This window comes from Cryptomeria japonica, chromosome 3 (genome assembly GCF_030272615.1).
Source record: "Cryptomeria japonica chromosome 3, Sugi_1.0, whole genome shotgun sequence".
Lineage (NCBI taxonomy): Eukaryota > Viridiplantae > Streptophyta > Pinopsida > Cupressales > Cupressaceae > Cryptomeria > Cryptomeria japonica.
This window is the reverse complement of record NC_081407.1, coordinates 302,592,115-302,664,203: the sequence shown is the minus strand read 5'-3', so window position 1 is coordinate 302,664,203 and position 72,089 is coordinate 302,592,115. Positions and strand designations below refer to the sequence as shown.

The following is a 72,089-nucleotide window of genomic DNA, read 5'->3' as shown; positions in this document are numbered from 1 at the left end:
GTACATAGTGTTGATAATTTTTGTGCTAATCTGAAACAATATGGTGGATTTGGATCATTTAGAAATGTTAAGTATGAATCCTAAAATGATGATGAAAAGAGACAAATTGAAGAAGCTGTCATCTACACACTTCTGAAATTCCGATTGGTTCCATTGGAAGTATCTAATTCTCTTCCAAAAGAGTTTTTTTTGCATATTGATAATAGATGGAAGTATTCTATGGACCTAGAGAAATAGATGAGAGAAAGAAGTCTGGTACATCTCTTCTCAGACATGTCGGTAGATGAGATCAATGAACATCTGAAATACTACCACACAAACTTCTTAGTCAAGCAAAGAGCCTTGAAATTGATGAATGGCCTTTATTTGGATGTAGAGAATGAGACCAAAGAAAAGTGGCAGGAAATCTTTCGAATCAAGAATGATGGTGAGCAAGTTGAAGTTGAAATAGTTGATGTTACTGAGAAAGATCTTAATATTACCGAGCAAGACCCTGCTGACACTATACAAATTGATGAGGATCTCATGGACACCGAGGCACAAGAACAGGAAATGATAGAAGGCAATGCATATGCCAAACTGGTATCCAGTGAGTCAATTTTGGAACAAGTTCAGCCCTATCTTCTGGTCACTCAGCCTATTTCAACCGAGGCCCCTCAGGATACTAAACAAGGGAAAGAGGGTCACAAGTCTACAGACGGAGAATCTACTTCTCAAGCCTCAGGAGAACAGACTTCTCAAGCACCCGCAAGAACTGAAAAGGTTACAACTGAGACACCAATCACAGAGGCACCGAAGGACACTACAGAGGCTAAAGAAACTGACCAAAGTGTTGCCTCTACCGAGCAACCTACCGAGGGTCAACAAGCCTCCCAAGCCATTGTATTAGTTCAACCGGTGAAAAGAAAAGAAAAGAAAATGAAAAAGCATAGTTTCAAATTAGATTTGTCAAAACCAATAGTGTTGCCAAATGTAGACATATCCAAATTAAAAGGGCAAGCACTCATTGAATTCGGTGAACTATGCAAAGCCAAAGCAGAATAGGAAAAACAAATGGCTATTCAAAAGAAAAATAAAGTACTTCAGAAGGTGAAAGCACTATTAACAGATATGCTACCTGAAGCTACAATGACAAAAGATGCAGCCATCCATATTCAACTGGATGAACTCCTAACCAAAATAGAGACATCTGGAGTAGATGCATCTGAATATTTGAGCAAGTTAAAGACAAAGAGCTCACTACTAAAATGATTGAAGAGGTAAAGAAAGCCATTGCTATTGGCAAAGTAAAACTTGTCAAATTTATTGCTGAGTTGTTCCCTCAACTCAAGCACATTCTTTATTTATTTCAGAAACTCTGTACATTCTCTTTATTCATTAAAGATATCAAAAAAAAATAGAAGTGATTGAGAAAGAGATCACCGATCTCTCAAATAAGTTGACCACTGAGTCAAATTCTATTCAGAATTTCTATACCAAGCTACAAAAGCTCATGGCTCAACAATTGGAACTTAGGAATGAAGAGCACCAAATAAGGATGGACATTATGACTCTTCAAACCTTATTCATTCCACACTTGTCCTCCGTCCAAGAACAGATCAACAAAGCCACCTCCCTATCCACTCAACTAGAGGGAAGCACCTTAGATGGACTAATTTCACTGTTAGCTGACATTACAGCTCGGAATTCACTCATGGATAGTGTTAAGGATGTCGTCTCTACCGCTCTCACCGATGCAAAGACAAAGTATAAATCCATTTTTGATCAGTTGCCTCCACCAAATGGTAACTAAGTTTTGATGTTTATCAAAAAGGGGGAGTATAGTATCAAAGTATCAAAAGGGGGAGTGTAGTATACAAGCAGGAGTATACCGAGCAAAACAGAGTATCCACATGCATAGTTAATTTTGACAAAGGGAGCAACGAACTGAGCAGTGATCAAAGAGCAAAGAACAGGTGCAGTAAACACAGAACATTGATCACCGAGCATGCATAATCAGAATTTTGTACAGTATATTGATAAGGGGAGTATATCTGAATATAATATTTTATTGACAAATGTATATACTGTCTATTCAGTCAAATTTTGTAAGTATATAGATTTTGAGTTATGACTTTGAAAGGAGTTTTGTCAAACATTTCAAAACTAATGTCAAAAGGGGAGATTGTTACTATTTACTAAGTTGCCATTAGTTTTATGTCCAAAGTCATTCTATATACTCTAGTCGGTTACTACTACTTAAATATTCAGTCGGTAAGCACAGAGCAGTTGGTTATAGAAGAAAGTAGTCACAGAGCCTAGTATACACCGAGTTGTCTACCGAGTAGCAAAATGATATATCGAGTGAACACACACCGAGAAAAACGTGTTACCAGATTCATTGAACCTAGACACACATGGGAAACATGTTACAAGATCGAGGAACAAAGAACCGTTATCACATTGGAAATTGCACTTAAAGATTTTGTATGATCTTGAGGTCATCTATCCAATGAAATATTTTGTATGGTTATTCATTCGATAAATCATGTTTGTAAGATCGAAGCAATGAACAGATCACTGATATAAGAGATCTATTTATACAACATGGATTAAGGATAAAATATGAGAAATAGTGGTGTATGAAACAAGACATGTGTGATAGATAAGGAAGCACTGAGTATTGTGACTGTCAGAGACACAGAGGTCACCGAGAAGGATTTCAAAGAACGGTCAAGGGACAGAGTAAACAGAAGGGTTTACCGAGTTACTTTATGGATTACCGAGGTATGCTATAAGTAAGGTAATCTCATTTTGAGCACATAGAATCTGCTATAACATTTCAGATGTAAAGTTGCAGATATTTGTAAATATTTTCTTGTAATATTTTGAGTTGTAAGAGAAACCTTTAACAGGGTAAAAGACTCTAACAAAGTCTATAAATTGTAAAGCCTTTAACCAGGTGCAACATTTAGAATAAGTGTTGTAAAATCCTTTAGCAAGGTAGATCTAACGATCTTGATACTCCTAACAGGGTACGCTATCAGAAATAGCTAAACATGTAGCTCTAACTGAGCAACCTTTATTATTGCAGTAGTGAAGTTGTGGGTGCCATCCCCACCGTAGTTTTTCTCTCTAACCAAGAGTTTCTGCATAACCAAAATATATGTGTTATGGAGTGAATCATGTATGATTGTCATTTGTTTGTTTTAGCTTTATGTTATGTTACAACAGTTTTTGGTTTATGCTTAACAGTAAGGTTATTGTTGAAGAAAGGATTTGAAGTACTGATTCACCCCTCCCCTCTCGATACATACAATGAATATGAGCCTACTTATATAGGCAAGGCTATATGGATATGTGAGCACACAAACATGACATGTGGCTCAATAAGAAACAAGGGTAGGTAGTAAATAGGTGTGGGTAGGTAGGAGAAACAATATAATATTCCACATGAAGTGGATCACCCATTGAATGTAGAATGTAGCAACAAGATAAGTCCACAAAAGGTGGAAATTCTCCTACACACACTATCCCAATGTGGCACAAACACCCAAGTGTCTCATACCCAAACTACTATGAAATGCATTTCCTAAGTAAACTTAAGTAAAGTGCAATAATATCCAAGATGAATAATTATTTACACCAACACATGTTTATTAGTAAATCAATTGTTACTATCCTTTAAGAATTGTTTTGTTTAAAATGATATTATTTAGAAATTAAAACATATAAAAAACCAATGAAAAGGAAATGCATATGCTTACCTAGAGCAATAAAACAATTCTTATATTTGATCCAAACTCTATTCAAATCTATGATTATATTTGACCTGAAAAGCGTGGCTTTATTTTAATCCTCTATTAACTTTATGGTCCTTTCTATTTTTATAATCAACTCCAATGCAATCACTCAGAGGGGGTGTGTGAATCAGTGATCTACCAGAATTTAAATCCACAAAATTATTCTTTATTTACGGGTTAGCAATGCATAGCAAAAAACAAGATAAACATGCAACAAAGAATGCACAAATCCACAACACCAAATTTTTTATGTGGAAACCTGGAAAGGGAAAAACCATGGTGGGGCTAGAACCCACAATATGCATATACTATGGCCAAGAGTACATAAATATTATATAGATGGGGAATGCACTTGCATTCAGGCTCACTACTCAATTACAATTCTCGGAAGGCTAAAACCTTCAAGGAAGTCTCACTAACCTACAATTTGATTACAATGAGGAAATACAAATAAATGAACTCTCAATTAGCATCTGATTATGCAAGAATGAGTTCCAGTTAAGCACTAAATCTTTGACTATATTTGCTCTACAAAATACCCTATTTTTGTCTCAGTCAGCTACCAGTTGGTCTGAAAGAAAAGTGCGCACATGAAAATGTGCTCAATCGCACCAAAACTAATCACCACATCAATAACACACCAAAAATCAATCGCCAAATCAATCTTATATATCAGGTCTTAACACAAAAACAATCTCCTTCAAGTTGGCTTCAAGAAGTGTAACATGTAGCTCCAAGTCGGCTTCAATCTAGAACAAAAAATTAAAGATTATAATCACATGCTTCCTAAGGGTCCTCCCAATCACCGAGATCACAAAAACAATCACCAAAAATATTGCAATCATCGGAAATCATTCTGGATCAAAACATTACCAAAATACCATGTTTTACCGGTTAACTGCTTATCGGTTAACTCTAGCTTCCAGATAAGATGAATCACGACCACTAGATCGAATCACCAAGAAGAGTTGTCATCAATGAAAAACTTAAACAAATAAGAAACTACCTAAAGTCACCTGAAATCACGGGATGAGTGTCAATTACCAACAATCTCCCCCTTTGGCATTGATGGCAACACTTGTGAAAAATGGCTAAGTGTTGAAGCATGTACACCGGATGAAAGAATAAAAGAATTTTGAGGCTCCCCCTTAGATCAACAATCCAAAAATCTGCATTACACCAGACTATACACTCCATACATACAATCATTTTTTACATTTTTTACCTTATCTCTCCCCTTTGACAACAATGCCAAAGATATGGTGTGCATCAAAATTTATTGTACATATATATGCATTTACCGGATGATGAAATCTATACATGTTTTAGTATATCTACATATGCCATCTTAAGGAACCCAAGAAATGTGTTCCATCTTGCTTGCAACTTCTCCAAAATTGAAACAAAACCATTCAAAACATAAGCATGAAATTTTATAGTCGTAATCTTAGCAGAAGTCTCTTGAGACATGTTTTGAATGCAGTCCATCTTATGATACACTAAGGTGTCCAATCGGGGACCAATTAGGCTCCAAAGTTCACCTGTCTACCTAATCATCCTCTCCTTCTCCTTCTCAAAATTCCTAATCTTCTCGGTGATATTCAAAATTTGTCCTTCAATATTGTAGATTAAGTTAGCTATAGGATCATAAGGATGAGAAATCTGAGCTAACTGTCCTCTACAATTATCTATCTGCTTGTCTATCTCAGTAGTAAAATTGGTCAAAATTAGACAAGACTTATAAATTTTACCGCCTTCTACTAAGGCCTCATTAATTAGTTTTAATTCCTTATCTAGTTGGGCCTTATCATTACTAATCATTTGCAAAAATGTTGAACTTCAGCATCTTTAAATTTATCCATAACTTGTCGGGTTGATGCCTTTGATAAAGAATCAAACTGGGTGGATATATGATCAATTAAGTTCCAAAGCTTACTAGATGAACTGGTGTTTGCATCAAGTTGCAGTTCCGGTACCACCTATTCCAAGACTTTAACCGATTTTTCAATGAGTTTCTTCTCTTCAAATTCTGACTGTGCTAACTCCTGATTGGCTTGTTCCTGAAGAGCAACAACAACTATCATTCTCTTTGCCAGAGACATCTAATTGAAAGGTTTATCAAAACTAATATTAAACTATGGAAAAATCCCTTGGCTTTAGATTTTTTTTCTATCAATTGCCACAAGGATAGAAGTCTTTGTCGCCTTACCCTTTCCTTTATCCAGTTCATCTTGTTTCACCTCTTCCTTCTTCTCAGCCTCAACCGGTCTAGATTTGACTTCTTTAGGTGCCTCTTGTGCGCCAGTGTCACTACTGGGTGTGCCATCCTCTACCTCTGCTAATTTAACATTTTCTTTAGCAGGCTCAACTTTGACAGTATCCAAAACTTGTTGCTCTGCAACATCTTGAGTATACTTCTCTTTATATACATCATTAACCAAAGGATTTTCTGACTGAGTGGCTTCATCTTGTGAGACAGTTTCTAGAAGAGAATTATTAGAAAGAAACTTCTTCCAGATTTCATTGGTTTCTCTCCTTATTTATCCAACTCGGCCAACCATCAGACTTTTGACTCTATGCTTGCTCCTAAATTCCTTTTTATTCACTAACGAAACTAATCTATCAATTTCCTCTATAGTGATACCGGTGCACTGATTAACATGTTCACTCTCCTTTATTTCTCTATCCATTTGGCTAGCAGATTTTCTCCTAGCATCAATTAAGCTGTACAAATCTTTGGGAAGATATTTTTCTAATTCAATGAATGTTTTACTAAATACATCCATGTACAAAATTACCGCTTCCTCAATCTGCCTTTGATCCTTATCATTTATATTTGCATAATATACAGAGATGTTTTTCAGATTTCCATCTTTAATAATTTCATCAATCAACTCTTGAATAGATAAAGGAGGAACAATATGATACTTTGCTTTAGAAGTTTTCATCTTACCAAATTTTATAGCCTCATCCAAGTCATATTTTTTCTTCTTTCCTCTCTTGGGCTTTCTTGCCCATACAGGATCAGATGTTGCCTTCTTCTCCTTTGGTTCTTTCTTCTCACCACTGGATTGGGGTATCCAGATCACTCTAGCATATTCTCCTTTCTTCAATTCCTTGAGAATGTCTATATCAGATTCAATTTCTAATTGCACCAGAGAGACTGCTACATATTCTCTTTGAGTTTTTTGCTGCTTCCTTAGAACACCTTTACCCTGGCTCAGTAAATACATATTCTCTTTGATTTTTCTTCTTCTTTCTTATAATCTTTTAGTCCGGTGCTATGAAAAATACCCTGTTTTTGTCTCGGTCAGCTACCGGTTGGTTTGAAAGAAAAGTACACACGTGAAACTGTGCTCAATCACACCAAAACTAATCACCACATCAATAACACACCAAAGGAGGAACAATATGATACTCTACTTCAGAAGTCTTCATCTTATCGGATTTTATAGCCTCATCCAAGTCATATTTTGTCTTCTTTCCTCTCTTGCACTTACTTACCCATGCAGGATCACATCTTGCCATATTCTCCTTTGGTTCTTTCTTCTCACCACCGGATTGGGGTTTCTGGATCACTCTAGCAAATTCTCCTTTCTTCGATGCCTTGAGAATGTCTGTATTAGATTCAATTTCCGATTGCATCGGAGATAATACTACATATTCTCTTTGGTTCTTTGCTTTCTCAACCGCATCCCTATTAGCTCTGACTTTCTCCTAGGGATGTCCTTCTTCGACAAGAATGCCTTCTATAAACTTTGCAACCTTTTGTAATATTGGAAAAATGGTGAATGAGAGATCAAGAGGAAAGCTTTTTTTTCCCTCCGAGGAGTGATGAAAGTTTCACTTCGGATTTCCCTTCACACACTTTTCACCCATTACATTAGAAGAGGGAGGTAAATACACTAGATTCAACCTCTAGAGAAAGAGATTGAATTCTAAGTGATGGTAAGTGAATCCCCTCTTCTGAGATTGAGATTTGAATTGAATTGAATTGTGTGCTTATGACCAAATGAAAAAAGTGACAAAGATATGATTATAACTTAAGATAGAAGCATAGGATGAAGTTGTGCACCTAGATCTGGCAATAATATGTCGAGACAAAGCCTCCCTACGAATTTGAGGAAAAGTTGCTCGAACCATGGTGAGAGTGTACACGGTCCTCCAAAAAGTCTGCGAAATGAAAAGGGTTTTTGTTGCCTCTGCAAATGGAGTCCAAATCCAAAAGTACAGTTGCACACCTGCAACCTACATATAGAAAAGAGAGGAAAATGGTTTGGGATTGGGGGTTTGCCTTGAGGTCAAACCCCAGTTTTGGAATTAACCAAATGATGAAAGACTGAACTGTAAGTCACCTCAAGGGAGGCTTTAGATAGAATGTATGTAGATTTTCTTATGTGGAATTGAATGTTGAAAGAGATCTCCTCTTCAATGGTTGAATCCTTGACTTGAATGCAACACCTAGCCTTGAAGGGAGACTTGAGAATGTTCAATATTGGAAAAGAATGCTTGAATTCTCTTGGATGCTTGAATGTGTGATCTCATGTATCTATCTTAAGCCAAAATGGAAGGGGAAATGCAAAGTATATACTTGTTAAATAGGGCTAATTGACTGATTTTTCATCGCAGGCCGACACTGGGGGAGTTTTCCCGCTCAATGTGCAACCTCCAAAGAACATTTGAAAAGGGTCTTGTCCCAAAATGGGGCAGAGGATAAGGGTGCCACGCCCATGTCCTATCCTTTTTTGCAAGACATGATGTAGTCTAGGAAGTTTGGAGGGAAAGCAAGATGTAGTTCTCAGTTGTCGAGCGAGTCTTCGGTCTCCAATCAGGCCTAAGGATTCAGATCACATGTGTGAGGACCCTAGTGTGGTCACAAATTGCTAGGGTCACAATTTCATGACACTATATTTAGCCCTCACTTTAGCGGGAGTATAAGCGTACGCCAATACTGTCGATAAAGTATAAGGAAACAATATTGAAAGACTTCTACCACGTCAAGGAGGCAAGATGCACCAATCCCCCAATGGACTTAAGATCTTACGACATTGATTGACAAAGTAAAAGGGAAGATCAAGAAGAGAAAACCATGATTGCAAGTAGCAAGGTTCCCCTCACTATGAGTCATGAAAAAGATACCAAAATTATGAAGCAAAGCCAGGTTCACTAAATAATTATAAGTATCAAAAAGGAAAATATGAGCAAAGTGTATGCCCCCACGTTGAAGCAATCACGTGCACCCTATCAGGAGCGATTGATTTAAGGTAGGATACACCCAAGAGAGAGAGAAGAGAGGGAGCACGTTATCGCGAGGATTTAGCCCCCAAGTGAGCAATAAACCCAAGGATAATGAACACAAAACACAGCACAAGGTATTTTTTCTTTCCTTGGGGTCAGTATGTGGTATGATAACTCATGTATATCATATATGTATATGTGCATATAGTAATCGTCATTCCCCAAAGAAAGGACTCTACTTTAGAAGGAAGGGAAGAGAGGATGTCTTTTGAGTCAACATGAAAAAGACCAAAAGAGATCTCAATGTTTTGCATCGTCCTCAAGTGGACATTGAGGGAAAAGTAGAAAAATAGGGATACACATAGAAGAATGGTCAGAAAAGAGCAAGATAGAGAGAGAGAGAAGATCTATAGTGCTAATATTGCTAATCTAGCATGACATCCACTTCCTAATCTTGTTGATCACTATTTCGGGAAGGTGAGCAACATGTTAGACGAGCGACATCAAGCACAATAGATGGAGCTATCACAAGATCCAAACAAGGACTATGCTCATGAGGTAAGTCGCTTTGTTCGATTCTAGGAACTAGGATTAGGGTTTGTGAAAATTCAGTTGATAAATGCTTGTCCACGTCAACATATTCATAATCACTATCAGAAGCATTAGGAGTTGTATTTCCATCATGAATAACATTGTCACTCATTTCCTCATCAAAATTTAGAGAAAGAGGAGAAAGAACACAAATAGGAGTAAAACTATCACATGTTTTATGCAAGTTATGATTTGGAGATATAGGTTGAACATCTTGCTTAGGAGAGAAGTTAATCATGTCAACTGTTGGAGTCTTAGAAGATGGGATAGTTTGAGGGACAACTTCACAAGCTCAAATGCAATGTCTTCATCGGCGTCCTCTCATACAACACATCCGTCGAGTCTTAGTGGAAGGCTGAGAAGGAGGAACATTTTAAAAAGTAGGAATGTTTTCTCTTTGATAGTTGAAGGTTTAGGTTGAGGTCTTTTAGGTTGGACAAGAGGAGAAGCATGCATCTTCTCTCTATAAGAGGAAGGAGGTGGAACTGCACCATATAAAGGAGCAATGTTAGGTGTAGGAAGGGGACCAGGTTCATCATGAGGAGGAGGTACAGGTCTAACCTTAAGAGGAATATTATTGTTCTTCTTAGGAGAAGGTATAGTCACATCCATAGGAATATTTTGAAGATCTTCCTTAGGAGGGAGATTAGTTCTATCTGTGAGGGGAAGAACTTCATCTTCAAGTATGATAGGAATGTCAATTGTTGGGGATCTAGGTTGATTTAAGGATAGGATCATATCTTTCTTCCATTTTTGATAAGATTAAAAAAGAGCATTGCTTCATGATGGAAGAGATTGAAATTGCTTAGGCCAAAATAAATCAATAGGAACACTAGGGCTTCTTTCAGATGGATGACATAATCTATGGTTCATGGTAATGATTTCTCCATTGTGAGGAAATTTCAAACACTTATGGATAGGAGAAGAAATATCCTTCATAGAAGATAGCCAAGGATAGCCCAAATTCACACAAAATTGCTCAGAAGAGGGTATGATAACAAAGTCAACATCCATGGATTTAGTATGATAAAGCCAATGGTAGGACAAGAGAATCCATCAAATAACTTCACCACTACATTAGAGGCATCATATATGGGTTTATGCAATCGTAAAGTGAAAAGATACTCCTCAGTGTTGATGTTAACCATGCAAGAGGCATCAACAAGAGTGCCACAACAAGGGATATCCTTAACCTTCGCAACTATGTATAAAGGGCCATGGGGTGCTCTAATGGTCTCACTAGGGTCAAATGTAACATAAGAATCCTTAGGCATATCTTGTTTTTCTACCATATTTACCAAGTTCGGAGCCATCTAAGTGAATTCCTTAGAGGAGAAAGAAGAATACTCAGTCTCAACCACATTAGAGGTATGAGAAGGCAAATAATTAGTAAAAATTTTAATATTTTGATTAGGAGGAGCTACTAATTTATTCCCTTTATCATTCACACCTACCACAGATAAAGTATTGTTATCAATCAAATCTTGAATCTTATTTTTCAATGTGAAACATTTCTCAGTATCATGACCAGGCTGACGATGAAATTGACAAAAGGAATTGTTATCAAAATAAGGAGATGCAAGTTTAGAAGGATCAACTTGTTTTATAGGAGGAATTTTGATAACATTTATGTGCAACAACTGAGACATAATACTATGTAAATATTCATTCAAAGGAGTAAATTGTCTTTCTCTTTTAAAAAATTTAGAAATAGAAGGCACACCTGTTGTAGCATTCACATTGTAGTTGTTGATTGTATCATTGAACTTGATGAAGCTTTTTGTTGGTTTGAACTTCACAAATGGTTGTTGAACACTCTTCCCCTCATCACTTGGAGCCATAAGAGTAGATTGCTCCATTTGACTCACAGCTAGTTGATAATTATGGAGTGTTGCGCACAACTACAGAAAGGAAGTAAACTTAGACAAAATAAGCTTTTCTCCGATATCCTTTTGCAAATTAGAAATAAAAATTCATTGAATATCATTATCAGTTAAATGAAAAGAAATTTGAGCACACAAATGCTTATATCTTCCAATGAAATCAATCACTTTTTCTTTAACACCTTGTTTACAATGCATTAAATCAGTAAAAGTGATTTTAGGACCAATGCTATTTAGAAAGTGTTGGATGAAAGCATTTGCTAGTTGTTGAAAAGAAGTGATAGAATAAGAAGGCAAAGAGCAATACCATTGTAAAGTCTTATCTCTTAGTGTTATTGTAAACAATTTTGCAAGTAATCTTTGATCATAAGCAAAATCAATACACAAGGTTTGAAATGTTTTAACATGTGTAGGAGGATCACCTTTTCCATTATAGAGTTCTAATTGAGGGACCTCAACATGCTTAGGAAGCATGACTTTAACAACATCAAGGGAAAGTGGGCTCGCAACATCAAATGTGGGCACACTAAACTTGGATTGACTCATAGAAGCAATTTGTTGTTGTAAGGAAGACACAGTTTGAGAAAGATTGTTAATGGTTGCTTCAGTAGAAGAATTGATGTTAGACATGGTTGATTGAGAAGGTGGTGTGATGTTATTGAAGGAAGGCATGGATTGAGAATAAGGTGGTGGGACATTATGATAAGTAGGCATAGGTGATGATTGGATAGGAAATGGGACATTCAAAGGAGGAATAAAATTGTTGAATGAATTGCCCCCTTGTGTCACATCGATTGGTTGAGGGATAATAGGAATACTTATGGAAGACATAGGTAAAGATGGAGGATTAAATGAAGAGGAGGGATTTCCCCCATGACCAATGGTTGTAGGAATGACATTTTGAGTTGATGTAGCCATGATGTTTAAAGTGAAAGTAGGAACACTAGCCATTGAAGTGGTCAAAGGAATAAAAGAATTGATTTGATTTGAAGGTTGTGAATAACCTAAGTTCACAACACAACTCGTGATAGGCATGAATTTAGAATCAACAATATGAGCAATGACACACAATATATCAATTTCATTCTTATCACTTTGAATCATGCATTTAAGGCCTTCAATCATTGGAAGAGCTTCACTAATAGGGTGCTCTTTGGACATCCATTGTTGAAAGTTATCAAATTGATTGTCCAATTTTGAAAGTTGGTCTATGGAGACTCTAGTCAAAGATTCTTCTTCATCATGAGATTCATCAATTGGATAGATAGGGACATGATTAGGATGGGAAGCATTAGCATTATCCTCATTAAATAAGTCACCCAGATTATGCTCCATCTCCTTAGTAATTAAACCTTGGGAAGCCTTAATTATAATGCTTTGCCTAATGAGGATAGTGTAGGTAGGACTAATAGTGGTGAAACTCATGCACTAGAGGGAAAATTGAAATTTAATTTGGAACAAAGCTTACAAAATTGAGTAATACAAAATTTAAGAAAACAATGATTAAACAATTTGAACTTTGTTGAAGGAAGATAATGACACAATTTCCAAAATAATAAATCAAAGGAAATTGGAATTTTAAAATTAGGGCCAAGGGGATACCACTTAATTTTAAAATTAACAAAATCAGAAATTTTAAAATCAGAGCAGATTATAATTAACCTCTTAATTTTAAAAATTTTCTTCAAATTGAAAATTTTGAATTTTGGAGGTATTTTCGATGTTAGAGGGGTCAAAAATCAGCCAATCTTCTGGATTTTGGCTATTAAATATAGTCATAACAATCTACCAAAATTTCGGGAAAAAAGTCGAGGACCGTGGCGGGAACGCACACGGTCCGACCAACTTTTTTTCGAAATTTTTAGGGATGAATATTACAATGATTTTAAAGCTAACACCAAAAAATTGGTGAATTTTATAATTTTGAGATAGGCGAAATGGAGGTTCAAATATGAGAATAGGACCCTATTAGGGTTTTGAAGAAAAAGAGGGATTAGACTGCAAATTTGAAAAAGGTCACACCTAAAAGGGAGGGACGCCTTGGAGAATGTTTTAGAAATATGAAGTTGAATGAAATTGATTAAAATTTGCACTAAATCCATCTAAATTTGAAAATAAGGGTTTTAGGACCTAACCACTTAATTTTTGAAATTTTGAATTTTGAAAAAGGAGGGAAATTGAAATTTTGAATTGTATGATAGAAGAAAAGTCTAAAAACAGTCACAAATCTGAAAATCAAATGGAAATTCAATTTTTCCACAAGTTCAAGATAATTGTTGAAAATTAGGGTTTTGACAATTAACCTCTTAATTTTGTGAATTTGACTTGCAAATTGAACAAGGCAATGAAGAAATTAAATTTGACAAACAAAGCAATTTTTAGATCTTAGACAATAACGAACAATTTTTTGCAAAACAAAAGTTCAATTTCAATTTTAAAAACTAGGGTTTTGAATGAATTAACCACTAAGTTTGCAGAAAAATTAAACTTGTAAATGAAAAACATGCAATGATTTTCAGAATAAAGCATGTAAGACGTCAGGTTCACCAAAATGTAATGTTGGAAAAATGGTGAATGAGAGATCAAGAGGAAAGCTTTTCTTCCCTCTGAGGAGAGATGAAATTTTCACTTCGGATTTCCCTTCAAACTCTTTTCACACATTACATTAGAAGAGGGAGAAAAATACACTAGATTCAACCTCTAGAGAAAGAGATTGAATTTTGAGCGATGGTAAGTGAATCCCCTCTTCTGAGATTGAGATTTGAATTGAATTGAATTGTGTGCTTATGACCAAATGAAAAAAGAGACAAAGATGTGATTATAACTTGATATAGAAGTATAGGATGAAGTTGTGCACTTGGATCTGGAAATAATATGTCAAGACAAAGGTGTCCTATGAATTTGAGGAAAAGTTGCCCGAACTGTGGCGAGAGTGTACACGATCCTTCGAAAAATCTGTGAAATAAAAAGGGTTTTTCCGCCTCTGCAAATGGAGTCCAAATCTGAAAGTAAAAATGCATACCTACAACCTACACACATAAAAGAGAGGGAAAGGGGTTGGTATTGGGGGTTTTCCTTTAGGTCAAACCCGAGTTCTAGAATTAACCAAATGATGAAAGAAAGTACTTAAAAGTAAATGTAAATGAAAGACTGAACTATAAGTCACATCAAGGGAGGTTGTAGATAGAATGTATGTAGATTTTCTTGTGTGGAATTGAATGTTGAAAGAGATCTCCTCTTCAATGGTTGAATCCTTGACTTGAATGCAACACCTAGTCTTGAAGGGAGACATGAGAATGGTCAATGCTAGAAAATAATGCTTGAATTCTCTTGGATACTTGAATGTGTGATCTCATGTATCTGTCTTATGCCAAAATGGAAGGGGAAATGTAACTTATATACTTGTCAATTAGGGCTAATTGACTTATTTTTTGTCGCAAGCCGAAATTGGGGGAGTTTTCCTACTCAATGTGCAACCTCCAAATCACATGGGCGCCATGCCCCTATCCTACCCTTTTTTTCAAGACAAGATGCAATCTAGGGAGTGCAGAAGGAAATCAAGATGCAGTTCTCAAGTGCCAAGCAAGTCTCTGGTCTCCGATCAGGCCTAGGGATTTAGATCGCTTACATGAGGACCCTAATGTGGTCACAAATTTCTATTAGGCCCAATATGGAAAGCTAATGTACTGAGAGGGGAGGGGTGAATCAGTACTTCAAAACTTTTCTTCAACAATAACTTTACTATTAAGCATAAACTAAATATTGTTGTAACATAATATAATGCTAAAACAAATAAATAACAATCATACATGATTCACTCCATAACACATATATTTTGGTTACGCAGAAACTCTTGGTTAGAGAGAAAAACTGTGGTGGGGATGGCACCCATAACTTCACTACTGCAATAATAAAGGTTGCTCGGTTAGAGCTACAAGTTTAGCTATTTCTGATAGCTTACCTTGTTAGGAGTATCAAGATCTGTTAGATCTACCTTGCTAAAGGATTTTACAACACTTATTCTAAATGTTGCACCTGCTTAGAGGCTTTACAATTTATAGACTTAGTTAGAGTCTTTTACCCTGTTAGAGGTTTCTCTTACAACTTAAAACATTACAATCAAAATCTTTACAAAATATATGCAACTTTACATCTGGAATGTTATAGCAGATTCTATGTGCTCAAAATGATATTACCTAGCCTATAGCATACCTCGGTAATCCATCTAATAACTCAGTAAACCCTTCTATTTACTCTGTTCCTTGGTTGTTCTCTAAAATCCCTCTCGGTGACCTCTATGTTTCTCTGTCAACTATAACAGTCATAACACTCTGTGATTTCTCATGATTTTCCTTTTTTGTACAAGCCTTGCTTCATACACACATGCACACATATATCTAATCCTTAACTCATGCTGTATAAATAGACCTCTTATGTCGGTGATCTGGTTCATGCTTCGATCTTACAAACATGATTTCTCGAATGAATAACCATACAAAAATATTTCATTGGTTAGATGACCTCAAAATCATACACAATCTTTAAGTGCAATTTCCAATGTGATAACGGTTACTTGTTCATCAATCTTTGTAACATGTTTCTCATATATGTCCAGGTTCAATGAATCTGGTAACATGTTTCACTCGGTGTGTGTTCACTCGGTATATCATTCTTGCTACTCGGTAGACATAGAGTGTTACTCAGTAGACAACTCGGTGTATACTAGGCTCTGAGACTAGTTTCATCTATAACTGACTGCACTGTGCTTACCGACTGAATGATTCGGTATTAGTAACTGACTCGAAAAACTTTGAATCATAAGACTAATTGCAACTTAGTAAGTAGTAACAATCTCCCCTTTTGACATTAGTTGAGATGTTTGACAAAACTACTTTCAAAGTTATACCTCAAAAATCTATATACTTACAAATTTGACTAAACTAGCAGTATATACATTTGTCAATGAAATAGTATATTCAGATATACTCCCCTTATCAATATACTGTACATAATTCTGATTTTTGCATGCTCGGTGATCAATATTTTGTGTACTGCATGTGTTCTTTTCTCTTTGATTACTGCTCTATTCACTGCTCGGTTTACTACTCCCCTTGTCAAATTCAACTAAGCATTGAATACTCTGCTCGGTATACTACACTCTATATACTACACTCCCCCTGTATACTTTGATACTATACTCCCCCTTTTTGAAAAACATCAAAATTTAGTTACCATTTGGTGGAGGCAACTGGTCAAAAATGGATTTATACTTTGTCCTAGCATCGGTGAGAGTGACAGAGAGGGAATCCTTGACACTATCCATTAAAGAATTATGCACTTGAATGTCAGCTAATAGTGAAATTAAACCATCTAATGTGCTTCCCTCTTGTGTAGTAGATAAATAGGTGGCTCGGTTGATCTATTCTTGGATGGAAGACAAGTGTGGAATGAATAAGGTTTGCAGAGTCATAATGTCCATCCTTATTTTGTGTTCTTCATTCCTGAGTTCCAATTGTTGAGCCATGAGATTTTGTAACTTTGTATAAAAATTATGAATAGAATTTGGCTCTATGGTCAACTTATTTGAGAGATCGATGATCTCTTTCTCAATTGCTTCTATTTTATTTTTTATATCTTTAATGAATAAAGAGAATGTACAGAGTTTCTGAAATAAATAAAGAATGTGCTTGAGTTGAGGGGACAACTCAGCAATAAATTTGACAAGTTTTACTTTGCCAATAGCAATAGCTTTCTGTACCTCTTCAATCATTTTAGCAGTGAGCTCTTTGTCCTTTAACGTGCTCAAATATTCAGATGCATCTACTCCAGATGTCTCTATCTGATTGAGGAGTTCATCCAGTTGAATATGGATGGCTGCATCTGTTGACACTGTAGCTTCAGGTAGCATATCAATTAATAGTGTCTTCACCTTCTGAAGTACTTTATTTTTCTTTTAAATAGCCATTTGTTTTTCTTGTTCGGCTTTGGCTTTGCATAGTTCACCGAATTCAATGAGTGCTTGCCCTTTTAATTTAGATATGTCTACATTTGGCAACACTATTAGTTTCGATAAATCTACCTTGAAACTATGCTTTTTCATTTTCTTTTCTTTAGATTTTGTCGGTTGAACCAGTACAATAGCTTGGGAGGCTGGTGCATCCTCGGTAGGTTGCTCGGTAGAGGCAACAGTTTTGTCAGTTTCTTTAGCCTCTGCTGAGTCCTTCGGTGGTTCATTGCTCGGGGTCTCAGTTGTAACATTTTCAGTGTTAGAAGGATCCTGAGAGGTCTGTTCCCCGGTGGCCTGAGGAGTAGCTTCTTCTTCTGTAGACTTGTGAACCTCTGCACCTTGTTCAGTATCTTGAGGGGCCTCGGTTGCAGCAGACTGAGTAATCGGAGGATAGGGCTGAACTTGTTCCAACACTGACTCACTGGATACCAGTTTTGCATATGCATTCCCTTCTATCATTTCCTATTTTGGTGCCTCGGTGTCCATAATATCCTCATCAAGTTGTATAGTGTCAGTCGGGTCTTGCTTGGTGATATCCACTATCTCAACTTCACTTTGCTCAACAACACTTGAGGTTCAAAGGATTTGTTGCCATTGTTCTTTTGTTTCCTTCTCTACATCAATATAGAGGCCATTCATCAATTTTAGGGCTCTCTTCTTGACTAGGAAGTTAGAATGGTAGTTTTTCAGATGTTCATTTATTTCAACTACCGACATGTCTGGAAAGAGATGTACCAGACTTCTTTCTCTAATTTGTTTTTCCGAGTCCATGGCATATTTCCACCTGTTATCAATATGCGAATATAATTCTTTTGGAAGAGAGTTAGATACTTCCAATGGGACCAATCAGAATTTTAGAAGTGTGCAGATGACAACTTCTTCAATTTGTCTCTTTTCATTATCAGATATGGATTCATACTTGACAAATCTGAATGATCCAAATCCAACATATTGTTTCAAATTTGCACAAAAATTTTTGACACTATGTACATCTACCTTTTTGCTCTTGACAATCTGAAATTTGTTAGCATCTTCAGATTCTGTGTCACTGGACTCTTTAGTCAAAATGAGTCTCTAAGTAGATTTCTTATAAGTTTTTGTTACCTTTGGAACAGTAACATTCTTTGGTTTCTTACTCGATGACACTGCAGATGATCTTGTGTTTGGGCGCTTCACTGAGGGAGTCGTTGATGCCTTTGATGTGTCTTGTTTCTTCCTCTTCAGAACTTTCCCTTTAGGCAACTCGATGCTCAATGTAATAGTAGCCTCTTGGGCTTCAGATTCCTCCTCGGTGATGACTAGAGTGCCCTTGACAGGTGTGGAGGAAGAACCTTCTTCAAATTTCTCTGATAATGCCTTGATCATTTTTGTTGCTTTTCTTGTAGCTTTTGGTACTGCAATGCTCATCTTTACTTTCTCTTTCACTTCTTCATATGTTCCATACCTCAACTCAGTAGCATGCCTTGGTAATGTAAGAAAAGCATCTATCTGCTATTGTGTGATGTCAAAATCACTCATAACCCATAGGTAGCAAAGACTGAGTTCTTGGTTCCACAATATTCACATAACAGTAGTCAGTGTCTACTTCAAAGCATATCTTATCCTTGTATTTCTCCACTAGCTGGGGTGGAATTCTATACCTGTTATGCATCTTCTCTTGAAACTTACTGAAATAATCATCCATAATATCATTAAAGTTATCACCTAGACGTTTGATAAAGTCATTGATTTGATGGGTGATTGGTCGGTGTAGCTCCCAAACTACTTTACTGACTGATGGAAAGAATTTTTCAAAATAGAAAAACATGCATACTAACAGTGATCCAAACTTCAGTGTATTGGCCGAGATGTTCTTCTTCCGCTTCCTTATGGTGTTCAAATTCTCAAAAAGGTTTTTCAGCAATACTTCACAAAGATCAATTTTCATTCCCTTTTTCACAATTTTGTATGCTAAGTCAACTGCTGCATAGGGTACACTGTTTTCCCTTGCTGATTGGAAGAAACAATAACCTATTACTCTAATAGAAAATTTTAGCTCTGCATCTGTCACATTGTTCAATTTCAATCCTCTGCAATCGGATTCCACTCCGGTTAAGGTGATCAATTCCTTTTGTGATATCATTTTTTGAGTTGGGGCGTGATCAAAAATAGGGTAACCGGTGATCAGATGAATGATTTCCTTGGTGATTTTGAATGGTTTCTCCTCTAACCACATGAAATCATCGTGAACTCTGCTCATAACAAACTTGACCTACTAGGGTTTGAAGACACGAGGATAGGTTAGGGCCTCAGTCAATCCCTTGATCTTAATGTGCTCATACTCGCTATCCAATTTTCCATCGGTACACAGTTCATCATAGGTGTCTTTGATTTCAACATGACCTAGTTCTTCAACTTGACATTTGGTGAAGAATCAGACATCCTCAACTAGTAAGACTTTATCCGGGATGAGTGAGAATGTAGTTTTGTCATCCGGTTCTGATGCTACTTTGGGAGTTAGAGAGTATTTCAGTGAGGGCTTTTCAACATTCTTAACAACAATGGGCTCTTGGATCTTAGGTGCCATTGCAAATTTTAGATAAAAATTAACAAAAGATCCTTAGGGTTTGAAGATTTTCAAATGGCAGACGCTTCACACTTAGCAAATGTAAAATAGATAATCACACTTGATATGATCGATAAACTAGCTTAACAATGTGTTGAGATTGATGTAAATACCTTGAATTTTGCTTCGGAGGAGGTTTGATCGCCTTTGAATCACTTTGCTCTATTCTCTTGAATACTTGGTAAGTGTAAAATGACCACGTAAATGCTTTAAGTACACATTATATGTTATTGGGCTCCGTGCAGGTTAGGTCAAAATATTAAATGCACTCGGTTCCACTAAACCTTCTTTCCTTTTTGCGCTTTAACCGAGTAGCCAGATTTCCTTCATTTACCGACTTGACAAGCTTCCTGTATAGTGCTCCAAAAGACTTTGATAGAATTTCAAACTTACTAATACATCTTAGCTATGCAGATTTTGAATTAAGTACATAATAAAATAGGAACTGTTAAGATTGAACCTTGAGAGAATGCAGTCCCTTCATACCTTTACCGATTAATTTGGAATAGGTGCACCTAACTTGGTAGGTAAGGTGCTTTCTTCATTTGACACAATTTCCTTCTTTTTCTAAATCATTTGTAATTTGTCTTTTATTTCTTCAGTGTCTCCTCTAGGTTGATCTCTGCAATCTCCAGCCAAGTGTCCAACTTTGTGACAATGAAAACAAGCCATACCAAGATTTTTCCATGATCTTTGGTTGTTCATTCCAAACCTTATAAAAAAATTGGCACTTATGTGTCCATATCTTCCACAACATTCACACCATATCCTTGTATTGTAATCCCATGGTACTACAACATATTATCGGTTAATATCTCTGTGAGTTTGGTAGCTTCCAATATTTGCTCGGTGTATAGACCACATATAGTTCTTGTGCTTAAACCAACACCTCTTGGTACTATGTCCATATCTATTGCAGTTTTTACAAACCCTTTGAATTTTGCCTTCTTACAACTGCTAGCAGACTTTGTCCTACGTTGGTTAAATGCATGACCATATTTATTACAATTGTAACAATAACCATTAGACTTAGTGACATTCGGTTGCTTACCTTTTCTGATTTGGCACATGTTAGCAGTATGACCTTGATTTCCATAGTAGTTGCAAATGGGCTTCTTTCTTTTGATGTGCTTCTTGTTTCCAACTTGCTTTGATGATTCTCCTCTCTCGGTAGTGTGGATTCCCTTCTCAGTAGAGTCTTTTCCTTTGTAACCGAGTCCTGCATCTTTGTTGGGTCTTCTTGTATTCAGTTGCTCATCCAACATCTTTGATGCTTCATAACTCTTCTTCAGTGTTTCCTTGGATTTCTTCTCTATCTCAAGTTCATTGGTTAACCTCGATACTTCAAGTTTCAATGTTTGATTCTCATCATCTTTCATATTTGCTTCATGATGTGCATAACCTAGTTGATCTAATAGATTTTGTTGAATCCCAGTCAACCTTATGTTTTCATCATTCTTTTCAGATACTGATGCTTCAAGTTGTTGTTTCTCTCTTTCTAGATCTCTTACTTTATCCTCGGTTGTCCTCAATACATCAAGATTTTCAGTCATCTGTGTGCTGAAATGTTCATGTTCTCTTTTCATTGCTTTTAGTTGATCAACCAGTGCTTTGTTCTTTTCTTTCAATACTCCAATCATTTCTTTAGTCTCTTCAGATATACTATTCTCAGATGATGTCTCAATTTGTTCCACCAGCTCTTGAGAGTCCTGCAAATCATTAGACAATCTTCTTCTAACTTTTAGAGATTTTTACATTTGTCTTTGCATGTCTGCAATCACGTGATTTGCATGATCCAACTCTTCTTGTAGATACACAATCCTCCGAGATTGTTTATAGCCTTCCATTGATAATATCTTTTTCTTTGGGTAGTTAAACCCTTTTCCAAGATTCAAGCTCTGATACCAATTGTTAGGCCCAATATGAAAAGCTAATGTACTGAGAGGGGAGGGGTGAATCAGTACTTCAAAACTTTTCTTCAACAATAACTTTACTATTAAGCATAAATTGAATATTGTTGTAACATAATATAATGCTAAAACAAATAAATAACAATCATACATGATTCACTCCATAACACATATATATTGGTTACGTGGAAACTCTTGGTTAGAGAGAAAAATTGTGGTGGGGATGGCACCCACAACTTCACTACTGCAATAATAAAGGTTTCTCGGTTAGAGCTACATGTTTAGCTATTTCTGATAGCTTACCCTGTTAGGAGTATCAAGATCTGTTAGATCTACCTTGCTAAAGGATTTTACAACACTTATTCTAAATGTTGCACCTGCTTAGAGGCTTTACAATTTATAGACTTAGTTAGAGTCTTTTACCCTGTTAGAGGTTTCTCTTACAACTTAAAATATTACAATCAAAATCTTTACAAAATATCTGAAACTTTACATCTGGAATGTTATAGCAGATTCTATGTGCTCAAAATGATATTACCTAGCCTATAGCATACCTCGGTAATCCATATAATAAATCGATAAACCCTTCTATTTACTCTGTTCCTTGACTGTTCTCTAAAATCCCTCTCGGTGACCTCTATGTTTCTCTATCAACTGTAACAGTCATAACACTCTGTGATTTCTCATGATTTTCCTTTTTCATACAAGCCTTGCTTCATACACACATGCACACATATATCTAATTCTTAACTCATGTTGTATAAATAGATCTCTTATGTCGGTGATCCGGTTCATGCTTCGATCTTACAAACATGATTTCTTGAATGAATAACCATACAAAAATATTTCATTGGTTAGATGACCTCAAAATCATACACAATCTTTAAGTGCAATTTCCAATGTGATAACGGTTACTTGTTCCTCAATCTTTGTAACATGTTTCCCATATATGTCCAGGTTCAATGAATCTAGTAACACGTTTCACTCGGTGTGTGTTCACTCGGTATATCATTCTTGCTGCTCGGTAGACATAGAGTGTTACTCGGTAGACAGCTTGGTGTATACTAGGCTCTGAGACTAGTTTCATCTATAACCGACTGCACTGTGCTTACCGACTGAATGATTCAGTATTAGTAACCGACTACAATAACTTTGAATCATAAGACTAATGGCAACTTAGTAAGTAGTAACAATTTCTAGGGTCACAATTTCATGGCACTACACCTTCCTCTTATTTTCTGGTTTAGAGAACTTGGAGTGCAACTCCATTGATTTCTCCTTGCAAGTTCCGAACCTTTCCTCCTTGCTGTCTACCGGAGCATTTAGCAAGTGTTGTTCGTAGGCATCCAAGGTAGCTTCATCGACCTCATATCCCATAGGCAATATCCATACCTTCCAGGGTTGAACTTCTCCCAAAAGACATTCATCTTTGTTTACCATAAAGCAGATTGTCCCCTTATATTTCTTTACAATTTATTTGAGGATTCTCACTCTCTATTTCATTTAGTCCTAAAAAGTCTTGAAAAAAGTCCACAAAGAAACATTTTGATTATTATTGTTGCCAAGTCTTTCAATTCCCTTCTTTATTTTCTGAGCTACCAGTCTGTCAAAAGCCCATTGTACTCTACCAGTTTCGGGGATCTAATTCATGAAATATAGCACGAAATAGATAATCAAAGAACCAAATTTAAAGACATGCTTTTTATCTTGTTTAATTTTCTTCAGATTTATTAACAAGTCCTCCAATAGAACACTGCACAAGTCATAATAACCATCTTCTTTGACCATTTTGTAGGTTGCATGGATTGCAGTGTCGAATATAGAATTCAATCTGTTAGACTGATACACTTTGTAATTGATTACCATTGCAACAAATTTGACATCATCCTCGTTTATTGTGTTGATCTTTATTTATCGCCCATCAAACTCTACATCGGTTAGTTTGTTTACAGTAGGGTTTGTGACCTTTTGCAACCCTTTCTTTTCACCCATTTGATTCAAATAGGTGACTGCCCTAGTTACATCAGTAGTGATCTTGTATGGTTGGTCAAGCTATATAAATTTAGCATGGATCATGCTTAACACACACCTCACCTATCCTTTCTCATTCAATGTCAGAAAGTTTACAAATTGTGTGAAACCCTTTCTCTGCAGCTGCACAAATTTTGGCTTGGGATTGCCTATCTCATCCATGATGTTGTCAGTATACAAGTCCAAGATGTCCTTAGAGCCAGTTTCCTCGATTTTGCAGTGAATGTAGGCTCAAACATCATCGACGTGCAATACACCATCCAGAATGAAAGAAAATGGTCCAACTAGGTCATCTTCCATGGATTTGTAGGGGTGTTTCTTAAATATAGGACAGGTCCTATCCTTAACCTCAACTACCAATGGAGTAGCAATGTAAAATGCAGATGCCATTTCAAATTCTTAGAAAATCAAACTCAAAAAATGCCCTTTGAAAAAATACCTTAACCAACTGACAGATGCCCTAGATCTCTCGCCAAATTTCTTTTGCTCTCTGATTGCCTAGAAACTTTAATCACCTTGTTCTTCAGCTTGAAAACACTATTTGCAAAGTGAAGAATGATTCTCGTATTTTCCTTTTTAACTTTGTAAACCCTAATTTTACTTTGAAATAAATGCACCTCAAATATTCAACTGGATGTCCTGTTTCACTACCGAATGCCAAAATCAGCCATTTGAATTTCGGATATCAACTGAAGCTCAATTTCTATCATCTGTAATCCATCAACTATAGATCTCATCAAGGGGTACTACAAGATTTGCATTGGTTTGCCTCCCCTAAGGCCAAAAGCACTAGTTACTAGATGAAGATTTTGCACCGAATTCAAGTACAAATCCATTGTCTGCCTTAGATTCATCCTTCTTTACCCACATCTTCTTATGTTGATCTCTGATCTCATCTAATTTTTCCTTTCCCTTTTCATATGATTTATTCTTGTCAACCAGAGCATTGTTTTTGCTTCTGCAAAAATTTTCAATATGACTGGTTTTGTTGCATGCTTGACAAACAACATTATTCTTCATAGGTCTGAAGTTCACCCGATTTTGTCTTATCCTGCACTATTTAAAAATATATACAAACATTCCACAAGAATAGCATATTTTGTTTTGAAAGTTATTCATTACTTCTTTACATACATTTGACTTGCGTCCAAAATTATTGCATATGAAACACTGATCGGTAAAGGTGGGAACATTATTATTGTTGTTCAACATATTGTTATTGTTCATCATTCCATTATTCATCCTACTTCTACACTAACTCACCATATGACCAAACTTATTGCAAGTAAAAAATCTACCATCGAATTTATGAGCATTAGGTTGTCTTACTAGAGGATTCTTGCTCTTCTTTTGATCAGGTTTTGCATTACCTTGTCCAGATCTAGAGGATTCACCTTTTTCAAATTCTAGGCCTCGCATATCTTTTCCATGTCTCTAACTTTCCAGCATCTCGTCAAGCCTTGATGAACTAGCTTTGAATTTTTATTTGTATTCATTAACAATAGCAATTTTATCCCTCAAGGTAGCAATTTGTCTTTCAAGCTCTTGACCATTATTCTTTGATTTTGTCAACTCAAGCTTCAATTGATCATTCTCATATGTAATCCTAAACCATTCATCAACTCTTTCCTTCAATGATTGTGCTAGATTCTCTTCATTCTTCTTCTGGTCCTCAATCTCCTTAGTCAATCTCATCACAATGGATTGTATCTCATTCTTCAAAGCAACATTCTCTTGTTAGCAAGATTTGTACGTGGAAAATCCGGTAAAGGGAAAAACCATGGTGGGAAGCCTATTCTAGTTAAGATAAATAACAAAGGACTTAATCCTCTTACATAAACCCAACTCGATCACCAATTATTGACCAAATCCTCTGCATGAATGATTAATACATTATTCACTCGCATACCATTTCCCTATATGATCTATAATGAGATCTTACATATATATATACAAACCCTCGACCTTAAACAATTAGGTCGGCCACCAGACAATACAACCTATTACACAATTATAAAACAAGTTGGCCTAAGACTAAACAAATATTATCCAACCCATAAGTCATCCTGGAAACACATCGAGAAGACCAATCAACACATTACATTAAGTCGGTCCATAACCTAGATAGTACCGGACCCAATTTAGGTCCACACATGCTAAAGCAATGATCCCAATCAGCCAGGTCTTGAATACGATCACCATCAGCATCCTAAATCTCTACTACAAGCCACACCAACACCACTTATGCATAACATCAAAATATCTTGAACAAATCTCTGTCGGTGAAACCCTCACCGGATCAAAAAACCAAGCTTACTAACATATAAGATAGCATCTGATCACCAAATCAAATCCAACTGACTGAAAATGAATCTGAGTAGCATGAAAAGAATATCTAAGCCAATTCCATAAGCTAAAACATACCAAAGTATATCGGATCATCATGATCTAACCAACCAGAAATCAAACATCCTACCAAGACCAAAAGGATATCGATAAAGCAGCCAAAATAGCTAGTGTTGACATCAATGACAAAACATCAATGCAACACATAATCAATTCCTCCAAATGGCCAACATCTCTCTCTCAAGCTTGTTAACCTCATTAGCTTTGTCCCAGTATTCCATGATTTGATCTTATTTCTCTTTTAATTTGTCCATTAATTCCTTCCTATTTTCTCTTCAGACACTTTCTTGATCCTTTAGCTCACTAATGAATTCATTAGCATCTTTCAAATTCTTCTTCAAGGTACAGACCTCATTTCTAGTTGCATCAAGATCCTCAAGTGCTTCATTGAGTTGTTTCTGAAAACCAGAATCCATAGAGTCAATCTCTGAGATCTTGCTCAAGTGGTTAAGCTTCCTCAGAGGAACTAGGCTCCGATACCAATTGTTAGAATCAAGGATCACTAAGACGGGGGGGAATGAATTAGTGATCTACCATATTAAATCTAGAAATTTATTCTTTATCCTTGGGTTAACAATGCATAACAGAAAAGAAGATAGACATGCAACAAAGAATGCACAAATCCACAACACTAGAATTTTTATATGGAAACCCAGAAAGGGAAAAACCACGGTGGGTTTGGAACCCACAATATTCATATACTATGGCCAGGAGTACATAAATATTACATAGATGGGGAATGCACTTGCATTTAGGCTCACTGCTCAATTACAATTGCCCGGAAGGCTAAAACCTTTAGGGAAGTCTCACTAACTTATAATTTAATTACAATGAGGAAATACAAATAAATGAACTCTCAATTAGCATCTGATTATGCAAGAATGAGTTTCGGTTAAGCACTGAATCTCTGATTGTCTTTGCTCTGCAAAATACCTTGTTTTTGTCTCAGTCAGCTATCGGTTCATTTGAAAGAAAAGTGCACACATGAAATTGCGCTAATTCACACCAAAACTAATCACCACATCAATAACACACCAAAAAAAAATCGCCAAATTGATCTTATATATCTGGTATTAACACAAAAACAATCTCCTTCAAGTCGACTTCAAGAAGTGTAACGTGTAGCTCCAAGTTGGCTTCATTCTTGAACAAATCATAGTACCAGACCAAAATATTATAATCACACGCTTCCTAAGGGTCTTCCCAATCACCGAGATCACAAAAACAATCACCAAAAACACTGCAATCATTGGAAATCATCCTAGATCAAAACATTACCAAAATACTTTGTTTTATCGATTAACTGCCTATTGGTTAACTGTAGCTTTCGGATAAGATGAATCAAAATCGCTGGATCAAATCACCAAGAAGAGTTGCCATCAATGAAAAACCTAAACAAATAAGAAACTACCAGAAGTCACCCGAAATCACCAGATGAGTGTTAATTGCCAACAACTACTAGAAACCAACCTATGTCTAAGTGGGACAAAATCCTTTGCTCAAATTCTTTAATCATCTACATGTGAATATAATTAAAATAACTTTTTATTCAAAATATTTTAATGCATGTAATACCACATTTGTGTACAAGAGAGAGTTGATAGATAAAAGCTTGTATTACATGCTAATGCTCTCCTCCCAATATTTTTCAATCCTCTTCCATTCAACCTCTTATTTCTTCATGCAACTGGTCTGCAAACATGTTGTGTCCTCTCTTTTGTGCTCTTTCCATTGTTCTTCTCTTTTTATTTCTCTTTTTCTTGTGCTTTCAATACACATTTCTTCTTTTCTTAATGCATGCTCATCTCTTTCCTTTACTTGCATTCTAAGTTGAGCTATTATGGCAGATTTCCTCCTTTTCTTCATTGAAGGATAATTGTTATATCCCCCACTCTCAAACTTTCTAGTCATTTATTACCTCTCGCCATTAAAATGACAATTTTAAGCCTCCACTCCCTTTATGTTGCCTCCTCTCCTTTTCTACCTTTCTATTTTACTTTCACTAGCTAATGCACCATAATGCCTTAATGTGTGACTCCTGAATTCAAAATTGTGTTTCTTTCTTGAAGGATTCTTTTTAAACTTTGGCATTTTTGAAATAGAACAAAATAAAATTGTCTTTAAATAAATAGATGAAAAATTAACTATTGCAATTTCATTTTTGAATATAAAATCCTTTTACAAAGTCAAAATATTGTCATAAGGATACTCACAACCAATCAATAGCCAACAACCAACACAAACTTAGAAACACAAAAGAAAGAACAACACAAGAGAACATGAAGAAAACCACACGAAACTAATGGATATTGTTTAGGGCAACCTCAGCCTCTAGTTGATCAAGATTATAAGCCAAAATCTTCATATCACTAAGATCTATCTTAGCTTGCTTCACAGTCTTCTTAAGTTTGCACACAGACCCTTGTCATCAAAAACTTGTTTACCCTTCTCAATATTATCCAAGTCAATGTAAGTATTATCAGAAGACTTGGAAACCTGCATCCTCTGCCAAATATCCACCAAGGTTTTTTGTTGTCAACACTGCTATGGATGGTCTTGTAATTCATATTGACTAGATTGATGAGATTATCATTGATTTTTTTCATATTTGTCTCCAACATGCTAATACCCACCTCATAATTAGTATTTAAGACAACATTAACATCTTTAGCAACATTTTCCAAAACCATCAACATTTTCTTTTCCTCCTCTTTTATTCTGGAACTACCATCTTTGTTTTCAAGCACTTCATTTTTTCTCTTCATAGAATGAATGTTAACATTGATCTGTTTGATTTCAATAAATAACCACTTAGACATTTTAAATTTATCCACAACTATATCCCTAGCTACACTAAGAAGGTCCTCTTGGTCCTCTCTATTAAGGTTTAATAATGGGGAGTCCTACAGATTTATAGAAAAAGAGGGACATGAAGCTCTTTCCTCACCACTGTGAGGAGGAGAAGAAGGAGAAGAGTGCACCTCCAACCCGCCATTACCAATCTCTTCATGGCCTTCCTATGAACTAACTTTATCAAAATTGTCATGACCTTCCATATTAGGCTTTTGATCATCCTCTCCCTCAAGGATTTTCTCACCAGCTAAAATCTCGTCCCCAAAAACTAGATCTTTGGAACCTGAAACATCCACATTCACCCTTTTACTTGTCTTTGTCTTTATCTTCCCCTGAATTTTCTATAGTTTGTTTTGCATTCTTAAGCTAAAATTAAATAATAATCTAGTTTAAAAGAAAAACAAGGGTAAATGACTTTGGTTATGACATGTTTCCTGTTTCATGTTTCATTCCATATTTTCAATAAAGGAATCTATATTTACATGTATGAAATATGTGTTGTTGTGTCTTGTATGATCTAATCCCTATCACATATATAGAAACTACTTGTATTTGATATATTTTTATCTTATTCATTTTAGCCTAGTTCATTAATTTATTTTCATATAAATGAAAATAAACAATCTTTTAGGTTAATCTAGCTAATCTAATAAAATTATATGTATAAGCATTCTCAACCTCAAATAGTAAATGAGACAATTAATATTAATAATCTAATAATTTAGAATCATTTTAGGAAATATTAATTGAAATAAATGATTATACAAGTAGCTTTGTGGCCAATGAATTTATGAAACCTAGAATGGCATTGGAATATGAACAATTGAAGATTTGGAATTGATGATAATAGTCTAATATTCTACTCAAAATTAGGAATTTATGTTTTCTTCTAAAGGAGGAAAAGTATAGTAATGAGGGATAAGTATGTGACCATGTAGCTATCACTTACCTACAAAATTGTCCTATGAAATACATAGACTTAGATTCATGACTTCACCTAATTTACCTTAGATTCTTTTGTTTCTTCTTATTTCTATAGAATTAGTGATACTTAAATACCTTTGTAACATGATCATTATGTCACAAGAGGGCATGTTGTCCTAGTCAAATTTATATACTTATGCAAAAGATCAAAAATAATATTCTTTGAAATGTTGCATATGCTTTGAGAATAAATTAGATTATTTTATATTATATAACTAAAGTATGTAATATAAAAGATATATGAATGTAGCTCTCAAATCATCAATGTTTAAAATAAATGCATAAAATTCTTTTAAATGTAGGACTATAGCAATCATTTTTACAGATTTGTGTCTAGTTGATTCTTTAACGAAAACTTTTTCACAATATCTAACTAAATTTGGATTTTAAATTTTAAATTTTGTAAGGACACATCCATGATTGTGAGGATGAACTCATGACTACAAAATTGTACTAAATATGAAAGGCGCTAAACTAGCAGTTGCACGTTTATTTTTTCGTGCAACGAGGTGCCGATAGGCTAGTTCTATTCGAACAGATGTGAATAGAAAAAAATAGTTAATGAGAGCAAGGAAAAGCATCTTATTATTATTGCAATAAGAAAAGGACATGCATAATTGTAAGATGTGTAGAAGAGTTTTTTTAAGGTTTGAAGATCGCCAAATTTAACAATTCTAAAATTGTACAACAATGCATGTAGAAGATTCTTTGCAAAATGCCACATGTGAGATATGGTAGCATGAAAGAAGATAAATTCACATCTAAAAAATGTACAAAATAATATTTGTTAGAATTTTGACGATCCCCAAGTTTAGGAATTGGAAAAAGGTGAAGCAATGCATGCAGAAGAAGCTTTGTGAGTTGTGTGAAAAGGTCAATGTGAGATATGGGAACCTAGAAACAGAAAACGAAAATGTAATGAGTGGAGGGTTCAAGAAAGTTAAAAGTTCATTACAAAATAAGTATATATTTAAGAGAATGCAATAAAGTGGACAAATTGGTGGAATGATGGCAATGCTTACATTTGATTTTGAGAACCTTAAATTGAAGAAGACTTTCAAAACTGAATAATTTGAAAACATTACTACACAATCATCTTTGTGAATGCCTCAAAGAATGCAAGATAGAAGAATCAAAGATAAGAACATGCACATTTTTTTATTAAATTAAATATGAAGTATTTTAGTTGACGTAGCTATTGTTTGACTGCTATAAAATAAAACAAAATCAATAGTATGTAAGTGAACAGAAAATTGTTATTGATAATTAGCCTTCTTATCATGTTCGCCTGCTGCTTTTTGGGGAGGTTGAATAGGTGTGTAGCACAGGAAGCCCTATAGGGACATAAAGAAATTTTCATGTTAAGTAATCGACAACCACTTAACAATATATGGAAGCAAAGAATTCAAGGATGTGGAATAAAATACCATTTATCAACTTACAGAAGCAGGTAAACAAGTCAAGGTAAAGAACCCAAGCAGTGGGACTATCTGGATTCACAACTGCAAACACAGGGTTTTGAGTCAGGTATTCAAACATAGAATCAACCTGCACAAACAAGGTCAAGCCATTAATAAATAATATAAATGCATTATTGCCTCAAGGTTCAATCTATGGTATTAGAGTTATTTTGTTTTATGAAGGAAAAAGAACGATTCTGATTGTAGCTATCTGCTGAAAAGAAGAAGGGAAATCAATGCAAAGGGAAGTCTTAATGGGCAATTTTGTAATCGTAGAGAGGATGCAATTCTGCCAGTTTGGTTGAGGTTCGAAAGAGCTAATGCAACTGTTGATAAATAGAACAATTAGATTAAAGTAATAATAAGAAACTTTTCAAACATTAAATATTATTGATATAGCACATTTGGAAAAGATAAATTTAAATATTATACCTATCATGATAAAACACAATGGATCTTTTGAATAAAATGGTGATTGCCTTAAACATCATATCATATCAGAAGAAGGATGAAATGAACTTTTACATTGGTGGTAGGGTTTCGGGAATAAGAAATGGGAAACCTTGAAAAGGAGAGTCAAAAATAGATAAGAAGTACCTTTAGTTAGGGTCAAAATACCATTAAGTTCTTATGTGACAGTTCCATTAGACTATAGGACTTGTATGAACAAAATAACTTGACTGAATATAATCGTTTGAGAGAGATAAGAACATAAACTATATAAAATTGAGGAAATTAAGAACGGAAACATAAATGGAAAAAACTTTTATGGTAGTTATAAGACATGTGATGTCGATTACCTTTGTAATGGAAGCTAATTGTTGAAAATCCATAAGAGAATTGCAGATAAGGCAATGTACATGCTCTATGTAAGATAGATAAGTACAAATAAGTAACTTTGAGAAATTAAAAAATGATTGATATAGCATATTTGGAAAAGATAAAATTTAAAATTATACCTATTTTTTGTTGTTGTTGAGATATCATGATGTGGTTTGTACCAGGTATGTGCATGAGAATGTTCTGAATTCAAATCAGCAACCGATGGGATCCAAGACAAAATTTCTTGGACCACCACTAAATAGAATACAAAAGATTTGCTGAAAAATTCAAGAATGAAAAAGAATGTGATAGAAGAAATCTGTATCTATCAAGGAACATAGAAAAGGTGAAAATATGATGTGGGAAGCGAAATATATTAGTATTCAAGTTTATTTACCTCTATAATGGTAGTGAACAAGTAAGAATGGTTGTTGTTGTATGACAATTGTGCAACGTGGAACGAGTTGAAGCAAAAAGAAGGCTGCAAATAATTTATAGATGTTGATTGTAATCTAAACACATAGTTGTTTGGCTAGATAGTTGTTGCAAGTGATCTTCTTCTTTCTTTCTAATGGTGGTAAAAGTTGTTTTTTGCATCTTGGCATACCTTTCAAAAGAGAAAGGTGGATCAATGCATATACCATAAATTGACAACACTTGAAATAGTTGTAAATGTTAGTCCTTGCTTCTCATTCTTGCCAATGTCTATTGTAGCTCTATCTAATATAAGTCCTTGATATTTGTGAATAGTTATGGCCCAGGCCATTGTCAATGGAATTTGTGTACACTTGCCTCGGGTAATTGGAGTAATGGGTATGTCATTTGGATTCAATGTATCCCATGTAGGGCCTTTATAATTTTGGAACTACACAATAACAAATTTTGGTAACTTGGAACAAACCAACATAATGGGAGAATTCAAAATTCAAATTCTCTGAAAGGCGGGAACTCTAGTTCCAATGGTAGGAGCGGCTAGATCGAAGGAGTTGGTCCTATGGGAGAAAAGGACAAGCCTCCAGATATTCCGAAGGCTATTAAAATTCCATAGATTGATGGTACTCTACCAAAGAAGAAAGAGGGTTCTGGGTTTTCGGGGGAGGGGTCCAGTGGGGGGTCCAGCCCACGTAATGAGACTTTGGAGAACGAAAATGTACCTAGAAAATGGTCATCCCTTTTTGGAACAAAACCATCTGGTAAATCCTCTTTACCTCTTGTCAAGAATATTTCTGATCCATCCATTGGAAAGTTCGCTATTTCTATCCCTGATTTGGTTATGGATCATAATATAAACAGTATGTCGAACTCCCTGGTAGGAAAATTTATGGGTTCGCGTCCAAACATCGAAGTGGTAAGGACTTATGTCAAGTGAAAGTGGGCTTTGAAAGGTAATGTTGAAATATTGGCTTTTCCTAAAGGCATCCTGTCTTTTACTTTCTCATGTGAAGATAAACTAAGGATATTTGTGGAAGTCCCTGGATGGTAGGAAAGATAGCCTTGGTTCTTTGGAAATGGCATCCAAACCTAAACATGAATGACTCCCTCTTGGCACAAGTTCCAGTATGGGTAAAATTACCAGGTCTACCTCTTGAATATTGGGCAGAAAGCATCTTCTCACGAATTGCAAGCTCCTTTGGTGAACTCCTCTCTATAGACCCAGTCACAACTTCAAAAAGGAGACTAACTCATGCTAGGTTTTGTGTAGGGATAGCCCATGATGCAGATATGTTGGAATGGATAGATATAGTGTCAAAGTTGGGGACATGGAAACAACAAATAGAATATGAATCTATCCCCTTTGTCTGCTTCCATTGCAATAAAGTTGGCCACTGGGCAAAATCCTATCCTATTAAGCTGAAAGGAGAGCTCAAGCAGACTAAACCCCTAGTTGAAAGTAAAAAGGCTCCAGAAAAAAAAGGTATGGCAAGTCAAAAAATCAAAGAATAAGGAAGCTGACTTTATTGACCACAACTATTTTGAACCATTGGGGGTAAATAAGGAAGTGTCCTCAACCTCTGCCTCCAATCCTCCAAGTCAGGAAGTATTGAGAAATGAGCCAACCAAAGTAAAAAACTCTGTGACAGAGCAGATCCGAACAGAGGAATTGAAAGAATAGTCCAAAACTTCAAAAGACACAGCTAGAGTGGTAATTGCAGATACTTATGCTAGTAAGGAAATACAAAAGAAAGAGGATCAACCTGAGGAAGGGGAGATCCCTAGCTCCCAAGAAGAAAAGACGGATTCTTCCCTACTCATGATAAGTTCTGAAATGCAAGAAGCCCAAAAATGTGCTATACTAGGTATAAACCTTTTGGATTCTAATCAAAACTCAAAAATAGTAAACAATGTCTCACATGTTTCTAGATTTCCTAATTGAGGAGATGAAGATGAAATATCCAGAATCCTCAGTAATCCAGAAGTGGTTCTTGAGAAAGAAGCTGACTGGAAAATACCAAAAAATAGGAACAAGAAAGGATCCATTCCCTTGGCTTCTCAACTAAGGAAATCCAGTAGAATAGCTCAAGTTGGTGTTGGGTATATCTCCTCTTCCCCAAGATGACCTTCTAACTATAAAGCCAAAGACAAGGAGGCCAGTAAGAATATTGCAGATGGGACCCAAAAGACTCTTAAGGAGTTAGGAATCGGTAAGTAACTATGAAGATTATCTCTTGGAATATAAGGGGACTTCACAATCCTCATAAACATGATATCATTAGGAATATGATAAGGGATAGTAAACCTGATGTTTTTCTTATTCAAGAGACCAAAATGAGTAGAGAAAAAGTTGAATCTTTGAAGTTTTTAAAAATGGGAGTATCAGTGGTGGTAGTTTGGAAGGTGCTTTGGGAGGTATAGTTACCATTTGGAATCTTAATAGTGTCAAAGGCCATGTTCTTATTCAAGAAATTTTTTTCTCTTGTATCAGATTTGAGCATTTAAAAGATGGAACATCTAGGGTCCTCACCAATATTTATGCACCTAATACCTTGAAAGCCAGAAACTCCTTCTGGAATAAACTTAAAGAAGTTAGGGACGATTTCAAAAATCTTATCTGGTTGGTCATGGGAGATTTTAATACTCCTTTGAGAGAAGAGGAGAAATTTGGTGGAAGCCCCTCTCAGTTGGAAAGTAGGTTGGCTCTTATGGACTTCATAAATACTCAGGCTCTCAATGATGTGGAGATACAGGGATGCAATTACACTTGGACTAACAGGAGAACTGGTAATGATCTTATCCAAGTTCACCTTGACAGGGCTCTTATCTCTGATGAATGGTACAGACATTATTTCTGCTCCCTATCTGCCCATATCCGGGTTGGGTCAGATCATTTTCCCATCACCTTCATTGCTAACCCAATTAATAGAAGAAGACATTTTCCTTTCAGATTTGAAAAAATGTGGACTCACCACCCAAAAATCACTCGTAATATTCAGAATTGGTGGAATATCCAAGTTGAGGGAACTGCTATGTACAAAATTGTAAAGAGACTTAAAAGTGTAAAGGACAATATAAGACTCTAGAATAAATCCAGCTTTGGGAACATTTTTTAGGCCAAAGGAAAAGTCTAGGATGACCTCAAGAAAATACAGGTCCAAATTCAGAAGGATGGCTACAGTATTGTGTCTATTGCTAAAGAAAATGAGACCCTTAAAAAATACCATGAAATCATTGCTAAAGAGGAAACTTATTGGAAGTTGAGATCAAGATGAATTTGGCTAAAGGAAGGAGATAGGAATACAAGATTTTTTCATATGTCTATGCTCAAACATAAAGCGGTAAACAGGATAACTAAACTAACAGTGGACAATGGGGAGCTGGTCAAGGAGGAAGAAATTAGCATTGAAGCCAAAAGGTACTTTTCAGAACTTCTCTGGAGGGATCACAGGTTGGATATTGATGCTCAATCTTCTTTTCTTCAAAATATTCCTTGTCTTATTGATGAGCAGATGAATGCCTCTCTTTCTTCCATTCCTTTGATTTTGGAAATAAAAAATGTAGTTTTTTCTTTTGATGGTAATAAAGCCCCCAAACCAAATGATTTTCCCATGTTCTTCTTCCAAAAATTCTGGGACATTGTTGGGAAAGATGTTTCCAACGGGGTCAAGGAATTTTTTGGGGCTAGAAGACTTTTGAAGGAAATTAATGGCACCTTCATTGCTCTTATTCCCAAAACCCATGGTGTTGAATCCATGGACAAGTTTAGACCTATCAGCCTATGTAATTCTTTCTATAAGATCATCTCCAAGGTTCTTACTACCAAAATTCTAACTGTCCTTCCTTCTTTGATTAATCATCAGCAAAATGGTTTTGTCCCAGGAAGAAAAATTCTTGACTCCATTATTACTGGTCATGAGAATATTCATTCTCTTATTAGGGCTAAGAAACAGGGTCTCATCCTTAAGCTTGATCTCTCTAAGGCATATGACTGGGTCTACTAGTCTTTTCTTGTGAAGGTTCTTGTGGTTTATGGTTTTTCCACCAAATCTGTTGACCTCTTCAGTCAGCTTATTACCTCAGCCTCTTTTTTTGTTCTTGTCAATGGCTCCCCTTCCCCCTTCTTTCAAGCATCTAGAGGACTGAGGCAAGGGGATCCCATCTCCCCTATCCTCTTCATTATTATGGCTGAATGCTTTGGAAGTTCTATGGAAAATATGGTTATGCAAGGTTCTTTTAAGGGACTTCAACCCTCTTCGGTTGATCTTATCTGCTCACACCAATAGTTTGTGGATGATACCATTGTCATGGGGGAATCAAGTATTTCTGAAGCTAGAACCTTGAAGGACACTCTTTGCAAGTTTGGATCTGCTTCTGGTCAGCTCATTAATTGGGTCAAAAGCAAAGTTTTTGTTGGGCATTGCACCTCCTGGTTCTTTCTGGAGCTCTCTAGTGGACAAATTTCATAAAAAGCTAGCTGGTTGGAAAGGTGCCCTTTTAAGTCAAGCTGGAAAGCTTCACTTCAAAGCATACCTATCTATGCCCTAAGCCTTTTAAGAATTCTTGTTAAGTATGTTGATGCAATTGAGAAAATCCAAAGAAAATTTCTATAGTCAGGGGTTGAGGAAAAGAAAAGAATGTCTCTTGTGGCTTGGGAACAGGTATGCAGACCAAAAAATAAAGGAGGTTTGGGACTGAGAAGAATCCAGACCTTAAATGAAGCTCTCCTATCCAATCAAGTTTGGAGAATGTTCCACTCAAATAATGAATGGTGTAAAATCTGGTGAAGTAAGTACTCTCTTCTGTCCTCCTCTCTTTCCTCTTTTATCAATTCTGAAATCAGCATTAATGGGTTCCACATCTGGAATCATGCCTCTAAGTGCAGAGATAGCATTGCTAAATGGGTTACTTGGAAAGTTGGCAATGGTAGGAAAGTTAAATTCTAGGAAGACCCCTAGCTTTTTGATAAACCTTTGACTGATATCCCAGAATGGGCCCCATATGCCTCCTCCTGTATTAGATCTTTTGGTCCTCTAGTTGAAGGGTATTGGACAGGCAATAATTGGCAGAACATTAAAAGCATCCACCCAAGCCTCATTAAGCTTAAGAACCATCTATCTTCGATCTAGTTGAATAAAGAGGAAGACTCCCTCATTTGGAAATACAAACCCATAGGTATCATTATTGTCTCTTCAATGTATGGCGTTCTTTCCCCTGCCCCTCCTGATAATCCTATTTGGTCTATAATGCTTGGATAAAGGGCCTGACCCCCAAAATCAACTTTTTCTTTTGGACTATTCTTCAAAATAAAATCTTGACCTTAGATAACCTCAAGGGTAGAGGATTTGCCTTTCCTAATAGATGTACCCTTTGTCTTAAGGAGGAAGAGTCAGTGGACCATCTAGCTATTCACTATTCCTATTCTGCTTCGATCTGGGAAAGATTTCTTAAGAGTTTTAGCATTGATTGGGTGTTTCCTAATACTATCAGTGAGTTCTACTCTTGGAATTACCATTGGTCTAACTCCTTTTTGAGATCTCTATGGTAGCTATCACTCCCTCACAATTTATGGGGACTATGGAAAGAAAGAAACAATCGTATCTTTAGGGACACCACTCTTACTCTAGATATTGTGTTCTAGAAAATTCAATGGGCGATTGTGGAGAACATTGGGATCATTGGGGGGGCTGTTTTTTGACCAACCCTCTGGAATCTCAAATTTTAAGTTCCTGGAATTTGAAGAATGCTAGCAGTTTTGATCCTAAGCAAAACAAAAGACTTGAAGCAAGGTGGAAAACTCCCCCTCATGGTTGGTTCAAAGTCAATTTTGATGGTGCTGCAAAAGGTAATTCGGGCCCTATGGGATGTGGAGCTATTCTTAGAGATGACAAAGGTATATGCAAGGAATTGATTGTTGTTCCAATAAGAAGTCAAACAAACCACAAAGCAGAAGCAATAGCAGCACTCCAAGGTATTCTTCTCGCAAAAAGATGGAATTGCCCCTACATATGGATTGAAGGGGACTCAAACAACATCATCAAATGCCTTAAGGGGACCTTTAAGCCTTCATGGTCTATTAATAACATTATAAAAGCAGCTAAAGACCTCATCAACACTTTTAAGAAAATCTACATATCTCATATCTACCATGAAGCTAATGGGTCTGTTGACTGGGCAGCCAACGCAGCGGTCAATCAAGATGAAATGATTACTTGGCAGGGTGAACAAGGCCTCCTTGAGGAAGTAAGATTAATCATTTTCACGGACCGATATCATAGCATCCCAAAGATTTTTGATGTACAAACTAATAATGAAATGGATTAAAAGGAGTGCTTTGAGCAATTATAATATTGTCAGCACTATTTATTATAACACTCAATCAATCACTTCCCATGCTTTCTGGGTAAATTTGGTAGCTCCAAGAAACTTTCGATCTAAAGTTCTCTGCAAGTCTCGACATTCTACTCTAAATAGTGAAAATATGGGTGGAAATAGACACCGATATGAACCTAGCAGCTGCAAGGAATGAAAGCAAAAGGAGGTGGTCTGGAACATACTGCAGAAGGGTGGTTTTTCTAAATTCATGGAGAGCCTTTATGGACGGGACACCAAAGTCACCAATTTCTTTTGTAAAAACTAGAAAAAGGGTATTTTGAAGATGGGAGACCAGTCTGTTGTCATAGATGAAGACCTTATTACCCAGGCCACAGGGCTCTAAAGGGAAGGAAGCAACTACTACAGAGATAGAAAAGTGAGCAAGGAGGCCATTGATAGATATCTAGAAACTGAAAAGGAGAAAAACCGCCTGGTGAAGCTAAGTAAAACTTACTATCCCCCTAGAGCTTTTGTCAAACTATGGAGGGAGGTCCTTTTTGTTATAATGCGCTATATTACTTTAGATGGTAGATTCACTAAAGTATACAACTACCATTTTGTTTTGTTGAATCATTTCACGCATGACGAGAAGGTTAACATTCCATATTTTCTGTTATGTTCTATGAATGCCACCATAAAATCCTATAAAGAAAACCCTACGGGGGACACTGTCATGCATCAGGGTTTAATGGTTCTTATTTATGACCATCTCAAGGCTAAACAAATAGCCCACCTGCAGCCCTCTATTTCTGAGTCTGAGGAGGATGGGTCAGACTCTATTTTTTCCTTGGATGAGGGTTCTGGTAGTGATCCAACAAGTGAGTCTGAGGAGAGTATGGATGAATCGAAAGTCAAAATAGGTAAAAAGAGCGAATATTTGAAAACCAAGCCTTCCTCCTCAAAGGGAAAGAAACCCAAAGGCAAAATTCTCCAGATTAGCGAGGAGGAGGAGGGCTCGGAAGATTTAGAGAAGGAGAAACCCCAGGGTTCTCAGAAAAAGAAAACTAAAGTCCATACACAGACCAGAAACAAACAAAAGAGAAAGGATGAGATTGTGAAGGAGCTGGAGGATCAAAAGCAGAAAAAGATTCTGGAAGCTTACCAAAACTTGGAGGAGGTGACCACTAGAGAAATTCTTAGGGTTGATGACAAAGCTACTATTGGTGACACCCCTAATAAGGAATAGGACAACTCTGGAAAGATTGATCTCTCTGTAAACCCACCTCCTCAGGGTATGAAATATTTTATGGACACCATGGAATGGTTATTCACCAGTTGCAAAAAAGTCATGGATGACAACAAAAAACCTAGCCACAAAATCCAGATTCTGGAAACTATTAACATAGGGGAAGGGAAGACTATGGATGATTATATGGAGGATTTGACAAATACTGTTGCTAAAGCTGAAAACATAAGAGACTCCTTCAACCCCATATTCGAGTAAATGGAGAAAGACCTGCTGGAGAGGAAAGCAAAAGCTAATGCTATGGATCAAAGTATGTCGGAAACTGTCAGTAAAGTCAACAAAATTGAGGAACATCTCAAAAATATCCCAGAGAAAAGCTTGAACATTCTAAAGGTCTCTATTGGCAATACTAAAACTCTCATCAGCAAATTGGATGAGGAGAAGGATACCCTGGATATTGACCCTGCCTCTGAAGGCACAATAAATATTCAAGGACCTAGAACCAGAACCAGATGAAAAAAGAAAGAGAAGAAGCCTAATAAGGACCTAGATGAACTCAAAGTTGTTGCATCCTCCTATGACCAGTTGGTGATTAAGGCGGAGGACCTTCTGAAGACTCTTTAATTGTATTCCTAGTTTTTGTTGTTTTGTTGTTCCTATCTTATGATGCCTTTTCTGTTTATTGGTTTGTTGCCAGTCGTTTTGTATCTAGTTTTTATGTTTTGGAACTCTATGATGACATTTCTTAATATCCTATGTTAAAGGTTTCGGGTCCTGAAAACCTGCTTTTCTAATTAATCAGAACAAATTTTCGTAACTCTGGTGGTTTAGTATTGTTTTCATAGATAATTGCTTTAACAACACCAATGGAGCCATTTACAAGGCCTACTTCAATCCACAAGTTAACTAATAACATCACTTGTTGATTCACACATAGTAGTAGCTCTAATGGAAGTTGTTCATCATTATCATAATTAGTATTAGTTTGTTTTTCGATTTGTTCTAGACTCTCAGCAATGGGCAAATTTAATTCTTTCTACATTTTTGTTGTTGTGTAATCTTGCAAATTCATTTGTTGCAAACAAATGGATAGATGAGTTGAACTCCTTTTGTTGTTGAACACTTAGATCTGTAATTTTCTGGTTCATAAGGAACTGCCAATCATGTTCAATTGGTTGTGCATCTCTTATGTTTTGGATTAGACTTATGAATTGTTGTTGTTTAATAGAGGAACCTTCTTTGCAGAAAATAGTATCTAATGGCACAATTGTTTTAAATGAATGTCATAAATTGAGAGTCATAGACTGTGATGCATATATTAGTTTATCCATTATAGGAGGAAGTTGACCAAGATCCTCGACAAGGATTATAGAGACTCCACCAAAGCTTTCGTGTTGTTTATCAGGGAATGCTTGGCATGGACGACTGTCAATTTTCAATAGTAATTTTGGGCCTAATAAGCTCATTTCTGTTAGGCCCAATATGGAAAGCTAATGTACTGAGAGGGGAGGGGTGAATCAATACTTCAAATCCTTTCTTCAAGAATATCTTTGTTGTTATGCATAAACCAAAAACTGTTGTAACATAACATAAAGCTAAAACAAATAAATAACAATCATACATGATTCACTCCATAACACATATATTTTGGTTACGCAGAAACTCTTGGTTAGAGAGAAAACCTGCGGTGGGGATGGTACCCACAACTTCACTACTGCAATAATAAAGGTTGCTCGGTTAGAGCTACATGTTCGGCTATTTCTGATAGCTTACCCTGTTAGGAGTATTGAGATCGTTAGATCTACCTTGCTAAAGGATTTTACAACACTTATTATAAATGTTGCACCTGGTTAAAGGCTTTACAATTTATAGACTTTGTTAGAGTCTTTTACCCTGTTAAAGGTTTCTCTTACAACTCAAAATATTACAATAAAATATTTACAAATATCTACAACTTTACATCTGAAATGTTAAAGCAGATTCCATGTGTGAAAAATGAGATTACCTTGCTTATAACATACCTTGGTAACCCATAAAGTAACTCGGTAAACCTTTCTGTTTACTCTATTCCTTGACTGTTCTCTGAAATCCTTCTCGGTGATCTCTGTGTCTCTGACAGTCACAATACTCGATGCTTCCTTATCTATCACATATGTCTTGCTTCATATATCTCTGTTTTTCCATATTTTTATCCTTAATCCATGCTGTATAAATAGATCTCTTATGTCGGTGATCTGTTCATTGCTTCGATCTTACAAACATGATTTATCGAATGAATAACCATGCAAAATGTTTCCTTGGATAGATGACCTCAAAATCATACAAAATCTTTAAGTGCAATTTCCAATGTGATAACGGTTCTTTGTTCCTCGATCTTGTAACATGTTTTCACATAAGTGTCTAGGTTCAATGAATCTGGTAAAATGTTTCACTTGGTGTATATCAACTCAGTGTATCATTATTGTTTCTCGGTAGACATAGAGTGCTACTCGGTAGACAACTCGGTGAATACTAGGCTCTGTGACTACTTTCTTCTATAACCGACTGCTTTGTGCTTACCGACTAAATATTTCGGTAGTAGTAACCAACTAGAGTATATAGAATGACTTTGATATAAAACTAATGGCAACTTAATAAATAGTAACAATCTCCCCTTTTGACATTAGTTGAGATGTTTGACAAAACTACTTTCAAAGTCATAACTCAAAAATCTATATACTTACAAAATTTTGACTAAACAGACAGTATATACATTTGTTATCTAAATAGTATATTTAGATATACTCCCCTTATCAATATAATGTACATAACTCTGATTATGCATGCTCAGTGATCAATAATCTGTGTTTACGGTTTGATTCATTGCTCGATGATCACTAGTCGGTGATGTGCATCTGGATACTCTGTCCTGCTCGGTATACTCCCCCTATATACTACATTCCCCTTTTGATACTTTGATGCTATACTCCCCCTTTTTGACAAACATCAAAACTTAGTTACCATTCGGTGGTGGCAACTGGTCAAAAATGGATTTATACTTTGTCTGTGCATCGGTAAGAGCGGCAGAGAGGGCATCCTTAACACTGTCCATGAGTAAATTATGAGTTGTAATGTTAGCTAACAGTGAAATTAGTCCATCTAATGTGCTTCCCTCTTGCTGAGTGGATAGGGAGGTGGCCTTGTTGATCTGTTCTTGGATGGATGAAAGATGAGGAATGAATAGTGTCTGAAGAGTCATTATGTCCATCCTTATTTGGTGCTCTTCATTCATTAGTTCCAATTGTTTCAAGCCATGAGCTTTTGTAGCTTCGTATAGAAATTCTGAATAGAATTTGACTCCGTGGTCAACTTATTTGAGAGATCAGCGATCTCTATCTCAATCACTTCTATTTTATTTTTGACATCCTTGATGAATAAAGAAAATATACAGAGTTTCTAAAATAAATAAAGAATGTGCTTGAGTTGAGGGGACAACTCAGCAATAAATTTGACAAGTTTTACTTTGCCAATAGCAATAGCTTTTTGTACCTCTTCAATCATTTTAGCAGTGAGCTCTTTGTCCTTTAACTTGCTCAAATATTCAGATGCATCTACTCTAGATATCTCTATCTTGGTTAGGAGTTCATCCAGTTGAACATGGATGGCGGCATCTATTGTCACTGTAGCTTCAGGTAGCATATCAGTTAAGAGTGCTTTCACCTTCTGAAGTACTTTGTTTTTCTTTTGAATAGCCAATTGTCTTTCCTGTTCTGCTTTAGCTTTGCATAGTTCACCAAATTCAATGAGTGCTTGCCCTTTTAATTTGGATATATCTACATTTGGCAACACTATTGGTTTTGACAAATCTAATTTGAAACTATGCTTTTTCATTTTCTTTTCTTTAGCTTTCACCGGTTGGAATAAGACAATGGCTTGGGAGGCTTGCTGACCATCAGTAGGTTGCTCAATAGAGGCAACACTTTGGTCAATTTCTTTAGCCTTTGTAGTGTCCTTTGGTGCCTCTGTGCTTGGGGTCTCGGTTGTAACATTTTCAGTGCTAGAAGGTGCTTGTGAGGTCTGTTCCCCAGTGGCCTGAGAAGTAGCTTCTCCTTCTGTAGACTTGTGACCCTTTGTCCCTTGTTCAGTATCCTAAGGGGCCACAGTTGAAATAGGCTGATTGATCATAGGTTAGGGCTAAACTTGTTCCAAAACTGATTCACTTGAAACTAGTTGAGCATAAGCATTCCCTTCTATCATTTTTTGTTCTGGTGCCTCGGTGTCCATGATATCCTCATCAATTTGTATAGTGTCAATAGGGTCTTTCTTAGTGATATCAAGATCTTGCTCGGTGACATCAACTATTTCAACTTCAGCTTACTCACCAGCATTCTTGATTCGAAAGATTTCTTGCCATTTTTCTTTGGTTTCATTCTCTACATCCAAATAAAGTCCATTCATCAATTTTAAGGCTCTTTGCTTGACTAGGAAGTTTTTGTGGGAGTTTTTCAAATGTTCTTTGATCTCATCTACTGACATATCTGGAAAGAGATGTACCAGACTTCTTTCTCTCATCTACTTTTCCGAGTCCATGGCATATGTCCACCTGTTATCAATGTGCGAATACAGTTCTTTTGGAAGGGAATTAATTACTTCCAATGGGACCAATCAGAATTTCAAAAGTGTGCATATGACAGCTTCTTCAATTTGTCTCTTTTCATCATCAGATCTGGATTCATACTTAACATATCTAAATGCTCCAAATCCACCATATTGCTTCAGATTAGTACAAAAATTATCAACGCTATGTACATTTACCTTTTTACTCTTGACAATCTGAAATTTGTTTTTGTCTTTAGATTCAGTGTCACTGGACTCTTTTGTCAAAATGAGTCTCCGAGTAGATTTCTTATATGTTTTTGTTACCTTTGGTGCGGCAACATTCTTTGGTTTCTTACTTGGTGATGTTGCAGATGCTCTTGTGTTAGGTCGCTTTGCTGGAGGAGTTGGTGATACCTTTGATCTATCATGTTTCTTTCTTTTCAAAAATTTTCCCTTAGGCAACTCGGTGCTCAGTGTAATAGCTGCCTCTTGGGCTTCTGATTCCTCCTCGGTAATGAATACAGTGCCCTTAACAGGTGTGGAGGAAGATCCTTCTACAAATTTCTCTGTTAATGCATTGATCATTTTTGTTGCTTTCCTTGTAGCCTTGGGTACTACAATGCTCATCTTAACTTTCTCTTTAACTTCTTCAAATGTATTGTATCTCAGCTTGGTAGCATGCCTTGGTAATGTAAGAAATTCATCTATCTGTTGTTGTGTGATGTCAAAATCAATCTCATAACCCATAGGTGGCAAATATTGAGTTCTAGGTTCCACAGCATTGATATAGCAGTAGTCAGTGTCTACTTCAAAACATATATCATCTTTGTATTTCTCCACTAACTTGAGTGGAGTTCTATACCTATTATGCATCTTCTCTTGAAGCTTGCTAAAGTAATCATCCATAATATCATTAAAGTTATCACCTAGGTTCTTGATGAAGTAATTGATTTGATGGGTGATTGGTCGGTGTAGCTCCCAAACTATATTACCGACTGATGGAAAATAATTCTCAAAATAGAAAAACATGCATACCAAAAGTGATCCAAACTTTAGTGTATTTGCCGAGTTGTTCTTCTTTGGCTTCCTTATGGTATTGAGATTCTCAAACAGGTTTTTCAACAATACCTCACAAAGATCAATTTTCATTCCTTTCTTTACAATTTTATATGCTAAATCGACTACTGCATAGGGTACATTGTTTTCCCTTGCTGATTGGAAGAAACAATAACCTATTACTCTAATGGCAAATTTCAGCTCTGCATCTATGACATTGTTCAATTTCAGTCCTGTGCAATCTAATTCAACTCTAGTTAGAGTGATCAATTCCTTCTGTGATATCATTTTCTGAGCTCGGGCATGATCAAAAATAGGGTAACCGGTGATCAAATGAATGATTTCCTTGGTGATTTTGAATGGTTGCTCCTCTAACCACATAAAATCATCATGAACTCTGCTCAGAACAAACTTGACCCATTAGGGTTTGAAAACACAGGGATAGGTTAGGGCTTCGGTCAATCCCTTGACTTTGATGTGTTTATACTTGCTATCCAATTTCCCATCGGTACACAATTCATCATATGTGTCCTTGATTTCAACATGACCTAGTTCCTCAACATGACATTTAGTGAAGAATCTAACATCCTCAACTAGTAAAACCCTATCCGGAATGAGTGAAAATGTAGTTTTGTCATCCAGTTCAGATGCGACTTTGGGAGTTAGAGAGTATTTCAGTGAGGGCTTTTCAATGTTCTCAACAACAACGGGCTTCTGGATCTTAGGTGCCATTGCAAATTTTGGATAATCTCTTAACAAAAGATTCCTAGGGTTTGAAAACCTTCAAATGGCAAACAGATATAAACTAAATAATCACAACTGATATTTCTCAGTAGCTAGCTCTAAGAAATGCTTGAGATCGATGTGTAAATACCTTGAAATTCGCTCGGGAGGTGGTTTGATCGCCTTTGAGTCGCTTTGCTCTGCTTTCTGAAAACTTGGTAAGTGTAAAATGACTGCGCAAAGTGCTTTAAGTACACATTATACCTTATCAGGCTTCATGCAGTTAGGTCAGAAAACATTAAATGCACTCGGTATCACTTCCCTTTTTATGCTTTTACCGAGTAGCCAAACTTCCTGCATTTACCGACTTGACAGGCTTCCAAAAGACTTGATAAGATTTCAAATTTTCTAATGCATCTTTAATTATGTAGATTTTAAATTAAGTACATGATAAAATAGGAACTGTTAAGATTTAGCCTTTGAGAGAATGCAGTCCCTTCATACCTTTACCGATTAATTTGGAATAGGTGCACCTAACTCGGTAGATAAGGTGCTTTCTTCATTTGACACAATTTCCTTCTTTTTCCAAATCATTTGTAATTTGCCTTTTATTTCCTCAGTGTCTCCTCTAGGTTGATCTCTACAATCATTAGCTAAGTGTCCAACTTTGTGACAATGAAAACATGCCATACCAGGATCTTATGTGTCCATATCTTCCACAACATTCACACCATATCCTTGTATTGTAATCCCATGGTACTGCAGAATACTGTCGGTTAGGATCTGTATGAGTTCGGTAGCCTCTAGTATTTGTTCGGTTTGCGTACCTCATATAGTTCTTTTGCTCAAACCAACACTTCTCGGTACTATGTCCATATCTATAGCAGTTTTTACAAAATCCTTTGAATTTTGCCTTCTGATAATTACTAATAGACTTTGTCCTACATTGGTTAGATGTGTAACCATATTTATTGCAATTGTAACAATAACCATTAGACCTTGTGACATTCGGTTGCTTACCTTTTCTGATATGACACATGTTGGCAGTATGTCCTTGATTTCCACAGTAGTTGCAAATATGTTTATTTCTTTTGATGTTCTTCTTGTTTCCAGCTTGCTTTGATGATTCTCCTCTTTCGGTAGTGTGGATTCCCTTCTGGGTAGAGTATTTTCCCTTGTAACTGAGTCCTACAACTTTGTTGGGTCTTTTTGTATTCAGTTGCTCATCCAACATCTTTGATGCTTCATAACTCTTTTCCAGTGTTTCTTTGGATTTCTTCTCTGTTTCAAGTTCATCGGTCAACCTTGATACTTCAAGTTTTAATGCTTGATTCTCTTCATCTTTTAGATATGCTTCATGATGTGCATAACCCAATTGATCTGACATATTTTGTTGAATCCAAGTCATCCTTGTGATTTCATCATTCTTTTCAGATACTAATGCTTCAAGCTGTTGTTTTTCTCTTTCTAGATCTCTTACTTTGTCCTCAGCTATCCTCAATGCATCCAGATTTTCAGTCATCTTTGTGCTCAAATGTTCATGTTCATTGCTTTTAGCTGATCAGTCAGTGCTTTGTTCTTTTCCTTCAGTTCTTCAATCATTTCTTCAATCTCTTCACATATATTGTTCTTAGATGATGTTTCAATTTGTTCCACTAACTCTTGAGAGTCTTGCAAATCATCAGATAATCTTCTTTTAACTTTCAATGATTTTTGCATTTGTCTTTGCATGTCTGCAATCACTTGATTGGCATGATCCAACTCTTCTTGCAGATACACAATTCTCTAAGATTGTTTATAGCCTTCCATTGATAAGATCTTTCTCTTTAGGCTGTTTAACCCTTTTCCAAGATTGAAGCTCTGATACCAATTGTTAGGCCCAATATGGAAAGCTAATGTACTGAGAGGGGAGAGGTGAATCAGTACTTCAATCTTTCTTCAAGAATATCTTTACTGTTATGCATAAACCAAAAACTGTTGTAACATAACATAAAGCTAAAACAAATAAATAACAATCATACATGATTCACTCCATAACACATATATTTTGGTTACGCAGAAACTCTTGGTTAGAGAGAAAAACTGTGGTGGGGATGGCACCCACAACTTCACTACTGCAATAATAAAGGTTGCTCGGTTAGAGCTACATGTTCAGCTATTTCTGATAGCTTACCCTGTTAGGAGTATTGAGATCGTTAGATCTACCTTGCTAAAGGATTTTACAACACTTATTATAAATGTTGCACCTGGTTAAAGGCTTTACAATTTATAGACTTTGTTAGAGTCTTTTACCCTATTAAAGGTTTCTCTTACAACTCAAAATATTACAATAAAATGTTTACAAATATTTGCAACTTTACATCTGGAATGTTAAAGCAGATTCTATGTGCTCAAAATGAGATTACCTTGCTTATAACATACCTTGGTAACCCATAAAGTAACTCGGTAAACCTTTCTGTTTACTCTGTTCCTTGACTATTCTCTGAAATCCTTCTCGGTGACGTTTGTGTCTCTGACAGTCACAATACTCAGTGCTTCCTTATCTATCACATATGTCTTGCTTCATATATCTCTGTTTTTCCATATTTTTATCCTTAATCCATGTTGTATAAATAGATCTCTTATGTCGGTGATCTGTTCATTGCTTTGATCTTACAAACATGATTTATCGAATGAATAATCATGCAAAATGTTTCATTGGATAGATGACCTCAAAATCATACAAAATCTTTAAGTGCAATTTCCAATGTGATAGCGGTTCTTTGTTCCTCGATCTTGTAACACATTTTCACATAAGTGTCTAGGTTCAATGAATCTGGTAAAACGTTTCACTTGGTGTATATCAACTTGGTGTATCATTATTGTTGCTCGATAGACATAGAGTGTTACTCGGTAGACAGCTCGGTGAATACTAGGCTCTATGACTACTTTCTTCTATAACCGATTGCTCTGTGCTTACCGACTGAATATTTCAGTAGTAGTAACCGACTAGAGTATATAGAATGACTTTGATATAAAACTAATGGCAACTTAATAAATAGTAACAATTTCATCTATTAGAATATATTTAACATGCCTAAAATGCTCTTGGAATGTCGACAATGCTTGTCCTATCAAAGGATGCATTTCTTTTATAGGTATTTGAAGCCCTGCATGAATTGTTGGTCCTTGTATATTATATCCAGCAACACCTGTTGGAGCAAGAACCAATAATGGATTCGCCTTCAGACTCCGGGAGCCATTTATCTTTTATCTAATGCAATCTATTAAGAATGATTTTCCAGTGTCTGCTATTCCTTGAATAATCATTTGTAGGGGTGTTGTTGCAGCTTGTTTAGAACGATGTTGTAGAATTATGTGAAGTGCAAGTCTTTGTTTAGAGGAGAGATGGAATTTCTTTGTGTCTATGCCAGAGACTTGGATGCTAGATGGTTGAAATTGCAATTTACTTGAATATATGAATTGGATAGCAATAGAGTCTAATTGTTCATCTGCAATATTTGTGGGCCATAAGTAGTTAATATCATAGTCACGTTGGCCTAGCATTTGCAATTCATTTTTGGTAAAGTTATTTGTAGCTTCCATCTATGATAGCAATTCCAACTCATATAGATTTGAGTCCTCTTGATTTTGACAATTATCATTCTCACTATCATATGTATCTTGAGGTGTAGAAGCATGTATAATTTGGTGATCATAAAACCGATTGTAATTGGTCATACTAAAGTCTTTCCAATTAGCTATTATTTGATCTTTTGAAGTCCCTGTTTCTGTTGGAATGTCATGGAACAGTTTGTACAACAACAGTTCAGACCAACATAAAATCTCAAAGTCATCACTATCTTCATGGGAGGGTCATGAAAATGTGGATATACTTTTACAATTGCTTTTTCTCTCTAATTTGCTATTTTGCTTTCTTACATTGAGGAATATATGAAGTCCTTTGTAGATTGTAAGAGACTTGTTGTATTTAATTGAGAAGGACGCTACATGTAAGCATGTATATAACTTGTTGACTTTTCCATTCCATCATTTGATTTTGTGATATGATTTAGTGCACCTGGAAGCCATATAAAACCATGAATATGTCCTGAGCCACGATGCTGCCATTCACATCTATACCAATGGTCTTTTGCTTGGAACAATTTATGAATAATTTCATCTTGAAATATTGTAAATTTGTTGTGCAAGTATAATGTTGTTATGTGTGGATTGCGGATTGCGTGCTCTATAAGTTGTTTTCTTGTAAATTGTATGTTATGTCTATCATTTTCATGGAAGAGCCTATGCAGATCAGGCCATTTAGTATCAGTTGAACTCAATGTAAAAAACAATGTGGGTGTTCCCAATTGGAAGATCATTACAGTCAGGTCTTTCTGATATTTGTTCCAATATGTGCAGGTGCCTCTAAGGGATGCACCAAATCATAGAAATTGTTTTGGCATCTCATCATTAGGAGTGTTTTGAAGTCGTTCACGAAGTGTGTGCAAATTGGTTGACAAGGGCTCTTCCATGTTAGTTTTAATAAAGACAATTGCAAATTGTTGTGAACGATGCCTCATAATCAAATTGCAAATGTAATGGCGGAACCTAACATGTTGTCCAAATCTTTGGTCAAAGTATCTAATTAAGTGGAGTGCATACTCATGCAAATGAACATGTTTGATACGCGGTTGCAACAGAAAAGAAATTCCAGTTAGAAAGAGTGTAGGGAATTCCATGATTAATAAACCTTTAGTGTTATATTCATTTATTGGAGAGAAGTCTATTTGAGGCCAGGATATAATATTATCTTCAGTAGCATCTAGTTGCAACGTGTTTTTAATGGCATCTAGCTCTTGAGTTGCAACTGACATTTTTGGAATGAAATATGTTGAAGTTTCTGCACCATAGTCATTGCAACTGTGGAAAATATCTTCAATTGTTGGAATAGTTGGTTAATCGGTATTCTCTTCAAAACAATGTAGCATATTTGATACATCTGTTGTAGTATCAGGAAGTAAATTGACAACTCCAAAATCTATGACAACTTCCTTGTACTACTGGTCATGTTGAATTTTATAAGTCAATGCATCAATAACATGGAATTTATTTACATAGCAGTCATAATTCTTGCCTTGAATATTGCTTCTTCGAATGATGAGGACTTCCAAATCTTGTAATTTCCATGGTAAAACCTTCACAATTTCCAAGATGTCTTGAGGGAAACTAATAGTGTGACTAGATTATTTGTATTAGCCACCTCTTGCATGAGTCACTTGTAAAAGAGGAGAAACTCGAGCAATGAGCATCTCCTCTACTTGGATAAGCTTCTTTAATACAAGGGGTTGTTCACCTGGGTCCAAGTTATTAGCTGAAGAGAATCGATGAACACCTCTTTCAGCAAAGCATCTTGAACTGATAATTTGAGGTTGGCATTTGCGTATGAGTATTCCAATATATATTTCCTTACAAATAGTACATGTTTGAAACATTGATAGTGCATCAATGCAATTGCGGAAGGATTTCAATGCTTGAGTGTACTCCATATTAGAGAAACAATCTATTGTAGATTGTTTTGTACTTGCATTGTCTAATATTTTGTGTTGGTAGACAAACTGATTTTCTTGTGGTGCATCTCTTTTATGTTGTTTCCTATTATTGAAGGAAGCTTCATTCATTTCAGGTGAAGTAATATTGGGCATTACATGTGATATAGTAGGGATTTTGTTTGATGTAAGTGTTGATGGCTCTTTTATTCTAAGGGTTGCACATGGTGTTTGCATAGGAGAAAGCTTTTGACAGTTGAACCGCTCCAACCGATGTTTTTTTGAGATCTTTTCCTTGTGTTTTGTGTAATAACGGTGATTTTGTTGTCTTCTTTTAGCTTTAGCTTTCTTTACATTGAATTCTTCTGTGGCATCCTGCATTATTATTTCATATATTTTGAAAGGCTAGAGTGTATTAGAATTTGAATGGAGAACTAAGAACTGTAAATAAAAATAACCGTGCATGTGTTGTACATTGAAAGTGTTTGCCCAATGCAATCATTGAAATGCATATTTAACCGCAGGAAGCTTTCGATAGTATTAAAGAGAGTTATGGTATTTGGGAAGGAAGAATTTGTTTGTGGATGCAAGTTTTGTCATACATGCATATATATATATATATATATATATATATGACAATATATATAAACATGTATAGTAATTTATATATCGTTGTACATGCGGTTAATTAAATATTTTCATGTATCTATAAATGGTCTCCAAATGGTAGAACCCCAAATCCCTGCCAATGGTTCTCCACCCTCCATTGTCATTTGCAGTAAACGCTAAATTTCTTAGTTGGACCCAGCCTAAGGAAATTGTGCATCTCGGTCAAACGCACAATGCTGAAGCGCAATCGGTATTTTGTCTTTGTGGTGAATTGAAATTTTCAAGATACATACACACACACACGGATATATATATATATATATGTATGTATGTATGTATGTATGTATGTATGTATGTATGTATGTATGTGTGTATTTATGTACATATACATATATATAAAATATTTTCATGTATCTATAAATGGTCTCCAAATGGTAGAACCCCAAATCCCTGCCAATGGTTCTCCACCCTCCATTGCCGATTGGAGTAAACGTTGAATTTCTTAGTTGCACCCACCCTAAGGAAATTGTGCGCCTTGGCCAAACACACAATGTTGAAGAAGTACAATCAGTATTTTGTATTTATGGTGATTTGAAATTTTCAAGATGTGCAATGATATATGTATGTATTTATGTACATATACATATATATACACACACAAAAAACATACACATATATATAGCTATATATATGTGTGTGTGTATATATATATATATAGATATATATGTTATTGGAGTTTTGTTAATTTCTTTGTATTTTTTGCTCAAGTAGGTGGATTTAAAAAGTAAAGAACCAGCTTAGCTGATAATTTTGTATTTGTTCTCTTTTTTTTGTAGCAGCTAGTGAAAAATCCAGGTCAAGTTTTGCTTTGTAAGGTCAGTTAATGAACACTACAAAAGTATACATACAAGTATATATGTTTGTAAACATACAGATAAATAAAGTTGCGTACACATATATAGATTCATACATACAGTTACATAGGATTTAATGAAGATACATGTGTATAGATGCCTATGTTTGTGATGTATAAAGTAAATTGTAGTTGCACAAGTCAATGCAATAAGAAGAAATTGTTGTGTATGGTAGTAGTACATATGTTTTGGCTGTCGTTCCAAATTGAAAGCATTTTCCCAATGCAATCATTGAAATGTATATTTAACTGCAAGAAGCTTTCCATAGCATTAATGAGACTTATGGTATTTGGGAAGAATTTGTTTTGCACAGATAGACATAGATAAAATTATGTACACATATAGATATTCCAATATACTGTTACACAGGATGTCATGGAGATATATGTGAATACATCCGTATGTTTGTGGTGGATAAAGGAAATTGGACATGTACAGTTCAATGCAAGAACAACAATTATAGTATTTATCAAACAAGACAATAGACACTCAAATATTTTTAATGATATAAAGATGGAGTCGTACATAGATATAATGCTTTTTGTATACACAAAATTACATGAAGGGAATTAAATTAATGATTTGCAGACCTCTAAAATGGAAAAAATGAAAGCTTCGGCCACACATATGTATAATCTCTTATATATATACAAACACAACAAATGAGGTTAAAGAATGATTAGCACACCGTGAGAATTAGGATGGAAAAGATACATTGAGCTCAAATCTTAAGCAAAACATTCATTAAAGATTTCAACCTTTCAATAACAAAGATAATGGAAAAAAGGCATGGAGGATGTAAGCACACATAATGTCAATATAGAGTTAATAGTCGATAAACAAGTATATATACCAATGTATAATGAGGTTTTTTTTATTTAGGTCTGAGAAAGTTGAACATCAAACTAAGTTTACAACCAAAATGTGAACAATTGTAAAAATGAAAATTATTTTATTTATATGCAATTCTACAGGTGTATGCATCCGAGTGATTTCTACAGCTATCTATCTATACTATGAAGATCAAAAGGGTCATTAAAAGCATCACTATCTAACTGGGTTGGAATTCTATAGCTGCACTCATCTGAGCAATGTCTGCAAGCAAAAGAGCACATTCAGCATGGAAATCAATATTCGTAACTTTGGTCATTGTTGCTTTGAGCCTAGGCTTTTAATTGTACATGTATGTTATAATAGAGAGTGTGAAAACAAAGAAATATAAGAATACACCCTTGATAATAGATTGGGGTGTTCTCTCTGTAGTCAAATCATAATGCAACATGTAAAGGTCCTTGGCAGATATCTGCAGTAGATTTGTGCCAACTTCATCAAAGGCAGTAGCCCAAAGAGTGTTTGTATGGTCTTGGAGCATCATCTATAATAAGTATTTGTAATTGCATTCAGGCATATGAGTCTAACATGTGGAACAAAACCATACATTGTCATTTTGTTGGATGCATTTTTTTTTACACTCTTTGCCATTAATTTGCAAAGGGCAGGCGAGATAGCAAAAAGAATCAGTTTTTATGATTCTGACAACAACCCTAATAGTAGTTTCAACTATTTCATAGAGAACACTCATATGCTCTAAAATAGATGTGATTGTCATCCTGTTGTATTGTGAGTTAAGCTTCCCAACAACACAAGACAATGGTAAAAGGTCAACTGGAATGTTTCCTCTCGACATAAGTGTCTTTGTTTCAGGGGTAGAAGGGTTTATATTTAGAGTTGTTGTTGTGGTTGCGTTAATCACCTTTCCATTGAAACAAACAACACGAGCATTTTTTACTACAAGGACCATAGTTGTTTGGGATGCATGCATATTCTTCAAATCTTCACCTAACCCTTCCCATGTTGCTCCCCATAAGTTAACATCAATAGTAAAAGTTGACATATCATTTATTTTCACAATTCTTTTTTTCACTTCACTTCCATCTTTTCTGCGGATTATTGAGGCTTCTCCGACACCAACCACAATACCAATAACATCAACTAAAGTATTGTTGGTGCAATATGTAATTTCATTGATTGGTGTGAATCAAGAAGTATTTCCTTGACCATGAACTACAACATCACAACACTTCAATATTGAACTGTGGTCCATAGTAATCTCAAGATGACTATTAAGCTTATTCCATTTTTTTGTTGGCTTCTCTAACGCAACCTTTTGATACACAATAATATGCTCTTGCTTCAACCCTATGATGATGCATCTCTACTATATCGCCAAAGCAAGTTATTCTAATTTCAGTACCTTAATCATCTATCATGTCAAAGCTAAATACTTGGCCACTGGATTTTGGTTTACTATACTGATGCATCTTCCTCGTGTTCGTCATATGCTCTTTTATTGTCCATTTATTTTGAAAGGGGTTCAAGGCTTTTATCAAGCTGATATTATCAGAAGATTCATGTTGTACAGGTGGGAGGTGTATTCTAAATTTAAGGGAACATTTAGATGTGGGAGGTGTGTCTCGACCCAACATTTGTTGTTCTTGCTCTCTAAATAGGTATCTAGGTTTCCAAGTAATGGAGAATTTGTAAATTTGACAGCAAGGCTGAATATTATTATACTCCTATAAAACAGACAAAACAACAGGTTGAATAATCTGCACAGTGTGCAAATGAACATTTTAAAAGAAAAGAACAAACTATGAGAACATATAGAACACCCTAACTAGAGTTCCAAATATTTCTACAAGTATAAGTTGTCAACGATAGTATAGAACCTATCTTCAATGTCTCTGAAAGAAACATATTACTATACTTAGGTGGCAAGATCGCCAATTGCATGTGTATGGCATCAGACAAAATAATCTTATATCGTGCACTCTCATCTTCATTGCTTGTCAGTTTCTCAAAATATAAAAGTTGAAGCATTGGAGATGGGACATCAACCCAATGTTGATGTACATGATTGCATGTGGGGTTAGTTGTACCTGTGGTTGCAGCTCCTACAAGGACAGTAGAAGATAGCTAAATAGACACACAAGGTCATGTACATCTGTATGCATTGACATGGCTATGGCGACTTTTTTTTTTTTGGAGCTTCTCTATATTTTCACAAATGGGCAATATACATATGTATCCATGTATACAAGAACATACATGAATATATGAATGTATATGTGTCTATGCATAGCCTCGAAGAGGAATAGTGGAATCTAGACATATCGAGAGATCCACATGTACAACAATATGTATTACTATTTGTGTATGGTTTTCTCTATAGATGCTCTTCTGTGTGCATGGACACATTATAGATTCATGTATTCACTCGTGCAAATGCACAAGGACAATGCATGCAACACTTTTGTGAATCTATTTATATACATAAACAGATCTAGAAACTACTTGAAACACCGACACATACTGGTATATCCACTTACATTGAAGGAGGATAATTCTTTACAAAAGAGAAGAAAAAATAGACATATAATGATTGCAAATAAGATGAATATGAGAAAACATATGAACAAATAAGCTTACCAAAAATTTTGCAGAAGCTTTTTTGAGCCATCAACAAAGCCTATCGTAGATGACATAACGGAAACTATTATGTACAACTGAGGAATGGATTTTTGTTTGGTGAAATAGAAAGTCTATGTCACAATAATAAACACAAATTAATACATTTTAATGGCAAACACAAGCCATATTGAAATTCAGGACATAAGCAGACACAGAAAAAAAAAGCACAATACAAGTTTCAGCTAAACCAATTTGGATCACCAACACAAACGAATGCATGTATGCAAAAGACAATAGTTGGGTAGACATATACAGTCAGAACTGAAAAAATGGATATATACATTACGGCAAGCGAAGACCTTTGAAAATGCACGCATATCAATGTACATGCACACATACATATATTATATATACACATGTATATATATGTATATAGATACATAGACAAAGATCCTCATGAATTTACGCATAGATTTTTCTTTGCACGTATATATATGTATACATGTGTGTGTGTGTGTATCTATATATATGTGTGTGTGTGTATATATGTATACACACACACATATATATATACATGTACAATATTAAAACGCAGACATATACATGTAAATATATGCATATATATTTTTTGTATGTCTCTGTATTATTTGCATCTACATACAAAAACATACATAGTATATGCATATACAATATATATATCCATAGATGTGTGGCTATATGTTTGTCATTTCAAAGGCTTTTAAACACTTCAATATATACAGATTTCAACAAAGAAGTTGTTATTATTCCATCACGTTATTGTCGAAAGAAAGTATTAAAGCACACAGTATTTTTTAGTTCAATAGACTTTCAGGAAACAACAATCACAATTTGTAGTTAAACTGCAGAGTCCTTACATGACAATACAAGACATGAAGGGTATAAATGATGTTATTGCCTATTGTTTTTTTTAGGCCACATGCTCTACACACAACATATGTGGGGGATTGAGAATGAAAAGTGGAAATATTTGTTGAATATGCAAATGGTGAGAAAGTTGTTGCTTTGCTACAAGACCTAGAAAACACCTTACCAATTAGAACGTGTTTTAAGGTGATCTGAGTTTTTTTAAGTATCATTGCATAAGAAGTAAAATATATTAAAAGCAATTGAAAGAAGTGGTGAAAAATGATGTGGCTTCTTGTGAAACTTGCCAACCTCTTAAATTTTGCAATAGCTATAAGGTGAATGTGATACTTAAAAAAACTTAGATCAGCTGGAAACACGTCCTCATTGTCCAAGTGTTTTCGAGGTCTTGTAGCAAAGCAATAGCTTTCTCACCATTTGCATATTCAGCAAATATTTCCACTTTGCATCCTAATTCTCCCACAAATGTTGTGTACAGAGCATGCAGTTTAAATTTTCAGTCAACGATGTAAAAGAGGTGGTTTCTACATACACATGCATATACACATATTTATATATATATATATAAAGATATATATATGCATGTGTATGTAGAAACATAAATATGTATGTATATATATACATGTACATATATATGTATACATATACATAGATATGTATTTATCTCATCTTTGAGTCAACGGTGTAAAAGAGGTAATTTATTATATATACATATATATATAAAGCTATATATATGCACTATTCATTGGCTCCCATTGAATTGTAGTTACGAGTTATGGATTACAACATCTTTCAAATGTGTGTGGGAGCTTCGGTTTTCTAACATTGATATTGGCCTCTACCTTATAAGAATATTGAAATTATGTTTTGTATTTGTTTTGCAGGTCTTTTTTTATGCAGGCCATTTCCTTGATATTGGCCATTTTACATGCTTTATTTTGAGAGAACAGTCAGAAGAACTTGGTCATGATTTTGTCTATTCTCTATATACAAATGTATGTTTCATCTCTAATATCCTGCATTTTTCTGTTTACTTCTACATTGTCCAAGCCTTTTCCGATTGAAATATCCTTTTCTTAGTCCAAACATTGCAAGTGGTGTTATGAAAAGAGATTGTCTGTAAAATATCCTTTTTATCATAAATAGTGAAAATGGTTGGAATGTTGTAATTCACAATATATCAAATTCTAACGGAAGAACCTGTAAAAGGAGATTGTGTGGAAACTCTTTGACTGAAAGGACATCTGCAAACAGTGTATTTCTTTTCAATCTTTGAAGTGGAAATGATCTCAACACAGGTTTTGTTGCTATAGAAGTTCGATGGAACAAGTGCGTTCTGAGAATGAGATTATGAATGATATCTCAAAAAAAAAACCAAAGTGCCTATAGGGGATAATCAATCACTGCACAATATTTTATTCAGAAAAAAATGTAATGGTTGCTAGGTCAATCATTGCGCAACAATCTTTTGAGGAAAATATTGAACGACTGCTAGGGTAGAGGCAAAGCTCATGTTCATCATTTAAAAAAAAACCCTAATTCAATCACGCTTTTGAAATTGCAGACAAAATGAACATAATAGTCGAACAATATTTTGTTTTCCAAAGACACCCCAAAATTAATCAAGGTTTCAAAAAGTCTCACAAACTACCAAATTGGGTTTTATATCCAATCTGCAAATAGTGTATTTCTTTTCAATCTTTGAAGTGGAAATGATCTCAACACAGATTATGTTGCTATAGAAGTTCGATGGAACAAGTCCGTTCTGAGAATGAGATTATGAATGATATTTCAAAAAAAAAAAGTGCCTATAGGGGATAATCAATCACTGCACAGTATTTTCTTTCAGAAAAAAATTTAACGGCTGCCAGGTCAATCACTGCACACCAATCTTTTGAGGAAAATATTGTTTGAGGAAAATATTGAATGACTGCTAGGGTAGAGGCAAAGCTTGTGTTCATCATTTTCAAAAAACAACCCTAATTCAATCATGCTTTTGAAATTGTAGGAAAAATGAACATAATAGTCGAACAATTTTTCGTTTTCTAAAGACACCCCAAAATTATTCAAGGTTTCAAAAAGGCTCACAAACTACCAAATCGGGTTTTAAATCCATTGCACACCCAACTCAATATTTTTTGTTATAAAAAATAAAACCCATATTAATCAGCGTGTCGAGAATGCAAATAAACAACCGTTCTTTCAACAATTACCCTTTCTGCAGGTATAAAAAATGCAAAGTATAGAAAATTATACCCATTTCCAAATGAAAGGAGCACACAATGCTTATCTTGGATGAAGAAACCCAACTACAGACACGTCTCATTATTTTCTTCGTAGTGTTCTCTTCACAAAGAATATCCCAGCCGAAATACTCAAAATCTGTTTTAAACCCACAATTCCAAGGCTACATGAGACATGAGTATACAATGAAAGAAATATACCCGTTTGTTGTAGCGAGAAGCAACTGTATTTTCACTGGTCTCTGTTCTAGGCGGAGAGGTTGGCCGAATCTAGAATGACACAGTTTGCGGTAGGTCGTATGACCTAACGTAACAAGGCAAGTGCGAGTATGGAAGGCGATTTATTAGCAAAAGTACTTCTCTTCATAAGCCCATACTTCAAATTGAAAACCCCAAACGAGGCCCAAAGTAGTCATTAATGCCAATAAAACCATTTCAATCTTCTCACGCATCAAACAACCGCTAACATAATGCATCGCACGACATTTTGCAGGCCTTTTCCATCGCTACATTTAATCACACTATGCAGATTCCCTTTTGCAAGCATTTGGAAGCATAGCCAAATCTAGTAGGAGCTCGCGTATCTGAGAAGTTTTCATGGAGCAAGGACAAACTCGCCACATCTCGAGCGACACATTTATCCGTGCATCCACTTGGCCGCTTTCACCTTAATTACTCATCAACCTCGTAACTCGCATTTTCAAACGATCACCATTAAGCAATTTTCCCGTTCCTGTTTAAAAAAATATCTAGGATACTGACAATTTTCGGGGCATAAATTCCCACACTAAAGCCTATCGGCTTAATTAACATTAGTAACATATATATACATGGAAGTATGCAAAATAATGGGTGTAAAAAATATGTAAATAGTGTGATTGTATAGAATTTGTAAACATATGAAAGGTCATAAGGGGTAGGCATATAAGAATTTTTGTAATGGATAGGTAGGTAGAATGGTATAAGTACCTAACCTTGCACCACATTATGTTATTTGCCAAAATACTTATTTATCAAGGTGATCTCCTGAAAATGGGCACAAGACTAGCTTGAAACTAGAATGAGAATAACAATTTCACCATTACAATAAAAAAAATTTAGTTTTCTATTCATCATAGTTTATATGAGCTTTCTTTTATTAATGTAATCATCTCTTTATAAAAAGGGAACATTTATAAAAATATTTTTTAATGAAAAATAAATTTAAAATGTAGAGGAGAAAAGTGTTCATTATGCTTTACTCATTATTTGTCACTTTGAATTGATTTATTTGACTCATGATTTAGGTGCATTATTTGATTGTGTTGGCATATTCCTTGACTTTAAACCTAGAACTTATGCTTTGACATGTAATATTCCTCAATTTATATTCTACTTGACCTAATTTCCATAATTTAATTATCTTGGACTAAACCTCACATGCAATTCTATCCCTTAAAGGAATTCTAGGGATGATCATGTCCCTTTTTTCCAATTTAAATTATTTCTTTCCAAGGGCACCAATCTTAGGATCTAGCTATGACCCATCATTGTGGGCTTCAAAAAGTTTGAATTAATTATCTAAGATCATGAATACAAAGACATCATTCATTATCATTCATAAAATATTAAAAAAAATTTAAAAATTTCTTTCTTTCTTTTGTAAGATTCAATCAATAGTCTTCATTTGTTAGTGTTAAGCATCATTGATAGCTAAATATCAATGAAACAACATTTATTGTGAAAGCACATTCTGAGAACATCTTTGGACATTAGCATTCATCAACTTGTATCTATACTCCTCCACCAAGCACCACTTCTTCTTAGAAAACGCTCAAATCCTCTCCAAAGAGGATAACCTTTTTAAGAGAAAGCTCAAACAAGCCATTGAAATTCATAATCATCCTTCCAACCTTAACAGAGATGAAGGGTGGAACCTTAACTCCTCATGGCTCCCTCTTTTAAATATCCTTAGAACCCATAATCCCCCCCCACTCTTAGATTTCTCTCTCCTCTAATTCTTTCCTTTTTTCCTCGTGATTTTATTTCTTCTTCTTCCTTTCCTTTAATTTTTGCCTTTTTTTCTTATTCCTTTTTATTTTTATCTTTGATTTTCCTATTTGACAATCTTCTCTCTTTTATTTCTCATTTTTCTATTTTGCTTAAATTAGTTTTATAAGGATTTTAATGGTCTATTTCCTTGTTTATTCCTTTGTGCTTGTTTTTGTCTTTGTTTTATTGTTGTTTTGGTTTAGTTTTTTCTCCTCTAGATGTTGTCTTCTTATTTAATTTTTTTTTCTATTTTTTTTAATGTTAAGAGTTATCTTTTAGTTCAATTGCTTAATTATATTAATTTTTATTTATTAAATTTTAGTTATTTTTTGTTCTTTTGGTCATTTTTCTTCCTTAAAATTAAATATAAGAGATTTCTAAAAAATTAATTATGCATGATGTGTATTTGTTTTTTTAAATAATGCTTGGTAAACTTTTTAACGTGACCGGCGACGCTGGCATGACACACCCTCTGGCTCCACGTGAAACGCTTTTGACCCAGAGCTATGAACCGGTGAGGCCACAATTGGGGGACCTCATCCCCACACTTCACTTGTTCAAACCCGCGAGCACAACGATCCAGTGAAGACACAATGGCCCAACAGGGGTTTGAGCCTTGGTGGCCGCTTCACCAACGAAGTGTTTTAACCACGACATTTATGCATGATGTGTATTTAATTTCTTATATTTTTTAGTTTTCTTAATTTTATCTTTTAGTTTCTTTCTTTTACCTTTTGTGCTATCTTATTATCATCTCACGGTTTAGCATTTAGCTTTTATTTTCATTATTTTCTTATCTATCTCCCTCACTTTCTCTTTTTCAATTATTTTGCCCCCCTTCTAACTTTTTCGTCTATCTTTTTCTTGTTATCTATATCTTTTATTCATTTTCTTTTAATAATTTTAGAGTTTTTCTTTTTCTCTTTATTCATCTTCCTTGAATTATGTGCACCTTCTTCACTTTATCCCCGCCCTCTATATAATCTATTTACATCTGCAAACATACATTTTATACTAGTAGTTGCGATCTTTCATCTTGATGACGGTTCACGTAGTGTGACCTGAAACATTGACACAAAAATATTTTACATAGTTGAATCTAGAAAAAAAAAATTCAAGATATTAGTCATTAGCTTAGTGTCATATATTACCGTCACATATAATGGTATTCATTGTCATTCTCTCTATTTTGCAATTGTTACCTCAATCCAAAGGATCCAACTTGGAACTTCAACCCTTAAATAACAAACTTTGAGTAGTGCTTCTTAAATATTGCACTATTTTATTTGTTTATTTACAATTTAGAAAACCACTTTTTATTAATATTAAACATATATTTCAATAGAAAATGTAATTACATTTTTTAGATGAAATCACACTAGTTAGACTTTATTATAGATTCAATCTAATCATGATCCCTCAACTCAAATTATAATTATCATATATCTCTTATCTTTAATCAATTTTAAATTTTTAAATATCAAATTTTTAATAAAACATCAAATATTGATTCTAATGTTCACAATCCTAATCCTCCTAATTTAAATTCTTATTTACAACTTTAATTTATCTCAACTAAATAAGCAATCTCATCTCCTTATTTATCTAATATTTTTAAATATTATTTACCCTTTTTACACTAAATAAAAACAAATTCAAATTCATTATACCAAGCATATGATCTCTTAAACTTGTAAATATAATTATAATGATGGTATCTACTTATCAAGTTTCCTCATTTTCCATGGACCAGAATGTATGAGAGATTATCACTCAAATTTGCAATTGTCTATTAATAAAAGCTAGGCTTTTAGAATTAAATGCATTAATAGTTGATGTTTCTTAGAAGTCCCCACACAAAAACTTTTAAGTTGACCCTATTGCATGAAATGACAAATTCATGTGAGATCTCCATAAATTCATTTTGTCCATTATGTAAGAGTGATAATTTGTTATGAGTGGTTAGGGCCCTTTCTTAAAGAAAAGCTTTTCACTAAGTTTTTCATTTGAATGTGCACTCCACTCATGTGACCCTTAAACCAAATTGAGATGCAATACATCAACAGATATTATATCCTCACATCGTTCTCCTGGGGGATCACCTAGGATTCCTTTCTTTTTATAGTTGCATGACAAGCTGTCATAAGTGGCCCTCTTTCTCATTCCATGGTTCAAAAGCCTCATAAAAAGTTGATGTATCTTGTCTATGGTAAAAAACCTATACGTGAAGACAATGTATTGAAAGGATCATTTTGTCTCAATCAAAATTAGTAAGGTGACAAACCATCCATGAAAAATCCTTTTCATCTTCCTAAAATATCCATCTTGATGGGATGTATGTATTACAAGTGCAAAACTTCACAAAAAAAAAAGAGTGTCATTTTTAGGAGAATGAGGTGTCATAAAATGTAGGTGCTTTCTTTGTAGGAATATCTCACAACCGCCTATTATGTACCCGAGGCTTTACATGGGGTAGATCTTTCCCTATTTTCCCACATACAAAGTATGTATCCAATTACATTACTGTTAAAAAATTATATTTAATTCTTTAAAAATCCACGGGGAAAGTAGTTTATTAATATTAATCATTTTTTAGTTACACGAGTATAAAAGTGCTTCATATTATGAATGTGTTTAATTTTATTTAGTTTAACATGTATGATAAAAACATATATTTTATTTAAATTTGTTTTATTTGCTTAAAACATAATGTATATGATTATATATTCTTAATTGTATTATTGCTAACATGTATGTAGATCTATTCTTAGTGTGGAAATACTTTCATCCTTCTTTATTCTCACATTCTGATTTTTGGTTTGTGGGATAGCAATGGTTGAAATATTTAAAAGTTTGATTTGCAGATTTAATATATTTTGGTTTTCTTTCATAGAATTGCATAATTAGATTTTGGAGTCTTATAAGCCTCTCATCGAGGATTCTATTGAAATTTTTCTTTATGCCGAGGGTTTGTTTATCTCAACCTTTCATTTTTTTCTAAAGGATGTGGAGTTGTTGTTGAATGGTTGATTGTGGATGTGGGGTGAGCACTTGTCATGCCTAGAATTTGACAAAGGCAAAACACAATGAATATTTTTTTATGAAGTGCAACTAATGTGTACCATGCATGATATGGTATCACTTTTGGGCAGTGTGTCGACAATGATGTTCCACATGCAATATCATTTGATGCACATGCTAAGCTACTATGTTACTCAAGGTAGGCATTTTAGTAGCACTTTTTTTAAAAAATTGTTGTGTTTTGTCTAGAAGTATAATTTTTTGGGCACAACAACACTCCCTCTCTCTCTCTCTCAAACTATGAAGGCACATTTGGGTAAGGTTGTCTTACCTCTCTCTCCAATTCTAGGAACAAACTTTCTTTGAGGATATTGGTAATGTTATTGATCATTTTTTAAGTTGGATTCAACCATGTCTAACATTGGTCACTCCACCTTTGCCCATATTTTGATGGATGTCAATATCTCCCATGTAGAGGTCATCTTGATGGTTGAATCTAGAGGAAGTGGATATGACCACTTTATTATGAGATCCTTTTATTTTGATGTAGATAATACTTTGCTATTAGATATCTTTTTTAAGAGTGGTTGCATCTTTGCCATAGGAATGTGAGCTTTGCTACTTGGTCAAACAATAACCTCCCTACTTATTTCAATTTTGATGCCTTCTTTGTACCCATAGCATCCATAACCTCCCTACTTGATGCAATCACATCCATGGCATCCATTCATACATCATTTCTACCATAGCTTGGTATTGATCTGCAATCAAGGTTATTGCCTCATATGTCTTGTGTCACGTTTTCACACCCACACATAACTGGGGGCAATGATATTTAATTATTAAAACCTAACCCTAAGGTGTGAGCATTTAATAATTAAATATTAATTAATTAACTTTGCTCTCCTCTTAAGATTTCTCTTTATGCATACATTAGTCATTTAATAATTAATATTTAATTATTAAATGCTCACACCTTAGGGTTAGGTTTTCCTTTTGGTGTTGATCTCCTTTATAAGGATTGATCTCTTGTATTATTCATATTTCTTGATTCATATTTTCTCTGATAATACATCTTTTCTCTTTGTCAGAGCCAAAACCCTTGTATTCGTTCTCTCTCTTTCTCTGTGACAGGTTTCTTGCATGCAGGTTTCTTTTGGGTTCTGTGGATTTGTATTTTTCAAATCCTACATGGTATCAGAGCGGGATCTGCTGTAGCTTGTTCAGAATTTTGAAAGATTTTGAGATCCAGGTTTTGGTTGCATCAGATCTGTGTTTGTCTTCTGTTTTTTATTTTGGAATAGGGGGTATTTTTTTTAGGTGCACTTTGAGCCCAAACGGACCTCACCGTTGAGCTCGTAGCGCCCAAAAACCCCTATTTCCATATAAAATTCGTCCGATTTGGACATAGTTGCACCAGGAGGCAAATTTTTTTTGGCCCCAAGGCCGTACGGCCCTAGGGCACGAAAACCGAGGCGGATTTTTAAAAAAAATCAAAAAAAATATAAAAAATCGCCGGTTTTGGTTTTCTGGCAGGCGCAGCCAGTGTTACGGCCAGCGCCGCCAGCGCCTAGCCCGGCGGCCACCGCTCAGCCACCGCAGCCGGCAGTAACCTCCGCGCCGCCGCCCAGCGCAGACCGCCGCCCACCCGCCGCTCAAGCGCCGCCTGCGCGCCGCTAGCCGCCGCGAGCCGCCCACGCACCACCCGCCGCCACTGCGCCGCCTCTGCGCCGCCGCCGCCGCCGCCACCAAACAGTGCTAGCCCCTGGTCGCCTAGCGGACCAGGGGCTTCTTTTTTTTAGCCCTTGAGGGCTGAAAGGGCCTATCAGGGCCTTTTGAAGCTGTTTTTACAAAATCGGGCATAACTTGGGCGTCCGATCTCCGTTTTTCGAAAACGAATAGGCGTTGGAAAGCTGGTTCCGAGCCCGATCTAAAAGATGGCGATCTTTTTTTCTGATTTTTCCGTTTTGTAGTGTTTTTTGCCAGTCGAAGTCAGAACAAGTTTTTTGCACTCCAGGAGCCATATCTTTTGCATACGGACTCCGTTTTTCGAAAGCGAATAGGCGTCGGAAAGGTGGTTCTGTGCTCTTTTCAGATCTACAGTCTATTTCATCAGAAAAATCTTCAGGTGCTTCAAATTTTGTCTCAACCCGTTATTGCTTTCTATCATTTTCTGGCTTTTAGTTTGTACTGGGGATTAGTTTTTTGCATTGTGGGGGGGTGTTTTCTCTTGCTTTCTGTTATTTACATCAGAAAACTAGAATTTACAAACACCAATACAAAAAAAATCAAACCCCCTTCTGCATCTTCTGTCTAGTTCCGAAAGACCACTTAATAATAATTAAAAATTCAGAGCAGTTGAGGCACAGTTTACAGGATGGCAGACAGACCTATTGAATCTCTCACACCGCATAATTACCACACTTGGAAGGGTCGCATGATGACTCTTCTCCAGTCAAAAGGGTTATGGTCCTGTTTGGATGAGGTTCAGCCTCAGTTTACACGTCCTTTTGAGATTATGCAGCACAGGAACAATATGGATCAGGCTATGGGATTGATGGCTTTACACATTTCTGACAGTCTTCAGTTTCATCTTGAGGGTTGTCTCACTCCTCGAGCCATTTGGACCAAGTTTGAGGGATTTTTTGGTACTGTCAACGAGTTCAGAGCTTTGCAGCTTGAGGCAGAGTTAACTTCCTTGGTACCTGATTCATTTCCTTCTATTGAGGACTTTCTGATGAAGTTCAAACAGCAAAGATCTATCTTGCAAGGTTGTGGTAAGACTAAGACTGATACAGAGTGCATTTTCCTGATTCTCTCTAAGCTTCGGGGTCCATTTCAGATCTTCTCTTCGACCTTCTATTCCACCATGGATGTCTTGGGTGCTCGACATGTCATGCCTTCTTTTGAGGTCTTTTGTGATCGTCTGACTCGTGAGCAAGCTAAGCTTAAGCAGTTGGATTCACTTTCAGGTTCACAGAACCACGCATTGGTAGCCCAGCCCTCCAAAGGAAAACAGAAGCAGAAACCAAAGCCTAAGAAAGATTCAGAGGCTAGTGAGAATCCCTCCAAGCCACCACCTAAGTCTGATTCAAAACCACAATTCAATTCTAAACAGGGCAAATCTTCAAAGTCTGGTGAGTCTTCCTCCAAGACTAAGAAGAAATCAGGTGATCCTTGCAGTTTTTGTGGCAAGGAAGGACATCCCGTTTCCAGGTGTTGGAAACGTTTAGAGGCTTTGGAGGAAGCCATGCAGCAGCATAATATCAGTGCACCACAGCCTCCTTCACAGCCCACAGGGAAAGGTCATGCTCTTTCTGCACGAGCATTGTCCTCAGCGTCCACTTGGATTCTAGATTCTGGTGCCTCTCACCATATGACACACACACAGGATTTGGTCACCGCTCTTGCTCCTACAGGCACTAGACATATTGCAGTTGGTGACTCAGCACAACTTTCCGTTCAGGGTTCAGGTACTGTTTCATTGGATGGTGGTTGTCTTCAGGATGTGCTTTTGGTTCCTAACATTTCGACAAACCTTCTATCCGTTTATCAGATTTGCCACTCTGGCTCTGGTAAGACAGTTGAGTTCTCTCCACATGATGTGGTTATTCGAGATCTTCATGATCCTGACTTGGTTGTGGCTACTGGGAGTGTGGATTCTGCATCTCACTTATATAGTTTTGATGGCTTTGAGAGTTCAGACACTGTTGGTTCCTCTCTTATAGCACATGCAGATTCAGTGAGCAGGCTTTGGCATGAGCGTTTTGGTCGTGTCAATTACAGATATCTACAACAGATGAGTACACAGGCACTTGTGATTGGGCTTCCACAGATTTCTTGTACAGATGGTGTATGTCGTGGTTGTGTCCTTGGCAAACATCATCGAGATCATTTTCCTAAGGGTCGAGCCTCTCGTGCTAGGGCAGCCCTAGAGTTGGTACACAGTGATCTTATGTCCTTTCCGACTCCTTCTTTTTCAGGGGCCCGTTATGTACTCACTTTTATTGATGACTTCTCCAGACGTACATGGGTGTACTTTCTTAAGTACAAGTCTGATGTCTTTGACTCTTTCAGGAAGTTTAAGACATTTGTGGAGAAGCAATCTGGACTTTCTATCAGGAGGATATGCACAGATAATGGGGGGGAGTATGTAAATCAGGCTTTCAGAGATTTTTGCACTGATCATGGTTTACAGCATCAGTTTACAGTTCCTTATACCCCTCAACAGAATGGTGTTGCTGAGAGAAAGAACAGAACCTTACGGGAGATGGCAAATTGTATGATACAGTCTCGAGCTATGAGTTCTTCATTTTGGGCTGAGGCAATCAATTGTGCCAATTATATTCAGAACCGGATGCCCCATAAGGCATTACGACATATGACTCCTGAGGAGGCTTGGACCCATGTCAAGCCTGATGTTTCTACATTCCGAGTTTTTGGTAGTGAGGCTTGGGCATTTATTCCTGATGCTCAGCGGATAGCCATGGAGAGGAAGAGCCGACCACTCATATTTGTTGGCTACTGTGAGGATGTTAAGGCATACAGGTTGTTTGATCCTGATTCCAGAGAGGTCTTGTTTCGGCGGGATGTCCAGTTTGATGAGTGCTATCCTCAGATGGATTCTCCATCACCAGTTTCTCCCTCATTGCCTACTCCTTCCTCTTCATCTCTTGAGGATTACTTATCTCTTGAGGATGATGTAGATCATGATCCACCATCTCCACCACCACCAGTTGCTCCGTCTTTGCCGAAGTGGGCCCGTGATACTGTTGATGCAGCTGGTTCTTTGGCAGGTGATCCTTCAGATACTCGTCGCACTCGTGCTCAGACATCTGGTTCTAGTCTTTTGAGTCATACCCTTTCAGATGATCCTCAAAAGTTTTCAGAGGCGACAGGACACCCAGAGTGGGATAGGGCCATGGATGAGGAGTATTCTTCTTTGATGAAGAATCATACTTGGGATCTTTGTCCTCTTCCTAAGGGAAGAAAGTTGGTTCGGTGCAAGTGGGTGTATCGTACCAAGTATGCTGCAGATGGTTCTATTGATAAGTATAAGGCCCGTCTTGTTGCGAAGGGGTTTTCTCAGGTAGAGGGTATTGACTACTCTGAGACCTTTGCTCCTGTCGCCAAGATGAATTCTATACGCCTGGTCCTTTCACTTGCAGCTTCACAGGGATGGACAGTGTTTCAGATGGATGTGAAGAGTGCCTTCTTGCATGGAGACCTACATGAGGAGATCTATATGGAGCAGCCTCAGGGTTTTGTGCAGGACACTTCTTTGGTTTGCAAACTTCGATGTTCATTGTATGGTCTCAAACAAGCCCCCAGGGCTTGGTATGAGAAGATGGACTCCTTCTTGCTTTCCTCGCACTTCACACGCTGTCATTCCGATCACATAGTCTATATTCAGCGTCAGGAGGGTGATCTTTTGATTCTAGTGCTATATGTAGATGATCTCATCATTACAGGTAGCTCATCCTCCATGATTCAGAGTGTTCAGAGAGCTTTGATGGAGCAGTTTGAGATGACCGATCTTGGTCTCTTGCACTTCTTTCTGGGTCTACAGGTTATTCAGTCTTTGGATGGGATTTCCATTTTTCAGGAGAAGTATGCTCTTGATATGCTTCAGCGATTTGGCATGCTTGATTGCAAGTCTGCCCCCACTCCATTTCAGTCAGGTGTTGTTTTGTCTTCCACTTGCTCTACTCCTTCAGTAGACCCCACTTTATACAGGCAGTTGGTTGGCAGTCTGTTGTACCTGACACATTCTCGTCCTGATCTTTCCTTTGCGGTTGGCCTTGTCTCTCGGTTCTCCCATGATCCTCATGAGAGCCATTGGCAAGCAGCCAAACGTATTTTGAGATATATTCGGGGCACCACACATTATGGCATTCACTACTCTTCAGGATCCCCTCACATCATTGGCTTCACTGACTCCGATTGGGCTGGTGATGTCAATGATCGGAAGTCTACTTCTGGCTTCGTTTTTTGCCTTGGTTCTGGTCCTATCACATGGTCTTGCAAGAAGCAATCTGCTATTGCATTATCATCTACTGAGGCTGAGTACCGTGCAGCAGTGTTAGCCAGTCAGGAGGTTTTATGGCTTCGGCAATCGATGACAGAGTTTGGGTTTCCTCCAGATTGTCCCACTATTCTTTGGTGTGACAACCAGAGTGCCATTCACATTTCTCGCAACCCAGTGGAGCATCAGCGGACAAAGCATATTGAAATCCACATGCACTTCATCAGGCAGTTGATTCAGGATGGTTCTCTCATCTTGGAGTATATTCCTACAGAGGAGCAGGTTGCAGACATCTTCACTAAACCCTTGGCATCTCCACGCTATCTTCAGTTGCGCTCAATGCTTGGGGTGAAGGAAGTTGTCCTTGGGGGGTCTCAGTGAGGCCTTCCTTCCTTCATGTTCCTTCATGTTTTCTTTTC

At 36.0% G+C, this 72,089-nt stretch overlaps 1 long non-coding RNA gene across 3 annotated transcripts; it reads right to left on the bottom strand.

Moving 5' to 3' along the window:
- Positions 1-31,427: 31,427 nt before the first annotated feature.
- On the bottom strand, positions 31,428-61,268 carry LOC131034314 (uncharacterized). Of its 3 annotated transcripts, none has more exons than XR_009103780.2 (3): positions 60,607-61,268; positions 31,718-31,838; positions 31,428-31,624 (listed from the first exon to the last, which is right to left on the bottom strand). It is a non-coding gene; the product is annotated as an uncharacterized LOC131034314 (long non-coding RNA). The 3 variants fall into 3 exon arrangements; XR_009103779.2 differs by having other exon boundaries at positions 31,733-31,838; XR_009103778.2 differs by having other exon boundaries at positions 31,733-31,792; positions 60,607-61,266.
- Positions 61,269-72,089: the final 10,821 nt, after the last annotated feature.